At 43.2% G+C, this 72089-nt stretch overlaps 1 long non-coding RNA gene across 3 annotated transcripts; it reads left to right on the plus strand.

Annotated features, from left to right (window-relative positions):
- The first annotated feature begins 5004 nt into the window (after positions 1–5004).
- On the plus strand, positions 5005–35396 carry LOC126505177 (uncharacterized). Of its 3 annotated transcripts, none has more exons than XR_007592835.1 (4): positions 5005–5116; positions 8947–9212; positions 13190–13314; positions 34747–35396. It is a non-coding gene; the product is annotated as an uncharacterized lncRNA (long non-coding RNA). The 3 variants fall into 3 exon arrangements; XR_007592834.1 differs by lacking the exon at positions 34747–35396 and adding an exon at positions 25417–26879; XR_007592836.1 differs by lacking the exon at positions 34747–35396 and adding an exon at positions 13963–14110.
- Positions 35397–72089: the final 36693 nt, after the last annotated feature.

Genomic DNA, 72089 nt, shown 5'->3' on the forward strand with positions numbered 1-72089 from the left:
CAGTTGGTCCTAACAGACTCCCTTTGCCCTAGGAAGCCCACTGCATTCTTGTCATTTTCTTTGCCTCTTTCCTACTTTCTTTTTACAAACAAGACCATAGAAATCATCACTCATCGCTGATTCAATTTTGGTGGTGAGCTTTGACCAGGAGCTTCAGCTACGAAACCTCTTGAGACGTCTTATTTCCCAGGTGTCTCTAATAAACTCTGCTCTGTTGTAGGTGGCGAACTGAAGCAAATGAATTCTCTGATGATGTATAAAGCCAGGCACCTGGAGCTAGTTTTGTTTTATTGAGTTATCCATGTGGCTTGGCATAATGAGTTGTGTTGAAATACTTACTACTTTTCTTTCTACTTGTCTTTATTAGTTTGAAATTTAGATCTTTTTTATTGGTGGTGGTGCTAGGAATAGGTTTTAGATATGATGTGCAATTATCTTTCTGTCATGTTCATTTCGGTTTAATTGCCTCTTCTATATCATAATGGGCTAAGTCAGCAGAAGACAATGTCCCTTTGCCTGAGAAAGCTAAGGTCTCTTCCATACTCTTATAATGTATTCATAATTCCTGTTAACATTGAAACCACCCCTTCAGAAACACATCCATCTCTATTCCCCTTAAAACTACTTAACAGCGTAGCATTTTCTGCATACCCAGATAGAATTTGATTCAGTTCTTCCTTTGTTTTTATCTTGTTATTGTTTGCTGTGCAATTTTGATTGCTGCTGTATTGCCATCTTTTAAATACATTCACTCTTTGCTCTCTGGAGATTCCCAAACTCGTAGGGGTTTGCATTTTCTAGAAGAACTGTAGATGTAGTTTTGCAAAGACAAGAAATACAATTGTGCCTATTATCCACATCTAGCTGAGGGGCTAATGAGAGGCTGTGCATGAATAAAGACCCCAACCAACCTAGCGCTTGTTACGGATACATTCTTCATCCACAGAAGGATTTAGATTCATCTGTATAGCAATAAATTATTGATTTGAAATTTATTTTTAGATTGACTTATTTTATCTTGTATGTATGACAGTTTGCTTGCATAGATTTGTGTGCTCTGGGAGGTCAGAAGAGGGTGTCAGATCCCCTAGAGCTGACTGTGTCTTAAAAATCAAGGAGCAGAGTGATGGAGAAGACAATGGAAGTTCACCTCTTGCTTCTAGATTCTCAACACATACAATACTTCCAATATTTTAGTATTTTTATTTGGAAGAAAATAGAAGGAACATATGGAAAAAGATAACTGGGTTGCTTTTTGTAGGCAAAATTTCCCTTTATTTTGACACCCCAAAAGCCTGGTATACTCCCAATAGTATGTTGTGATGGTCTGAATCTCAAATCTTGTCTTTTGAACAGTTGGCCTCCAGCTGGTGGCACTGTTTTGGGAGATTGTGGAACCCTTAGGAGGTGGAACCTAGCTGGTGGCATTAGATCTCTAGAGTGTGCCCTTGAAGAATATAGGCAGCCCCCTGTTCAGGTCCCGGTTTCTCTCCTTCCTCCGCTGTGCAGAGAAGAGCCTCTGCCACTCCTTCCCACTGCCATGCTATTCCAGGTCCCTTCCCCATGGTACTAGACTGAGATCCGAAGTCACGAGTCAAAATCAGTTGTCCATTCATTTTATTCTTCCTATAGAGTATTGTTGCCATAGGGATATAAAAGTAATGATAAGCATCTCATGGGTCTTTGGGACACTTGGGGTGGCAGGGGCGACAGTAGAGAGGAGCAGAACTACTGTGGGTCTGTCCCATTCCGTCTGGTTGGAGGCGTGGGGGCACGGTGATCTAGCGCATGTTGCTGGTGGACTTGGGTTTCTGCGGCCCGGATTTCTCTCTACATGCTAAACAACTTTACATATCCCGTAAGAAGTCCAATTTGTGAGAATCTGTTTAAAAGATGTCACCACACACACCAGGCAGAAATAGTCGCCTGGGGAATGAGTTAGTCATGTTCCGCATTACAGACAAATTGGAGGACTGGGTTTCAGATTGCTGGCCATGAGTACAATACGAATGTAATTGTTTGGAGGTAATTTGAAGGAAAATGAAGTGTGCTTGTCCTGGGAGTTCAAGGTCATGGAGCAGACTTTGTGAGATGGTATTTGGGGAGGAAGCTCTCTTGGAAATTACAGTCTGAGTTTTGAGTTGTCGCCGTGGTACTGGCCTCTTCATTCTGGGGGAACTGTCAGCTCTCCAAAGGGAAAGTGGCCGCTCCACAAAATCTCTTACTCTTCGAGAGGTACCGCTTGCAGTTTCACAAAAGCCACCTTAGCGCTTTACAATGCCGTGGCACCGAGCTCTTCAGACTTTTTATGGGAGAGCTGTCTGGCTAATTCTTAACTGTCAACAGGGAAAAAAATCTAGAATTGTCCAAGAAGAAAGCATCAGTTTGGGAAGTGTTTAAATCGGGTTGGTCTGTGGTCATGTCTGTAGGTCGTGCCTGGTTGTTGTTGATGTGAGAAGACCAAGTCCCCTGGAGGTGGCCTCATTCCCTGGACATGGGTTCCTGAATTATGAAGGACAGGAGACTAGATGTGAGCAGAAGCAAGCAGACTGCTGGGCCTGCTCTTGACTGCACATGCTATGTGACTAACTGCTTGTGCCCCTCGGTGATGGACTGTCACCTAGAAGAGCAAGTCAAATCGCCCTCCTCCCTCCCCCAAAGTTGCTTTGGGTCAGGGTGTTTTCTCACAGCAGCAGAACTGAAGCTAGGGTTTTAGTGATGGTGACTGAGCGTGCAGCCATGATGGAATCTAGTGGTAAGCTATGAAAGAGAGAACGATTCCCCTAATCCCATTTCCATTGTCACGTGGCTCAGCTTCTTTCACTCAAGAGCAGAGCCTCTGTCTTACTACACGGAGCATATGGCCCACTGTCCTTAACAGAATGCGGAGAACGTGATGCTTTCTCAGTTCCAAGGTTAGACCTCAAGAGTCTTGTGTAGGTCTGCTTCTCTGCAGCACTGCTTCTGACTTGTGAAAAGGCCCACACTAGTTCGTTTGAGTGTGGACGCCCACGCGTACTCTCAGGGACCCCTGGGTCAGCAGGCCCATACCCACCAGCAGAGATGCCTTGCTAACCCACGGTTAACATGTGGAGACCTTCGGTGTTAATCAGCTGTTTGTGGTTGTGATTAAATGCCTGTGAAAATCAGCCTACAGGATGAAGGTTCATCTTGGCTTGTGTTTGTCGTTCACTATAGCTTGGCTCCATATTTTCTGGGCTGGCAGTGAATAAGCATATTGTAGCAAACAGGTAGAATATTTACAATTTGAACTATAACACAGGAGGGACTGGGAACAAGTGCATAACTGAATTTAGCTTAGAATCTGAAGAAGTGCAGCATGGTTTCACACCCAGCCACCAGTCCTGTGCTCCTGCACGTGCCATCTCCTTGCCATTCCAAGCAAGTTCCCTTCCCCATTTGATGTGTGTGTCATGGCATGCTGCGCCATACCTGAGAAGCATGGGCCTAGTACCACGAGATAGGTGCGTAGCCTTGTGGCTTCAGGCTGATTCACAGCGTGGGCTCTGGTTCTGAGTGGTACCGGAGCTCTCTGGACTCTGATCGCCTTGCTCTGTCAGGGAGAGGCACACAGGGGAGCCAAAGAAAGTCAGGGTCCTCCTTCCAGTCCTAGAAAGCAAGACGATGGGAAGGGACAACTGTAATTTGGGGAGTGGTCGCCACAGTTTACAGAGGGTGAAACCCCGGAACAGTGACAGAGGCAGTAGGGGAGGTGACCTACGTTTTCTTTGTTTTTCTTGCTGTGTAGGGTCTGAGCTTTCAGTACACAGTAAGACTTTGCCTTGTGGCAGTGCCGCGTGTGCTAATGTGCAGATGAAGTCCCAAGGCTGGTGCTCCCGGGGCACAGCTATCAGACAGGTGTGTTTGCTGTCTTTGTTATCCCACAGTGGGCTGTCTCCTGGGGCTGGATTAGCAAAGAATCTTGGGGTGTGACTGAGGCAAGGCTAGACCTCAAGCTCTCCCCCATCTAAAGTGCAGCTGGGTTGAAACTGCCGACCCCACTGGAAGGCAGTTTTCAGACAGCGGCTAATTCAGGGCAGACTTAATTAGTGACAGAGCTGGCTGGCTAGCTCATGGCTCCTAAGTTACGTCAAGAACTCTGGCTTTTCTTCTGTCTTCCTCACCATCTTTGCCATGTCGGTTCTGTCCTTAGCCTTAAAGCTGTCCGTGTGTGTAGGGACCATGTTCAAGAAAACCTTTCCGAAATTACCAAAAGCTTTCTTTCTCCCCATTCAGAGTTAGATCACTTACCAGAGCTTACCCAATCCATCAAGGACTGCTTCTGAGCGAGATCAATTCAGGATTCATCTTGGTGCTGGAGAGGAAGTCCCTCTGCGCATGTGCCCAGCTGGGGAGGGGATTGGGAATAATTGGGACTTTGCCAGTAAGGACTGTTGAGGCACGAATGGCTGATGGAGTGAGTGTGTGTGGCAGGATAGGGAGAGCTGGGCTGAGACAACAAATAAACCTCCCTACCACAGCGGCTTCGTACGGCATATTTTATTCCACACACAGAGTCTGAGGAATCCTAGGTGGAGTCGTCACCCACCTGGTGACTGGGGCTCTTGCTCTCTGTCCCTGCTCTGTGAGTCTCCCAGGTCTCACGTGACCTCCTGGGTCTCTACAGCAATGGAAGAATATTTAGTTTATTTTAACAGATTATTTACTTTTATATTTTATTTTTTTATCTCTGTTTATGTCTGTGGTGAGTATGTCCACATGAGTGCAGGTGCCCATGGAGGCCAGCAGAGGTCGTAGGATCCCCGGAGCCGGGGTGGTGGGCGATTGTAGCCTGCCTGCTATGGATGCTGAGAACAGAACTTGAGTCCCTTGGAAGAGCAGTATTTTGTCTTAACCGCTGAGCTGTCTCTCCAGCCCAGAAGGATTTGTTGTAATTGCCTCAACCCAGGAGTGACACAAATAATACCTCTTGTCAGAAATAGTCCAGTGGCTCCAACCCAACCCTGGGGCTGATTGTACAGTATTAGTGGCCCCTTGAGAATCTCTTAAACATAGACTGTTTTTCCACAGCAGACAATCAAGATGCAGAGGCAATAAACAAACAAACAAACAAACAAGGGAAGCTGAATCTAGGGTAAGTACAGGAAGCTGGGCTTCCCATTTTATTTGACCCTCATTGTGTCTTTTCTGGAGATGAATGTTGTGAGCGTTACAGAGATTCTCATTTATAGTTTAGAAGATTGTCAAGAGCCTCTGAGCACCCCAGGGGTAGGAATATGTAAATATGGATGTCATTGTCACACTGTTTCATGGCCCCCAATCTCCAGTTATTACTCAGCTGCATGTCTGCATCCTAATGCAGCAATGATAATGCTTAAATTTGGAGAAAGATGACTCTCTACAGACTTGCCTAGTTGCCGCGTGCCTTGATTCAATAGCCTTGAAGACCCTTTGGTCTTTGAGAGATTAGTCACTTCCGTCCACACCCTCAAATCGTCTTCCCAGTGCCGTCACAATGACTTTCCAGATGGTGGGTCAGGGTTGTTGATGGATGCAGGCCTGTTTGCATCTCCTGTGGGTTGGATTTGAGACCCAAAGCTTTGGGCACGAATATCTTGTCAGTACAAAAATATAAGCTGTCCTGGAGCAAGAAGTACTATTTACCCTCTCCACAGGACCTAGTACAGTTGCGAGTTTACAATCAGAACCCTGGGAACTCAATCTGGTGGGAGACGTGCAGACTGTCTGGCCCCTGGGCTAGAATGTTCTCAGTGTCTAGAGAACTCTGTGCAGTCGGGGTCAGATGTGGGTTCTGTATTTCGTGTTATCTTCTGTGCAAAGTAAGTGTCATAGGGAATGTCCTTCCCTGGGGCAAGATCACTGAGGTCTATTATACAGGTACTCACTCGCTAACTTTAAAACAATACACTCTATAGCCAAAGGCTACAAGGTCACAATGCCAACCATTAAAATGTAGTTACTACACAGTGAATTTGTTACTTTTCTGTTGGTGGTATTAAATGCTATGACCCGAAGCAATTTAAGGGAGAGTTTATTTGGCTTGTGTATATTCTAGGGAGCTATAGCCACCAATGGTGAGGAGGGTGTTGAATGGTGATATGTAATGGCATTTCAATTGTATTTTAATAAATAAAGACTGCCTGAAGATCACAGAGTAAAACAATCCCACTGGCCAGCCTTTAGACCAGGTTATGGTAACACACACCTTTAATCCCAGTAGCCACACTAGTTGCTATAGAAACTGGGTGGTTCATGCCTTTAATCCCAGCCCTAGAGAGGATTATAAAATGGGAGGAAACAGCTCTCAACAAACAGTCTCATTCTGAGATTCCTGGAGGAAGGATCTTTATTTCAGACTGAGGACGAGGTAAGAGCCAGTAGCTGGCTGTTTTGCTTTTTGGATCTTCAAGTTGAACCCCAATTTCTAACCCTGAATGTTTATTAATTGTGCTTCAGTGGTCGGAGCAGGAAGTGGATTTATCTGCACATAGGAAACATAGAAAGAGAGAGGGGGGAGAGGAAGGAGGGAGGGAGAGAGAGAATGGACACAAGTACAGCTAGACTATAAATGTTCTAAACTCCCCTTTAGTGACATACACCCCAGCAAGGGTGCATCTCCCGAGGATTCCATAACTTCCCCAGGCAGCATCACCAGCTGGTGATCAAGGGTTCAAATACACGAGCCTATGAGAGACATTCTTTACTCATTCACAAAGCATACTATATAAGAAAAGACGCTGTGAGCAGAGGGAAGACAGAAGAAAAGTCTTACATTAGAATTCCTTCTAACAGAGTGATCGCCTTCTTACTCAGAGCCCAGTGACTTCCACTGTACTGAGTGCTCTAAAGCAGTCATGTAGTCTTATAGCATGTCATAGCATGAATATTCCAAAATAGTCATGTGATCTTATAGCATGTCACGGCAGTGGCCAGTCCAAACCCGATTGAAGGTCTGAGGATTTCCATTTAGTGGAAGCAGCTGTTTGAAATCACGACAGACTTCTGCCGGGTGACATGGCAATATGCCCACTGTCTAGGCTGAAAACAAGACGGTTTACAGAACAGCATACAGGGTTTCTCTCTGTTAGAGAGAATGTGAGCAGATAGGTCCAGGGTATTTATCACCATGGCAAATTGTGTAGAACATGCCTCTGTTCTCAGAGTGTCCAGTCCTGAGGGAGAAAGAAAAGAACTGACTTGGGTCACATGATCAGTGCTGGGGAAGGTGGGAATGCTTCCATTTGGCCATGAGAGCACCTGGCAAGATCACCAACCCCAGGAACGAGGATGTCAAGGGCTTCCTGGAAGAAGTTCATTAATTACCAGCAATTAAATCAGGCTTTAGTGTACCTTTCTGTGTGGTGAACACAGCAATCGGGTGTGACATCATCTAGTGTGTAGTGTGTAAGGTGGAATCAGGAAAGGAGATGAAAAGTAGGCAAATGTGTGGAAGGAAGACGACAGTCTGCCATGGGAACCAATGATGCCAAGCACCGAACCAGCTTACTCTGGTCGGCAGTGTTGCAAAAGGCAGGGCTAGTACTCTAGGATACTGAAAGATTTTATTTGTTTTTGTCTTTATACACACCAACATTTTGGGGCACATATATTGAACATACTCTTTTCCTTGTTTTTTCAATACAAGGTTTCTCTTGTAGCCTTGGCTGTTCTGGAATCTGCTTTGTAGACCAGGCTGGCCTTGAACCCACAGAGTTCTACCTGCCTCTGCCTCCCAAGTGCTGGGATTAAAGGCATACACTACCATGCTGGCAAACATACTTTGTTTTTAAAGGAAAAATAGTTCTACACATGTAATTTTGTTCTGAAAAGAAAAACAGGGACTGCTTTGTTGTTGAAATGTGAGGGGTCCTGAGCCAGGGAGATGGTTCAGTTGGCACAGTGTTTGCCATTTTAGCATGAGTTTGCCATCTGTGCTGGATGCCAAGAACCAGTTGCAGTGGCATGTGCCTGTAACCCAGCTTTGGGCAAGTGGAGCCAGGAGGGTCCCTGGCACTCACTGGCTACTAAGACTCAATGAATCTGTGAGCTAAGAGTCAGTGAGAGAACCTGTCTCAGAAATTAAACTGACACTAGAGATTGACCTCTGGCCTCAGACACACACACACACACACATACACACACACATACACACACATACACACACACACACATACACACACACACATACACACACANNNNACACACACATACACACACACATACACACACATACACACACATACACACACACATACACATACACACACATACACACACATACACACACACACATACACACACACATACACACACACATACACACACATACACACACATACACACACACATACACATACACACACATACACACACATACACACACACACATACACACACACATACACACACACACATACACACACACACACACGTGTGTGCCTGGGCTGGTAGTAGATGTCATGGGTCCCTTTGAGATGTAAAATGACAGCAGAGGCTCTAGCATTCACCCGTCTGCCAAGTACTGCCCCTAGGCTGAGTAAAAACAATTGCTTCCTACACAGATAAGAATATTTAAATATACTTGATATGTGCCATGCATATTAATTTCTAAATGAAATAAATTCAGAGTAATCCTTTGTATATTTTCCCAACCAAACAACACAAGAAGGATCATTGCCTACAAATGGGACTCTGAACAGTATATTGTCACTAGAAATATTCCCAGCATGTAAACGTTAAGAAGCACATTACTGCAAGTACACGTAAGACATACCACCTGGCCCTGACTGGTGACCTGGGCACAAACCCAAGCTGCTGCTGTGGAGTGGACATCTATGAAGATCAGCGACATGGCGGGTGGGTGGGCTGAGCCGAGGTTCAGCTGCCAGGCCCTGGGTTCTGCTGCTTCTTCCTCTTTTCATTTAGTTCTGTGTTTTCCTCCAGATAGCAGATGTGACTGCCTGAGATGCCCCTCAGCCAAAGGTGCAGACATCCAGAGAGATTCTCACAGCAGGCCTGTAAAATCTCCTGATTTGATTGAGCGATGACGCCAATAGTCATAACTAACACAAGAATAATGTGAAGAAGCGCGACATTTCGGAGCCTTTGAAAATGAGGTGGTGGCTGTGACAAGCTGGTCTGTCCGTTCAGGGGCTGAGTGTGCAGCTCAAGAGAAGATGGGGCTGCCGGTGTGCAGGGAAGCAAGGCAGGTGGGCAGCCAGTGGGCACAGGTCTGTGCTGGAAAAAGTCAGGACCCTTGAATCCTGTCTCTTACAGTAGCTGACTGTAGGTTCAGCTGGGGAACCAGGTAGCATCCTTCTTCCTTCCTTCTTATTGTAAGCATATATGTTATATAATATATAATTACATATGTTATATAACATGGTATATAATTATATATAACATGTATAAAACTATTATACAAACATGAACTGCTCCCCAGGGAGAGGGGGACCTCCAAAGCTCTGCCTCCACTCATGATGACATGTTGGGGGGCCCCATCTTGTGCAGTTCTTATGCAGGTAACTGCTCCTGCTCTGAGTCCATGGGTCCAACGTCCATGTCACGTCCAGACGAGACGCATTCCACAGTGCTCTTCCCATCCTGTAGCCCTTACACTTTTTTCTGCCCCGCCCCCCTCGGTGATGCTCCCTGAGCTTTGGAATGTGTAATGTCGATGTCCCATTTAGAGCAGAACACTCAACAGTCACTTCCTCTCAGCAGTTAACCAGCTGTAAGCCTTCGCATTAGCTCTTATCCATTGCAAATGGAGGCTCTCTTGATCAGGGCCCAGAATGGCATTCATCCAATTGCCTGCTCTCCTCCGTACTCTCTAGTCTTCCTAAATGTACCAGGCTCTTTCTTTTGGGCCACCAACCGGCTCCCAAATCATGACATAGAGACTTTTTATTAGTTATGAATGCTTGGCCTAGTTTAGACTTTTTTTCTGGCTAGCTATTTTAACTTAAATTAACCTGTTTCTCTTTATCTATCTTTGACCTCAGGGTTTTTTACTTTTTTTTCCTTATGTATATATTTCTTTCAGTACTGCTCATGTCTGCTGCCTGGCTGCTGTCTGGCTTCTTGTAGGGCATCTTGCTCATTCTCTTCTCTCTTCTCCCTCATTCCTTCTTCTCTGTCTTCCTTCTCTTCTCCAGTCTAGAGTCCTCCTTCTATTTATTTTCTCTTCCTGCCAGCTCTGCCTATCCCTTTCCTGCCTAGCTATTGGCCATTCAGCTTTTTATTAGACCAGTCAGGTGACTTAGGCAGGCAAGGTGAAACAGATGCAATACTTCTTTACAGAATTAAACAGATGCAGCAGAAACCAATGTAGCCCATCTTTGTTTACTTAAAATAATATTCCACAACACCTTACCCTTTATTGGGAGGTCTTCTTCCCTCCCACCCCTGCCTGGGAACTTTTTTATTTTTGAGCCAGAGTCTTACTGTGTAGCCACGGGTGGCTTTGAATCTGTTGCAATCCTCCTGTGTCTGCTTCCCAAGTGCTAAGATTTTAAGTGTGTGACACCACACCTGACTTGATCCAATCAGAATTTCAGGAACGGGGAGTTAATACCTGAACTATCTTAAGACTTCCCAGTACAGTTGGCTTAGTGGAGGAGTTAAAATCCATGGAAGGCTTATTAAAAAAAGGTGGAGTAGTTTACGCCCTAGAGTGTTTGACTCAAAGGGACTGGACAGGGCCTGTGACTATGTCTATATAATGGGCTCCTAGTTAGAGATGTGATCCAAGTTCCTTTCTCTGTATCTGGCCAAACTTGAAGATAAGTTAGTGGTGTATTTCCCTTGATAGTCTATAACTATGTTTACAAAAGAACAAATGGATGGGGCAATGGTTTTTCATTGCTTATGTAGCTGGCATAGGAAGATGGCTGTAACCATTTTCCTACATGAACTCTCTTCATTAGAGTTGAGTAAATTAATATCACCCCAGTTATTATGCATTCAGTGTGTTGGGATGGCTGTCACTTGTCCATGGTGTTTCTTGTTCTTTCAGCATTCATGGGTGCGACAGCTAATGTGGAATGGGATGTTGATACACAGTGGCTGTCACCATGCGTGTTGATTCGTGTCGTTCTGTACATCTGAGTGAGTCAGGCTAGAGCCACATGAGATTTTCCCCCTTGGGGAGGAATAGGTATGACATTTCTGGATGAGATGTCAGCTGAAGAAGTGACCTCTTAAGTTGCTACCACCAAAGAGGGTCATTCCAAAATTCTGGGACAAAGTTCCATCATGGGAAAGTTTACCTGCCATGTGTCAGGCCTTGTGTTCAGTGAAGAGCTGAATGGACATCAGCTAGGCAGAAAAAAGGTTAGATGGGACTTCTAGGGACAGAGAACTTTGGGAAGAAGAAAGGAGGAGTCGTGAGCCAGACGTCAGGAGACAAAGAACAAACATGATGTACAATAGGAGAGGTAGCAGCCACGAGCCATGCGGCAGCACAGAGATTAATAGAAATAGGTTAATTTAAGTTATAAGTGCTAGTTAGGAACCAGCCTATGCTATAGGCTGAACTTTCATAATTAATGAGGAGTCTTGGTGTCATTTGGGAGCTGGCTCGTAGGATAGAGAAAGATTCCTTATACTCATCCACCCATCCACCCATTGCTTAGCTGTTCTTTTAGCCAGCACTTGCTGAGCCTGAGTCTGCCCTGTGGCTGATCCAGCTTCAGTGCTGGGGACCCAATACTGAACAGCTCAGGGATAATTCCTTGTGCAATGGAAGAGATGGAGACCTACAAATGTGTCAGAGAATGATGTGGGATTCCCCTCTGTAAGCTGTGAATACCATTGGTTAATACACTGGTTTGGCCTGATAGGATAGATAGGCAGGGAAAACTAAACTGAATACTGGGAAAAATGAGACAGACTCAGGGAGAAGCTACGGAGTCACTGCCAGAGACAGACATGCTAAAACTTGGCTGGTAGGCTCCAACCTCTTGGTGATGCACAGATTAATGGAGATGGGTTAAATTAAGATGTAAGAATTAGCCAATAAGAAGCTAGAGCTAATGGGCCAAGCAGTGTTTTAAATAATATAGTTACTGTGCGATTATTTCAGGGCTGAGCTGCTGAGAACACACTAGCAGCTCCTTGCCACAAGAGAATGAAGTCCATCACGTGTGTAATAAACAGGAGGAAGAACAGTGAGATCCTGTGGGCTGATGGGATGGTACCCTCCTGAAGGGGTACATGATCCTGTGAGACTGAACAGGAGATCTGGAGCACAGAGCCCTAGGCCTACTCTATGCTCATTAGGTTAAATGAGTTTCAGGGTCTGCACCTGTAAAATGGGAAGGTTGAAGGTTGCCCTGGCGACAAAGCACGTGAAGCAGGTGGTGTTTGCTTTCCTTTAGCCGTAGCCTGCGCAGTGCATGTTTTTCTGTGCTTCTGTTTCACTGACTTCCTTGGCACTTCAGTCAGCTCCTCTGCTGCCATCATCTTAAGGAGGCTGTGCCTCATAATCACCCAAGCTGCCAACACTGAGGCTCTCCACCCACCCAGAGCCTTCCAGGACTTAAGCTAGCACTGACGAAGACTCAGTCACTAATTGCAAAGCATCAGACACTGTAGCTCTTTGTACCTGGTACATTTGCCCCAGTGGACCTTCGAAGCCCAGAAAGGCGTGGCTTACAAAAGCCGGGACCAGGCTTTGGGTCTGTGGCCTGCATATGCCCTAGCCACCCATGGCAGAGAGGCCCCCTTTCCTCCAGGGGTTCATGTCTGTAGGTGTTCCTGACCTTTATTCCCACTACTTCTTTGTCTGGTGCCTTCCACTTTCTCATCTGAACCTTTGGAAGCTGCACTGTTGCCTAAGCTGATCTGAAGGGGAATGTCTGTCACAAATCCACCTGGCTGAGTCCAGCTGCTTCCGTTTTCTCTCTTTGAGAGCTCTGCACTGTTCTGAGCGTCTCCCCAGTATTTCCTTCCAGGTTATAAGATTGTTTCCTTTCCCAGCACAGGGAGTGCCTCTGTGGGCTGTGTCTAGCTCAGCATACCTACCGAGTTAGGAACATGTGGTACACAGCATCCCCAGAGGCCCCTAGTGTGATCCCTATCAAAGCACCCTAGCCCCATGTAGATCTTCTGCAGGAGTCTTTTTTGAAATCTTTCATGGTTGGAGTGAATTCTGCTAAGAATGTGAATATTTTGGTTCATTTAGCACAGGTCAATAACTCTTTTGAAGTCTGTGGAACCCTGGAAAGTACAAAGGATTGGAACTGAGTGACTTAATTAGCCCATGCAGACTGATGGAATATATCCTGAGGACATGAAGTCTATCTACGGGTAAGGTAGCCTATGTGGTGTGGCGTAGGATGAGGGATGCTTTGTGTCATGATTCTGGGTACTCTGATGGCTACATCAAAGTCACTAGAAAACAGGGTGATGTGTAGGGTATCTGCATGAGTTGTTAGTATTTGGGAGAACAGAGGCAGGAGGCACAGCTTCCCACTGTTACCTGCAATGGCTTGAGGAATTACCTGCTCTTTCAGAACCTCAACTCCAGCCAAACCTGGGTTCATGACTTTATTGTAGAAAAGAAATTTAGGGTTAGCGTATGACGGAGAGGTAGGCTTTAATAAAGATTCAACAATTTAGACTGAGATTCAAAGATCTAGAGAAAGGGAGGCACCCAGGAGATAGTAAGACGCCCCTAAGAACGTGGGTGTGAGGACCATGGGTGTGGACTTGTCAAGGAATAGTCACGAGATTAAGACATACTCAAGAGTGGGTAAAACCTAAGGAAGAGCCACAGTTCACCATTTTCCACGCTTGTTATACAGAGGATTTGTTAGAGATGGAAGGTACCACCTTTAACTTGTGACTGGGGAATCTAGATGAGGTCACAAGAGATTATAGTGGTGTTCATGATAGGATTACGGTTGATAAAATCCTAGGGAATGCAGAAGGGTGCATTGTCTTTTCTGTCAACAGATCGAGTAGTCTTGTTTGAGACTCTCAGATGTCCAGGGAAAACAACGAAAGCCTACCTATCACTGTACCCGTGGTGTAACCATTCTGTAGGAAAGGCCTGTCATTTCTAGGCTGACTTCACAGCAGTACTGAGTTGTTCTGCTCCTGGTTTTGCTTTAATTGGTAAGAGGCTTCACTCGAACTCTGGGACCGGGGGGTGCTTTCCTTTCCTATGCCCCCCTTATCTTTCTGTTCTTCCTCAGTGTTTTTTCTTACATTCAAACTGGGATTGTACTAGTAGTAATTATGTTTACCTTAAAATTAGGCACTGAGATTGCCTGCAACCAGAAGCTGGGTTTTCCTAAAAGATCATGACAGTGTGTGGGGTGGGGTGGGGTCTTGCAGCGGGCTGAGATAGACAGTGTATCTTGGCCCCTATGGTTCTCCTGTATGGCTGTGCTGGGGACTCCCTCTCCAGACCAGTTCACATTGCTGCTCCCTCTGTGCTTTGAGATTAGCGCTGGGAGCACATCCCCTTCCTACCAAAGGGAACATGGGCAAAGCACACCTTTCCTTGCCCACTGTGTATATCTTCATCAGCTGTGAACCATGAGAAAACACACACACACACACACACACACACACACACACACACACACACACCTTCCTCATGTTTTCTGCAAAGCCAGTCTGCGTCCATATCAAGCAGCCTGCTCCCCAGTGGAGATGATTGGCGAGGGAGGGGAGAATCCTATTTCTACTTTTACCCTGGGGCTCCCTTCATTGATCCGCGCATCAGGGTCACCTGAGAGTCATGCTGCAAGATGAATGCTTTGCATGGAGCTCCAAGCACTGGGCTGTGAGAGCAAAGGAACTTGGGGATGTGGGGCTTAGACCACAGGAAGGTGGGTACTGCTATTTCCTCTTTTAAATGTATCCATTGACAAATAATTGAGGGTTTCAAGTAATGAATTCTTCTCTCTCTCTCTGTATTATAGGGAGACTTGAGCTAATGAACATATCCATGGCCCATTTTTCAGGAAATGTTAAGACTTCACATAACCAGAGCCTGAGAGCATCAAGAAAGGGCAGTTTTTGTTGCTATCATTAAACTGTATACATCACAGAGAAATTCCCATTTGAAATGAGATTAGCCAGGACATGACCTATTTGGCTCTTGCAATTGCTTCCTAGCGACCGCTGGTCAGTAGGCTTGCTATTGCAAAGTCTATCTGACATGGAGGGTTGAAGGAGATGCAAAGAAACTATTACATTTCTTCTTTTAAAAATGCTTATTTTTGTTATTATCAGTTGTGTATGTGTGTGTATGTCTGTGTGAAGTGTTTGCAGGTGGTGTGTCGGAGACCAGTTTCGACAAAGATACCACCCCCAGGGTAGGGGCATGAGCACCAGGAAAGCTAGTAAAGAACATGCAAATGCGAGTGGAAATAATAAAACAGAAGCAGAGGATAGTACCGGGAGGGCAGTCCAGTGAGTACTGACATCCCCCGCATTTAATTTCCATTTGCTTAAAATACCCCCAACCCCAAAAGGTAGGAGCAAGATAAAAAACAGCATTAACATGATACAAGGAAATGAACAGACCAGTGGAAGGTTGCAGGCTATTTTTTTAGTTAAATATTCTGCTGCTAGAACAAGACAAGTAACACTCATACCCTAGACCAAAATATTCTGTAGGCAAACCACCCCCTGGGTGGAATCCATTGTTATCCCTCTAAGGGAGAAGGAACTTAGTTGAATCCTTAAACTTTCGTTTGAGGTAGAAAGAGATCTACTCCTCTATTCCTGAAATACAAGGTCTGGCTATTAGCCACACCTATGGACAATAACCTTGAGAGAGCAGAACTCTCTGACCTAAATCTAGGTGGGACCTTTGTCTGAGGTAGAAACAGACAATAACCTTGAAGGTTGGTCAGCTTGAAAAGGCAACAACTTTGCGTGAGCTGAAACTCTCTGACCTTCAGACAAGGTGAAAATAGGCTCACATTTTTGGGCCTCCACAGCGATGCCCTTAAAGACCAGAAGATGGCATTGAATCCCCTCAAGCTGGAGTTACAGCCACCATTTGAGATGGGTGCTTGGAACCAAACACAGGGCCATTGCAAGGGCAGCATATGTTCACAACACAGAGCCATCTCTCCAGTCCCTGATTGCTCCTCTTTAAACAAGTGTCTTAATTCTTAGTTATTCCAGGTACATCATTTTTGCTTCCTCAGCCTATCTGAACACCTTGCTTTACACGCAGTGCAAGCCTACTCCAGACTCCTGTTCACGGAGGAATTCTGAGAGCTGAGCGGTGTGTGCAGATGGGTAGGAGCCGGGTTAGCCCCTGACAATATGTAGGATGAGTGACCCTGGCACTGATGTCAGGGGGGGAAGGAGAAGTTTCTTCCCTTAGATTTTAGTAAGAGTGATTCATGGCAAGCTTTTTGGAATTCAAATTGAACCCATTTATCAAAATAGATGTCTTGACAATCCAATTAGAAACCAAGGAGCTGCCGATCAGCTAATTCCGTCTTCTATATAATATTTATAACAAAAAGTAGCAATCCCTTGTCACCCTTCCCTCTGCTTCCGACACTTGTTCTCAGAAGCAATGAGTAGCTTCAGTTCTCTACCAGCTTCATCTGGACTTCTTCGCATATCTCTGAATTCTCTGCAAATATACATTTTCTCAGTGTTAGATGAACTATTGCTTTCCTTCCATAGACAACGATGACTGAACTCTCTCTGTGCCATCTCCCCTAGGCTCATCTCTCAGTCATTGTTTTAGAAACTTAGCTTATGCTAAGGTAACCATGTAATATATACATATTGTCCTAGTTCTTGTCTATGGCTGTATATTGTAGAGACACCATGACCAAGGCAACTATATATTCCTGGCACTGTACCAGTAGCTGAGAGCTTTGCATCTTGATCTGCAGGCACCAGGGAGAGGGAGAGGGAGAAAAAGAGGGAGAGAGAGAGAGAGAGAGAGAGAGAGAGAGAGAGAGAGAGAGAGAGAGAGAGAGAGAGGAGAGAGAGAGGAGAGCACCTGGCATGAGACTTCCTCCAACAAGGTCACACCTCCTAATCTAAATAGTTAGCCAACTGGAGACTAGTCTCTAATAGTATGTGGTCTTTGGGAGCCATTCTCATTCAATCAACTGGTTAAGATATATATTCAACTAAACACACAGACAATCTGCGCATGCCTGTGCATGTCTATGTGCTGCTCTCTCTGCCTTTTTGGTACATTCCCTTTTGATATGTCTTGGACTGGATTCCTTTCACTAGTTCCCATGGCTTTCCATTTATTTCAGGGTTTGTGTGAGGATTGTCTTGGTGTAGATTTCTGAGAAACACTGCGTGGCAAAGGTACCTTTGGAAAGGCTTGGCTGTGTTATTCTTGCTGTTCAACACTTTACCCTCAATCAATGGCCAGACTAGTGTGAGCATCTGCCTGCTAAGGGACTTTTCCATGGGTGCTGGGGATGGAGCCCAGGGCTTTGATTATGCCAGCGAGTACTCTGCCGTGGGCACCATGGCACAGTAGCCCTTTCCTTGAGACTTTGGAGATGTCTCCCACTTCCCAATTGTCCTTTCTGTCATCATCATCTCCGTCAGAAGTGTTGCGTGGTTGCTATTTAGAATCCACCTCTCCTGTCCCGTGTATTTGGGGGTCCACACCCATTCCCACTGTCAGAAACACGGCCATGGCTTTCTGTGGACACTCATCTTTCTCTGGACTATGCGTAGTCAGTCTTTTAAATCTGTAGCACAGGTTTTCTGGGATATACTCGTTAAGTCAATTATGCTGTGGTGACGTTCTCCCCAGGTCCTTGTTTTTATTGCCCCTGAGGCTCTCATTGGTTGGTTTTCTGTTCCATGTGCTCTTCTAATTTTCCCCTCTTATCCCCCTTCACCCCTTTAGAGAATTACTTTCATAAAATTTCCCCAACTTTCTCTACTCTTTGTCGCATTTCTGCTATCATTTTTAAAATCTTCCAATTTTTATCATATTTATGCGTTCTTTTAAAAAGTGACACCATGTCCTTGTGTCACTGTTCTGGAGATGGAGATGGCAGCATTTATTAGATGTTTTTCTCTGTTCCCTACACACAGTTTTTTTTTTTTTTCTCCCTATGTCCCTCTTTGGTTGTTATTTTACTTCTGTCTTTCACATTAGATACTTTTCTCAAGGCCTGAAGGATCCTAATTTTTTTTTTTTTTACCGGTTTTCTTTGAATGGTGGGTAAGAAAGTTACCCATGGGCTTGGCAGTGCAGGCTTCACGCCTTAGGCAGGTGGGAAGCTCTGACCTCAGAGAATTTCCTGCTCTTTCAATACCAGGTCACTTTTCTTAGACTTTTGATTTTCCCCAGAGGAAACATCCTCATTTTCTACCTGGATGATGTACACTTGACTAAGGGAGTTTAGGAACCTCTTAGGAAGGGAAATTGGAGAGGTGGGAAAAGATTGGGGTGGGGAGGGACAAAGCTCTCAACATTTTTCCGCCTAGGTTGTCTCGCAGCTGCCTGTGTTCAACACGGCATTCTCAGAGTTTACCTTGAGCTTCCAGCCCTGTTGGGTGAGAATGGATCTTTCTTCCCAGCTAGTTTGAGAGTGTGGTGGGATTCCTAGGTCTAATTAACCCCCAGACCTTCCACTTATCCTGTCCCATGCTTTTTTTGGGGGGCCTCTTATACTTACAGCCGAGTCCTCATTTTTGTTTGTTTTCTTGTTTTAATTGTCTATCCTCAGACGTAACATGGTTTCTTCCTTTTGGTTTCCAAATCTTGTTATCGTTGGTTTCTTCATCTTGTTAGATTTCAAAATGCTCTTTTAAATCCACTTACTGAAATTGTAGAGAGGTTTAGCTTTTCCTTCTTTTTAGACAGCACAGTAAGTGCTTGCTGTGCCATGTTTAATGGAACCTCCCCACTCTTCTTCCTTCATTACTGAAGAAGGAGCCAGACGGAGAATGACGTTCAGCTTGGGTCATGTGTATATTTGGAGGAAGATCTCATGCTTGTCCCTCAGCCTAGTTTACCTCCTATGTTACTGAGATGTTTTATTGAATTCACATTTTACCTCCATGAATCCTGTCTCCAAATTTTTCCCGCTACCTGTGCCAACATTACAGCCAATAAAACTCTGTATCTATTTATTTAAAGTCTCCCTTTCCTCTAAATTTTATTCAAGAAATTTTGATTCAATTACTTATATTTTTATTAATTGCACTTGTTCTTGACAGTTTGATACATGAATACACGTATTTTGCTTACGCTCACCCCACCAGCCTCATTTCCCTTTCCCCCTTTCTTGCCTTGTTTCCTTTTGAGACCCACTGAGTTTGATCAGGGCTTTCTCTGTGAGCCTGGGTTTGGAACCATCTATTGGCATCACAAGTGAGTACACTGGCAGAAATGCCCACACCTCCCCAGGATCCATCAGCAGCCAGCAGTTCAGCTGGGAAGAAGTAGGGCCTGTAACCCTTGACCCTGATCAGCTGGTGACAGTCCCAGTCCTGGGCAGACCCATTGCAGGCAGCATATCTACCACCAAGTGGGAGTGCCCAGAGCCTGGATTGTTTTGAATTCTCTGGTATGTAAACAGACATTTCTTTCCCGACCACCCAGTTGCAAATAACCAACTAAAAGGCTGAATATTATTTATAAAGTCCCCACTGATAGCTCAGGCTTGTTACTAGCTAACTCTTACACTTACATGAACCCATATTTCTGTCTATACTTTGCGATGTACAGCATTCTCATCTTGCTTCTCTGCATTTACCCTCAACTCTTTGACTCTGCCCTTCTTCCCATCTAGCCTGGTTCTTGAGCTCAGTCTCTTCCTGCCCAGCTACCGGCCAATCAGTTTTTTATTAGTAAATGAGAGTAATACATATTCATGGAATACAAAAGATTGTTCCACAGCACCAGAGCTTTCCCAAATACTTATTTTTTAATTATTAGTTTTTGATTTCGGGGATTGAACACAAGACCCCATGCAAACTCAGTACACATACTACCACTGAGCCTCAAAACATTTCTTGATTAACCAACTTGGCAGACATTTACTGAGCATCTGATTGAGTTTATCAAGGACATCCATGCTCCTTGCCGTCTCTCATCTCACGCTCATCACCTGTGACATAGCGTTAATGAGGTGTCAGGACTCAATGCTGAATAGAAAGGGCTTAACGCTGTGTGTGTTGTAAGCTGTGGGCTGTCTATTATGTTCATTACTACTGTGGAGGAGAAAAAACAGCATTACAAAGACTCTAGCGTGTGCTGTGTGTACATACGCTTGTACGAAAGGCTGACTCAGTCTGGAGTCAATTACTGTGTTGATGAATCTCCTGGTTGTTGGTCAATTATTTAAGAGGAATCAGCACAAAATTTTCCCATACAGAGCAATTTGTCCTTTGATTCATTGCTTGCATAACTTGTGATTTATCGGGGAGTATGTTTGTTTTTATCTGAATTTGGAAGCTGAGTCACAGACTCTGTCGGCCATGAGGAATTGTGGGATGTCAAGAGAGGTGGAGAATCATGTAATGGAATTTTATGAGTTTAAGCTGTGCAGCTCTTAGAAGAAAACTAGAGACCGCAGGAAAGGAAAACTGAAAGGTGTGGGTTGCCATGTTCTGTGTTGGTTGAAATTCTAGGTGACCTACCGTAAACTGCATGGGGACAATGGGAGAGAAGGTGTATTGGCCATTTAGTACCAGGAAAGGAGCTGTTTGACTTGAATCCACTGTAATGAAAATAACTTGACTAAGCTTACCAAGAGTGAGCCAACCACAGACATTAATAAACAAAACATCACTAAGAACAGATTGGAGTCATGGGGTCAAGACTTCCTGGGCACCAGCAGACTAGAATCACAACCATGGTAAGAAAAGGAAGAAAGGGGGGTGGAGGAGAAGACAGGAATGCACTTTGGGATTCTGTTATGTCTGCAAGACATGGAGACAGGGATAATTCTAACTTGTGGAGATGTTTCTGGTTTGTTAGGGAAAAAATTATGAATATGTAAACATGGAAATATCTTTTAGATACCAAATGTAAACAAACCACCCTGGGACATAGGTGTCTTCTCTCTGAATTTCCATAAAAGGAGAAAAGTTCAAGCCAATGGAAGATCAGAAGGGGCTCGCTAGCAGAGCATGAAGGGGGCCATCACCCCACCACTGGCTCCACCTTTCTTCATACGGCTGCTGGTTTATATATTTTAACTGTGGTGACTATGGCTTTCCCTCTGGAGCCTGTTCATTTTGTATAAACACTGTGATGATTTCAATCAGGTTAATCTAGGTGGAGATTTCTTGACAAACCTAAGTAGTGGCATTTAAAGGAAAAAGCAAGAGAATGATTAACACTCAGTTTGGAATGGCAGCTCTTCCTGGGAAGAGGCCAGAAAGAGGAGGGAGGGAGGTGGTAATAAGTGGGGCAGGCTGTGGTCAGGTGAGCGGCACAGAGATGCTTCACTCTTGGCGGAGCTTTGTTTCCTACTGGGTAGAGAAAATGCCTTGGACTCTTTCCACACATCCATGGCTTCCCCCAGAGAGGAGCTTTGTCTGTTGTTCATCCCTTACAAAACCAAAGCTGTCCATCCCTAGTCTGGACAATTTGGCCTCCGACTCCGGACCCCATGGTGTAGTTTCTGTGTTTTGGACTTATCTGGGAGAAAAGTTGTCATGTCTCACATTCCAGCCCCTTCTTCTCCTAGGAGCAGAGGCCATGGGCTTTGGAGTCACAGAGTCTGGGGCTCAGTTCCTAGTTGGGATATTTCCCAAGTTGTCATTTTGAGCACTTAATTCTTGACTGCTAACTGAACTCATTTGCACAGTAGGCATAGCAAGAGTCAGGAAGGATGTTGTCATTGGTGGGGACAAGGACTGGTAAACATAGCCACAGCTAAGAATCAGCAGCTACTCAGATTGCCGGCTTTCCTTGAGAACCATTAACTACCATTAAATAACCAACGCTGATGGAGCTCAGCTTGATTAGCACACAGCATTGCTCTAGTGAGAGGCAACTCACCTGTAAGTCAACACCTGTAATTTTGGTCGATCTTTTAAGTAAAAATGCCAGCCTTGTTTAGGCTTGTCCTTACCCATGACAATTTAACACCCCTGACTTGTCTTTCTCGATGATCAGGCCTTTCATTGCATCCCAGTTTTGGCTATGAGATTCAGAGTGAGTTTCATACAGAATTGTGTTTTAATGTGGACTGTTCCAAACACATCTTTCAAATAAATTTGTGAAGAAACCAAGCCAGCAGACTTTTGTTTGTTAGAAATTGAATATTATTCATCTGGGTGAGATACCATTCATCTATGTCATTTCTGGGACTAGAAGGGTCCTTTAATGTAAAAGAATCCTATTTTATACTTTTTTATGTCCCTAGTGCCCAGCAAGGGAATCTTTTGAATTGAATTATGTAGTCATTTATGCAGCGAGGCATTTTCAGGATGCTCAATGCACAGGCATCGTTGGATGCTGGAATCAGGTACTAACTCAGACAGGATATGCTTTTACAGTGAGGGTGTGCAGGAGGAGGAGGCTTGGTGTCTTGTGTTTGGGGCCCGATCATGGTGAGTCCCATGCATGGAGGCTCCTGGTACCCTAGTCTAGATCCCCAGGAGTCAATGTTTGAGTTCATGTACCTCTTCTAGAAAAGATGAGGATGTTTCCTCGAGGGTAGCATCAGCGAGATGCTTCCTCTATAGTCGCTGTAGCTCCAGGTGTCTGGTGAGTTCCTGGAGTTGGCAGGGTCAGAGCCTGAACTCTGGCAGCCCTAACATGCAAGGTGCTGCCCACCAGTACTCAATAGGCCAATTAAAGAGACAAGCGATAGTGAGGAGAAGAAAAGAGATTTGTCCAATGAGGCCACATTGGGAAGAGGAGCAATGAGGTCCTGTGATACCCTGCCAGACACCCGACACTAGGTGGTTTAAACAGAGGCCAACAGGTATGGTGACTCAGCCATCCTCCATCAAGTCCCACCCACCACTGACCCAGCATTGCCTCTGTCCCAGTCTCTTTAGCATGGCAGTCTGACAAATTCTCAGCACCCGTGGGCTTTCTGAGAGATCAGTTTCTCCCTGACTGGGACCAGGCTTCAGCCTTTTTCTTCTCCCACTGTGAAATTCCTACGGAAATTCCATCTTGGGCTCCAGTGTTTCAATAGTGTGATAACTGAAGCAGGAGGGGCTTTAGGTCTTCATTCCTCCAGGATGGCTACAATACCAGTCATTCTTAGGCTGACATGGGAGAACCTGAGCTACGCAGAGATCTCCATGTAGCAAGTCTCCCTTAGGTGATACTAGGCTGAACCTGTGAGACCCCTTGCCTTCTGATTCCAAGCAGTCCTCTGATTACAGTGGCTTGCTTTCATTTTTAATATTTTTAGTAATAGTTTTTTTTTCTTGAGATCAGTCCAACATAGAAATTGTCATGGAAGATGAGCTGCCTGAATGAGCGGTGGAGGATTAGTTCGATACCTGCAAGTTTCTCCTTTGCTACCCTCTCCTTCCCCCAAATCACTTTAGAAGGATGTAAGAGCCGTGTGCAACTTTGATTTAAACCATAATGCCACACTGTATTGCGTGTCTCGCTCACCTACTTCCCCCATGGCTTAGCTACTATCGGATGAGCACAATTAAATGCCAGCAGTCATTATAGCTCAGCGAGTGCCAGGGAGACCTCGCTACCCCAGCTGATGAGCAAGCCCTGCTAAATATTCATGAGCGTTAATATCAGCCAAGTCTCCCTAATCTCTGGCTCATTTAGATTTTCACCTGTGAGGCTCTTATGTAAATAAGGAAGCTGAAATGGCCAGGGAATCATGCCTGGAAGCCAGCAGGGACGCAGGCACCAAGTGTTTGTTGATTCGGTTCCCTAGGGTGGCCTCAGGCAGAGAAAATATTTGAACAGCCTAAATGAAGACAGCACACCTCCCTCGCTGGGACCTGTCACAGATAGAGAGTGTCTAACCTTGTCCTTGAGGACTCTGCAAGGTTAAAACAATTAGATACATTAGGTAAAGCATCAAGAACCAAGTCCCGTGCCCTGCGCCACTGACTGGTGCTTTGAGAGGTCGGAAAAGAAAGATTAATAGGAGGAAAATGGGATAACAAGGGTTAACAGTTTAGCCAAGTCGTGCTGTCTCTGGGTCTTGATAGGTTGTTAGGGATTACAGAGTTTGAGAGGAAGGGCTCAAGGCAAGGGCAGCCGCGAAAGTAGGAAGGCAAGAAAGAATCAGTCTGAAGAGAATGAAGTATGAAGAGTACAAAGAGAAGGGACGAGAAGGAAGTGAATGACCTCAGGAGCCTGGATTGTGGAAGACATCAAAGGACCAGATCGGGTACCGGCCAGTGGAAGGCACCGCTTATGCAGGACATAATCACAGGAATACACAACAAAGAACAGGCCCACTGGAGCCTTGTTCCAGTGCCTATGAATATACATAGCAAGGCGGAGGGGTGGGGTACCTGAAACCTGACCAAGGGCTCTGCTTGACCTTGTCAGCAGTAGGGAGCTAGCTATTCCAGGAGTCAGATTTTGGAAACGCTATTTCCCCAATATACTTTGGCAAGGTGAAGAGGTGCTCTTCCTCCTTTGAGCACTTCCCAAACCGGAGGTTCTGATGCTTGCAAACCTGCAGTCTTTGTGACTATAAGGAAAACCTGGAGGCAGGAAACTTGATATACAATAATATATACAATAAATGTATGCTTAGGTCCTAGAGTGGAGGGGCCCTGTCTGGAGATGACTTCTTGCTGGCAAAGACCTGAGAAGGAGAACAAGAGACTCCTGCTTGCTCCTCCATCAGACTCTCATCATGAGGGTTTTCTCGATGTCATTAACTATAATCTTGGATGTTAAACTTTTCATGAATGTGGTGGTCAGCCTACAGCACAGTCTCGGGATGGTGACATAATGTGTTGGTTTCATAAAGTTGTTGATGACGGCTTCTCATCACTTAAGGCCGATCCTCATGTAGACGAATGGTGATTTCCTTCTATTAATGTTCTGCACTAATTTTTGCAAACATGAGCATTAAATTCAACACATCGACTGTTCTTTCAGGCATCTATTAAATCTGACCCCGGTACTGATGGCAGTAAATGCTGTGGCTAACGAGAAGATAGACGGCTTTTTTTCCACCTCAGATTTGTTTGATAACCTACAGGCTGGGTCTTCACAATCTGGGAAGATAAGACTGGGTTCTTCAGATCAAATTTTATAGAGTGCATGGAGGTTGGCAGAGATTTGATATGTCAATCAGTCATCAAGCTTAATGATATGGCAAAGCTGAGCACATATATGCATATATAATGTGTGCATTTTATTGCATGTTCAACATCTCAAAAAATTCAAAAAACAAATAGAATTAAATTTAAAAATTGCAAAAAAGTAGAACTCAAGATTCTAGCTTCAGCATTTTTTTTTTTAAATTGCAGAAACCATATGACTTGTTCTTGGAGAGACCACTGACCCTGTCAGTTGCATGAACCTCTGTTCTCTATGCTGCTGTCTGATTGTCTAAGAGACTTTTACAGCTGGACAAGGCAATCTCCTGATGGACAGAAGATTACACTGTAAAAATTTTCTCCTTGCTCATTGGCAAAAGACTTGAAAGATACCACTCACTGTTTCAACCAGCGATTCACAATTGGGGCTTCCTAAACATGCTGATGTCATTGTCTTTTCACAGTTGGATTATTTTCTTGTACTTTCAAAAAAAATACATGCTGGTGTGAACTATCACTGGGGGTGGGAAGAAGAGCCACTCCTGTGATGAAGATTCACAGGGATGAAGGACTGACATGGGCCATTGCGGGGAATTAAACTACTCTAGGCCATGGCCAAATTATCCTGGGTGAATTTTAGTCCCTTGGAACGTCCTCGTTGTTGAGTTCTATGTCTGACCTAACATCCAGTGGCTATCAAAACATTTAAAATGTCTTCTCGATAAATCACTGCCTTCCATCAACTTGGAAGCCAAGATGGCATCTGAGACCTGTAATAGATTTCACACGTTGATAGAAACCTGCTAGCTATGGTTCCCACCAGTGTGTTTGGTAAATTCCTTGACTTAGGGCTTACTTTGTTCCGTAACTACTTCATAGTAGAACGTGGTATTTGAGGCAACCTGAATCTGCTTCCCCAGGTTGTGGTCTCTTGTATCTGGCACCGGAAAAAAGAACTATGTTATTTCCTTTAAGATGAGACCTGAAAACTTCCCTAGTTTTCTTTCTGCCTTAGGATACCTCAACTTACACGCTACCTACCTGGGAAGTCAAAAAAAGAAAGCTTAAAAGATCCAATTTTTTATTTTGTTCTTTGTACCAGCTTCATTTCCTTTGAGGGTGATCTTGAGGAAACACCAGCCACATGCTGATTCAGGCAGGCCTGCCTTAGGTAGAGCACTGCCCTTGACTTCACTGGTGTTAGCTGGGATTGCCCACTGGGGTGTGCTGGATGCAGCCGGTGAACAGAGGAACACAGATGCTCTTGGCTCCTTATTAGCTGCCAGGGAAACTGCTCTTCAGTGGAGATTCAAAGCCTAGAGGGCGTCAGAAAGAAGAGACAGTCTTCAAGGGACTGGTGCCATATCAACTCACTTCAGTCTTGACCTTGGTTTGGTCTTATTCTTTTATTTATTTGTTTTTAATGGTTTCATCCCCCAATGTTGAGGCATCTTTAAAGTATATCAATGTCTGGTGAGCATAAAGGATCCCAGCGAAGTCTGTTAGGCTTGCTGGCAGCTGCGGAGGCTAAAGCACGGTTCTGCCCTGCGTCCCCACCTCTGTGCGCATGCTCTGAGCTAGTCTGGGAGGAAGCCTGGTTATCGGGTTGCTGTTGGGAGAAATATTCTTGCTAAGCAGTCTCCCCTCACATCTTGTGACACCGAAGTAGACAAATGAGCATGTCCAAAGGGAGTATTATAAGAATGATAAACATTTATGGGTGGTTTGGCCTCATTTTTGTACTTAAAAGATTTTTAAAATACTGTATGTTGTCTTCAGTTCCTTTCATCTTTTGGATAAAAGTACAATGAGATGGCCTGCTGATTTGTGAGATGAGTTTTGTGAACCATGAACCCATTGCACCAACAGAGAACTGCAAAATAAGAGAAGGAAATAGGTGCAGATCTGTTCAACCTGTTCAAAGATGGACAAATAAATGATCCTTAAATATGGACGTGTCCTCTGGGAGACCAGATTCTGTGGAGTCCCAACGTTCATACGCTAATAGCATCCATGTGTTCATTGGCTGAGCAAATAATTCTACCACATGACTGACGTGACTTTAGATATGAATATTTACGGATACATCAAAATGATTTCTTTCTGTGCCAGGCATGGTGGCACACGCTTTTAACCATAGCACTCGGGATGCGGAGGCAGGGGAATCTGTGTGAGGTTTACAGAACGAGTTCCAGGACAGTCAGGCCTGTTACAGAAACCCTGTCTTGAAAAAAAAAATATTTCAGTGAAATAGTCTGAGAGAATCATATATAAAGTAACTATCTTAACAATGTAAAAGCATAGATGGCCTTAGGAGCAAGGATGGAAACGGGAAAATGGGAAAGGGAGCAGGCACATTTGTACGGTGCTGTCCACCTTTGTTATGAGAGACTGTGGGAGAGCCAGATGTGCTGGCACACGCCGTGAATCCAAGCTCTAGGCAGGCAGAAGCAGGTGGGTCTTCGTGGGTTTCAGGCTTCCAACTTGGTCTATATTCTGAGTTCTAGGACACCTCTCTCTATTATATAAGAGGACTATAATCCCCCGCCCCCATAATCCTGCTATCGAGGAGTTCTGCATCACTACAAATAACAGGAAAATTCTCGAAGGGGCATGTTCTCTCCTCGCCCACCTTCCTGCAGAAAAGGTGCCTGTTTACTCCATGAGAGAGCACTTGATCTGCCCAGCACCATGTTTTGCCTGCAGCATGCTGATGGGGGAATCTTTGTCAGCCAATGATCTTTAAGGGGTGGGATCAGGTTAAAGTGTGACTTTTGGGTACCAGGAGAAAAACGCAGGGGTGAGGGGAGATGGAGGGGGATGGGGGGTGTGGGGCAAGGTTTGCTATCTCTGTGGTTCCCGCGTTACACAGCTGAGCTTGGACTTCTCGTTCCTGTGTATTGTGTTTGCCCCTTATAATAAAGAAAAATATAATTGGTCTATTTTTTAGATAGCTGGGTTTTTCTCGACACGGGATAATTCAACAGCATGCCTAGTCCTTCAGAAGCCCCTTCCTAGGTCTCCTGTGTTCTTATTCTACTAGACAGGACTAGAGGCAGGGTAGGCTGATTGTAGGCTCACAGGGCTTTTACATCGGTGTATATTGCAGAGCTTGGCCTGGTATAGATTTGAGGAGTACGCAGGTAAGAAATGTGCTTTTGAGGCTGAGGATATGACTCGGTAGAGGGCTGGATTAGCATGCGTGAATGCTGGGCTCCTTCTCCAGCACTGGATAAAAACAGGAGCTGTGCCACCTGCCCATAGTCTAACTAGGGAGGTGGAGGCAGGAGGATCAAGAGCTCAGACTCATCCTAGGCTGCTTACCAAATTCAATTCTACTCTGGGCTACATGAGACTCTGTCTCAAAAAGAAGAGTTTACCTTTTGGCCTCGGAGCTGAAAAAAGTTCTCTAATCCTCTTTACCAAAGGACATTGATCTTCAGTGCCAGCTACCTATGCTTATCTATGTAAACTTAGGTGTTTATCTCTGCCAATCAGAATGCAGAAGGCAAGTGAGGTATCTGTATCCCTTGTGTGTAAATATCTATTTATAGTGACTTATGAGAAGGTCGTGATGGGGTTAACTTTTCTTATTTCGCATGCACTGAGGCAGGTAGAGGTTCAGGCTAGGTAGAATAAAAGAATGCCAACCACAGGGACATGGGTTTGAATCCCGTTTCCGGCACCGATGCATGAGCTCTCATAAGGAGATGTTCCCAAGTTTTATGGGTCTCAGTTTCTTCCTTTGTAAAACCATCTTTACAAGCTCTTCTGAGAACCAGATGCCGAATACAGAGGCTGCTGGGACAGGTGTCTGATGCAGAGTCGGCAAGTGGTAGTTATGTGACTGGGTTTGGAGTTGGCACATGAACCAAGCCAGAACTGTGCAGGATCCAGGAAAGCTGAGACTGTGAGGTCCCTCAATGAACAGTGGTAGATGGGGGGATGGGTGGGAGATGGGGGATGGGTGGGAGATGGGGGGATGGGTGGGAGATGGGGTGGGAGATGAGGATGGGGTGGGAGATAGGGGTGGGGTGGGAGATGGGGATGGGAGATGGGGGTAAGGTGAGAGATGGGGGTGGGGTGGGAGATGGGATGGGGTGTGAGCTGTGGGTGGGGTGGAAGATGGGATGGGGTGTGAGCTGTGGGTGGGGTGGAAGATGGGATGGGGTGTGAGCTGGGGGTGGGGTGAGAGTGGGTCTTGAGGGAAATTCCATCACAGAGTGCAGCTCTCTGGGACAGTCTCATAAAGTGAGTATATTGGTTTTGTTCACAGAGGCTGATGAAGCTACAAATCTTCAGATTGTTAAATTCACTGAACAGTGGCACCTTTCTCCTCAGGAAGATCCTAATTCTTCTGAGGGATTAGTTTTGTGGTAAACTGTGAGGTAGAAGCAGACAGAGGAGAGGAACCACTGTCTTTAAATTATTTTATATTTTATTTGCATATGTGTTCATGTGTATGCATGTGCACATATTAGCACATATGTGTAGCGGTCCGAGGTTAATATTAGGTGTCACTATCTACCTTCTCTTTCGAGCCAATGTCTCTAATTGAGCATAGATAGAATGCACCAATATGTCTAGATCGGCAGCCAAGCAAGTCCCAGGGACGCTTCTGTCCCCACATCTCCAGGGCTGAAATACAGGCAGGAGCCAGCACACTTGGCTTTTAAAAGTAGAATTTGGGAATCAAGCTCAGGTCCTCATGCTTGTGAAAGGAGGACTTTACCAAATGAGCTGCCTCTCAGCCCGGCTACCTCTTCTCTCCATGGACTTTCCAGTGTCTATGTTAGAGCCCTGTATCTTACATTGCTCAATGAACGTTAAGCAACACACAAATGAACCCGGGGTAGAATTCTCTAAGCTCAAGCTAAGAGAAGACTTGTAAAATGTGGCATTTGAGGAAGACCTTGAGGCAGGCATGGGTTTTGTAAGCAAAGCGGAAAAGGATCTGTGTTCACAAAGCTAGAAGCATTTATTTGTGGAAATTGAAAGTCTAGGAGCGAGCGCTGCATCTCACATGGCTGTCTGAAGCAGAGCGTGCTGTGTGCGGCATTGGTATTTGTACATCACAGGGTAGCTGGAGCGTCCCTGAGTCTGCTCGGTGGCCATATAAAGTCATGTTCTGATTTGGGATTTTCCAGGTTGCTGGTGGCAACAATATTTCTGAAGAGCTTGCTATTTAGAGTTATTTCTTCCTTGCTCGGGAAGCTGGTGGGTACACGTGGGAGGAAAAATGGCACAATAAAGGACAAACTTTGATGCATAGACGGGCCCTCCTACAAATGCACCCGAGTCATAACTGAGCAGTCATGACACTCTCGATTAATTTAATGAAATTAATTTTTTCCATACCCCACTTTCTGTGCTACAAAGCACTTTGCAATGAGAGGCGAAAGGAGATAATGAGATAATGCTTTATGGAACTCCACAGCAGTGAGTTTCCTATCATTAGCAAGACAGAAGAATATGTTAGAAATGGTGCAGATGAACAAGCGCTCTCAACAGCCAGCAGAGAGACAGGCTGAAGCAAGACAAAGCTCCTAAAACTATTCCCTACTGCACACGTAGCTTGAGTGCTCGTGGGATTCTGAGTGTGGCTGGGGCCGAGTATCCGCCCTTTCTACTCTGTGCCATCCGTGAAAAACTGTCCATCATCGCCAGTTCCTCAGCCGTAAGGGTCTGGCTAGAGTGGGAAGATTATGAATGCGGTGGTTTGGTAAGAATGGCCCTCAGAGTCTCATGTATTTGAATGCCTCAGCACCAGTGAGGGGAGCTCTTTGAAAGGATTAGAAAGATTAGAAGGTGTGGTCAATGTGAGGAAGTGTGTCAAGGTGGGTGGACCATGAGGTTTTAAAAGACACTGTGCCAGGCAGTGTCTCTCTTTCCATGCTGCCCGTGGATGTACGGCTCTCAGTCATTTCTCCAGCGCCGTGGCCGCCTGCATGCCACCATGCTCCCCGCCATGATGGTAATGCAAGAAGCCTCTGAAATTGTGAGCCAGCCTCAGTTGAGTGCTTTCTGAGAATTGCCTTGGTCGTTATACTGGCTGGCTTTGTGTGTCAGCCTGATACAGCTGGAGTCATCAGAGAGGAGGGAGCCTCAGTTGAGGAAATACCTCCAGGAGATCCAACTGTAAGGCATTTTCTCAATTAGTGGTCATTGGGGTAGGTGCTAGTCAATGGTGACAGCCAGCTAAAACTGACTTAAGATTCATTTCTGCCATCACCAGCTGTCCACTCCTGCTGCTGCCTGGTTTGGCTTCTTCATCCTTAAAAGTAGGTGTGGAAACCTGTCTTAGGGGCCAGCTAACCTGGCACCCACCTGGCTTTCATTCCGTGCTGGCAGAGTTCTGGTTTTCTCCCATCTCTGCCAGTGATCTGGTCACTGGTCCTGGAGTGGTCTCAGCAGTCACTGTGTGAAGATTTCCTTGGCCAATGTGACATCAGGATATCATATTAGGAGGCTGTTGGGAAGTTTCTTTGCTCTTCAACAGAGATGAGCACTTTGCCTTACACGGATGTTACAGCATCTATGTAGGGTATGTGGACTCATAGCTACAGGGAGATGAGCACCAAAAGGAAATTAGGTCTTAGTGGCAAACACAGCCATCCGAGTGAGTCAGCCCTGTGCTGGCCCCTCACGGAGCTCCTGTCCTCACTGCTGTGGCTGCACCCAGTGGGCTTTCCCCTGCTCGTCTCTGAAGGCATCCTCACTGCTTACAAACTGTCAGGTGGGAATCCAGTTAAGTTCGTTTCTCTCTTAGTTTAGAGGAAGGTCCTTACATTTCTTTAGGTGTGCTTTTACCCGAGGTGGAGTAATAACAGGGGTTTCCATGGCAGCCTGCCCTAAGCCACCCTCTGAGGAGACATCTGGAACCCAGCACCTGCCTCCCCTCAGGTGTAGAGACAGACATGCTGAGTGTCTGGAGCCCTCAGTACTACTCAGCTAGAAAAGGCAAGGGATGTGCCATTGATGGAGCACTCATTCTGTGTCAAAGCCTGCACATGTACTTTGACCCCCCCCCCCGCCCGCCCTGCCCCAGCGTGTTAGCATCCTTTGAAGATCAGGACACTCAAAGGTTAGACAGCTGGCCAAGTCTGCTCTTAAGGGGGTAAACCTGACATGAGAAGGCAAGAACTCTGTTGCTGTTTTCTTGATGAAGAGATGGAAACCCAAGGCGTAGACAGCAAATTGATTTCCAAGATTGGCCTAGAATCCAAGTTTATTTTATTACCTTAAGATTTATATATTTTATTTCATATGTATGACTGTAAATGGATGCTTCCTGTCCTGATCGCCCAGCCCCAAATAACAAATTCGGAGGCTTAATAAGAATTATAAATGCTCAGCTGATAACTCAGGCTTGTTACTAGGTAACTCCTATACTTAAATTAACCCGTATTTCTCTTCATACTTTGCCACGTGACTTGGTACCTTATCCCAGCATGGCATTCTCATCTTGCTTCTCTGTGTCTGCTGGCGACTCTCTGACTCTGCCCTTTCCATCCCGAGACCAAAGGGAAATGCAAAGAAGTCCAAGAGAGAAATGATGGTGCACAGATGAGCAACAGCTTCTCCTCCCCAAGGTGCAGTTTCTGATTTCTAAGGTGTAAGAATCCCTATTGTGGCTGATATTAAGTTACTGATATGATGTGATGTTTACTGGTTCCAATAATTAAAAAAATAAAAAATCAAAAAAAAAAACCATTATATCCTTGGGAACCAGTATGAGGTGGCTGCCACTTGACTCCAGCAAATGCAGAGAGAGGCAAACCCGTCCAGCAATGCAATGATTGACGTCCTGGTATACTAAGGAAGGGGTGGGAGAGAGCCACGGATGATTTTCTGGGGAGGATAGATGGAGTAGTGTGGACACATTACCTGGTTTTGCATTCATTTTCTCTACCTTTAAATATAAATTGCTTTCTGGACATCTCTCTTTTTCCTGCCTCTTTTTGCAGTATGTTTTTCTTTTACCATCAACTGGAAAAAGTATTTAAGAAGGTTAGAGCAAAAAATCTTGCTTTCTGTTTAAACAAGAAAAGTTTCTCAGGCTTGTTATTGACTTTTCTGTTATTCCCGCAATGCATCAAGTTAGAAAAAAGTTGTTGGCCCTGTTTTCCTACGGAGGAAAAGAAATAGCCTCTCTGGGTTTCTCTCACCGTAAACCCGTTCCTTCTGGAACACACCGAGAGATGAAATGCCATAGCCAGCATCCCAGGGCAGCCTGAGAGGGTCCCTGTCTGCAGACTTAGAGTTCTCATTGCTTCTCTAAATCAGTATGTTTTAGGATTTTATTTGTTCAGCCTGGAAAGGGGGGTCCCATTAATGAAGAAGCATTTGGAAACGGGAGCAATGCACTCTCAGCCGCTCCATCAGCTGTGGATTAGTTAGAATATTCCAAGCCTCCTGTCTGACCAGAGGCTTGTTTTCAACAGCAGATCTCGTGTGCCCGGAGTGCAATTATTGGTTGATGTCTTCAGTGGACAGTTCCAGGGCAGATTTAAAAAATGACTTATTAAAAACAATTAAATGGATGGGAGGCTAACTCTGGAGATGGGAGAAGGCAAAGAAAAAATAAAAATGGAAATTAGAAAGAGCTTTGGAAATGAAAAAGACAAGCTGATTTGCCATCTTTGTGTAGAAATCTCCCAGTTGTGATCACCCACACTGTATTTCTAGGCTTTAAGCCCATGTCCTGGAGATGAGTGACTTTTACTGTTGTCCTCTTTTAAAGAGGAAACATTAATTGAAAATAGGCAAGCCCACAATTTCAAAGCTGTCTCACCACATAGAAAGGCTTTGCTAAAACCACACTTCCTTGTGAAGAACGTATTATGGTTAGCTTTTTGCTGTCAACTTGACACACCCTTGAGTCATCTGGGAAGAGAGAACCACAATTGAAGAATTGCCTTGATCAGCCTGGCCTGTGACCAAGTCGGTGAGCTATTATCTTGATTAGTTGATTAACTGATGTAGGAGGACCCAGCCCATGGTGGGCAGGGTCATCCTTAGCAAATGTGCCAGGGCTAAAAATGCTCGCCGAGAGAGCCAGTGAGCAGTTTTCCCCCTTGGTTTCAGCCTCTGCTCTTCCTTGAGTTCCTGCCCTGACCTCCTCAGTAACGAACTGTTACTTAGAGGTACAAGATGAAATAAGCCCTTTCCTTCCAAAGTTGCCTTTGATCCTCGTGTTTACCACAGCAACAGGAAGCAAAGTAGAACAGAGCATCTTAGGAAGAAAGCAGAGGCCAGTTGCTTCTCAGAAATGAGCAGAGAAGCGGAGAGGCAAGTGTGCAGGAGGACATACAGGGTGCTTCCCCTACCTCGGGTATCACAGAGGAGCCGGTTCTGCAGTCAGAGGTGCCCGGGTGTGCATCTTGTCCGTGGTTGACTGTGTATGTCTTGTTCTCCTCAATGAGCTTCGTTTTCCCCATATGACCCACGAGACGAGGTCACTTCTAGAAGATGAGAGGATTGAAAGAGAAAGTACTAGGTGAGCCAATACACACTCAACAAAATGTCTTTCCTTCACAGGGCATCCTAGCCTCAACACAGGTGCTGGTCCAGTGTGTGGGAGTTTCTGCTTCAGGATGATGGATTCTGTGGTCCAGACTGATGCATAATAGTGGGTGAGCAAGCCTCTGGAACCATCAGCCCACCTGGGACCTCAAGGTCTGGAGACCCATGGGTACCAGAAACCCTTCCTGAAGATGGTCAAGAGCAGGCATAATGCTTACATAAGTCCTGGCCAGGGACCTCGTACGAGTTGGCTTAACTTTCTACAAACAGATAGTGTCAAGAGGGGATGGGCAGTTTGTTTTATTTTCTTTGAAAGAATTTTTCTATAAATACAGTACTGACTCATTTCAGGAAAGAAAAGTCAGCAGACACAAAGAAACCACTGAAGAAAATATAAAGTACTCAGAATTTTCCGCCTACAAAAAGACATTAATGTGTGATTTTTCAACTTTTAATTCTCAATGAATGAAATTATTCCCAAAGGAAAAAGTTCTACTTTATTATCAGCCTACATTTGTCTCCATATCAACATTTTGCTTCTTTAAAAGTATGACACCTTTATTTTAATAAATGTCACCTCATACCAGATCCTTGAATACTGCTGACACTGACTCTTTGGAGTGACCTCATGGCTTGTTCTATGGTCTCCTATACCAGTGAATAGATTATTTTTCTAGTTTAGTACACATTTTCAAAGTCTTTTCCTCTTTTTCTGTGAAAATCACAAAGTGCAGGCAGAGTCCTGGTGTAGCCCACAGAGATGTCTGGTGCATATATTTGGAAATATCTAATAATATCAGGTGAATCACACACCACTACTGACTTAGTGCCTTTAAAAGTGCCCTTCAGGCAAAGCCCAATGCTGTTTTCTTGGGTCCCACATGGACAGGCAAGGAGACAGTGAAAGATGGTGCCATGGGTGCTACTTTTAGCAACTTGGTCTAAGATGGAAGAGGATCAAACTAACTCATTCAACAATGGATGCGCATCTGTCATGATGGTGCAGAGTCATGAGCCATACCCACCAGGCTGCCTTTCGTGAGATGTACCCTTTGTTGATGAATAAGGACATAAGGGTGTTAGATGGCGAGTGAACTGTGTAGAGTCTGGTGGGACTGATGGAGCGCTCGAGGAGACCTGGAGCCAGAAGAAGATGGCAAAGTTGTGGCGGTTCGCTGGTGTGATGGTTCATTGGAAATGTCAACTTACCACAGTCTAGAATCACCTGAGAACTGAGCCTTGATTGTGGAAAGATCAGCTTGGCCTGTGAGCGAGTCTGTGGGGAACTGTCTTGATTGTAGATTGACAGGGAAAGACACAGCCAATTGTAGGGGTCACTGTCCCCTCGGCATGAGACCCTGAACTCTGTAGGAGTGAAGACAGCTAGTTGAGCCGAGCAGGGATAAGCAGGCCGTTCATGTCTCTCTGTTGGTGACTGTGGCCGTGCTGGGAACAGCTGCCTTGAGCTTTCCTTTCCTGTGACTTTCCTGCAGTTATGCACTGTAGCCTGGAAGTGTACGCTGAGTAACCCTTTCCTCCCCACTGTTGCCATGGGTCACAGCAACAGAAATAAAAGTAGGACAACAAGCAGTAACTTTCATGGGCAGTACCAGCTTGGGGGAAGCTGTCATAAAAAGAGTGGGAACCCTGATATAGAAGGGGTGGGGAGAGAAGGGCAAGTGGTGTGGGGTCTACTAGCTGAGGAAGATCTAGGTTAAGTTCTAGACATTCAGAGGATTTTCTGTCTGTGCACACATGAGAAGGAACTATGCATTTCCTGTTTTCATCAGGCAACAAACTCACAAACGACAAAACAAATAAAAAACAGCCAACCAACAGAAAATAAACATATTTGATTCCTCTAGGTCTCTCGGCTTTGCAGAACCATGTTTAATTGTTCCAACCCATTTATGTTTAGTTACCAAGGACCAGCCAAACTCGAGTTCCAAACTAAAGGCCAAGCTCATGTTCTAGGAGGATGATTGATGTACGGTGGCAAATTCAGGCTTTGGTATCACCAGCTAATTTCCTTTATGTCCCACACATTAATTGCCAGAGGAAACAATTTCATTCTGAACAAGACAGGCTGTAACAAGATGCTGATTCTCATGAGCAATTACTTAGATAGAAGAACCTCTGGAAAGGGAGTCAGATAGCGAGGACTCCAGTGCTCCCACGGCCCAGGGAGGCAGGTGTGTGTCTGCCTGGTGTCTTGGAGGGGAGAGTATTGGTGTTCCGAGGCTAATGGTGGGATACTGGATATAGACACACGAGCTTACATCTTTGTACGGGATTGTTCTCAGGCGCCATTGCATGGCTTATCCAAATTTGATGAATCCTAATGCAGAATTATTTTCATTACAGAGTCCCTGAAATAAAAACAAACTTAATGCTGTGTGTAAACCTTTTAATAGCTCATTGACAGCTGTCAGACTCCATGACATGTCCATGTGAAAGTGAATGTGTAAATGATCTTCATTTCTTTTAGCTTGTAGCCTTCCTTTGTATTTAATATTTTGGGCAATGTTTAGCTGAAGCACCACCATCCATATGAGTTTAGGTCATTTTTATGTCTATTGTATGTATATGTTCATGTGCGCATGTGTACACGTATACATGTATGTATAGAGGTCAGAGGTTGATGTGTCTTCCTCCATCACTCTTTGCTTTTGGAGACAGGGTTTATCACCGAACCTGGAGCTCTTCAGTTTGCTGAGACTGACTAGCCTAGGGGCCTCAGGAGACCCAATTGTCTCCCCTGCATGTTCCCCATCCCCAGCACTGGGGTTACAGTGCCCAGTTGTTGTGATTCTGGAGATACAAACTTGGGTCCCCATGCTTGCAAGAGTAGCTCTTTACCAAGTTGGCTATCACCTGACTGACCCTAGTTCCAATGGATTTTCCACGCCATTGCTGTGGTGTCCCTTTGCTCATGTAATGTCACAGTACCTGTCATTCACATTCACCACACTGGGTCAGTCTTAGCTGTCTTTTCCAGCATTTGTGTAATGCCATCTGCATCCCATTATTTGTATGTTTTTATGGCACATTACAAGAGAGATTTGCCAAACTCAGGCTCAGAGCTTACACATTAACTGGACGCTCTCAGTCAAGTCTGAGACATTGTTGGTTTCTGCAGAAAGGTTTTGCTATGACAGAGTTTTAGATCAAGCTCCCCTGGAGGTGTGTCACCTCTCTCAGGTGCTGCCTGCTTTAGCTGGGAACAGCTGTGCTCAGATCTCCTTCCCGAGTACAGCATGATGGCGCAAGGGCATCATCGTAGGGGTGAGGCGGGCAGGGTTGAAGGAAGGGACACTGAGCTAAGAAGGGAAGGCAGGCATTGTGAGCCCATTTGCTCTTGCCCTCTAAGATATGAGTCAGACACAACGCTGACTTTGACCTTGCTGTTGCAGTGATTGTAATGTAGTAATGTCTCCGCAGAACAGAAATGGTTTAGAGACAAGGTGAATCCAAGATGACTTGGTTATGAATTACACATCTACTGCTCACAACTGCATGGCTTTGGACATGCACAAAAGTCCACTGGGGAAAGTTTCCCAAATACAATGACCTAACTAAGGTAGATGTTTTCATTTTCTCTCAAGTTGGAGTCTTTTATGGAGTCCCGGAATGGTATATCTGAGGCCTTGCCAGCATTGGCAGCTGGGCTTTCAGTTTGGTCTTCTACTAGACTTGACTCCATGTGCACAATCAGACATTAGGTGCTATGTTTGTACAGTTTGTATAGAGTAATAAAATAAGGGCCATGGTGCTCAGTCCAGGACTGGCATTAAGGGAGGTCGACAACATTTGTGGGTAGGCTTCCTTCTTCTCAGTGCCAACCCTTGCTCCATGTACATGGTCAGAGATGCTAACTACCTTGTCTGTGTTTCAGTCCTAGGTAGAAAAAGAGAAGGCAGCTTTCCTTTAGCTCAAGTGGGAGTCACACTGTCAGCTGCTTCAGCATCCAAAATTTAGTCATGAGTTCGTGCCTACCACGAAGGAAGCCTAGAGAAGAGGAAGAAAAAGCTCTCTCTCTCTCTCTCTCTCTCTCTCTCTCTCTCTCTCTCTCTCGTTCTCTCTCTCTGTCTCTCTCTGGTTTTCTCTCTGTCTCTCTGTCTCTGTCTCTCTCTGGTACTCTCTCTCTCTGTCTCTCTCTGGTTCTCTCTCTCTCTCTCTGCAAGATGATAGGCTAGAAGGAAACTGAATGTGTCTAGTCCCTAAATCTTAGTCCTTATGTATTTTAAATTGGGGAAATGCTTGTTTACTTCACAGACAATAGCTATGACTGTTCAACTGGGTTTTGAAAGAGAGCTGTTGACACAGCACCTGATGTTTATCAAGCTCAAAGCCTGATATGATGTTGGGTATAGTACGGTTTTACCCATGATTATAGCTTTCCATGTATAAGATGATGCAAAGTATCTCTGACATTCAGATGATGGAGGTAGTCACAGTGAAGATTGGTGGTGATGACAAGCTGATACAAGGCTGCGCATGGTGCTTTTTATCGGCCCCTATCTCTGCAGGTGACACCAGACAGAGACCCATCCTTACTCCTTAGAGCTGTGTTATACAAGGCAAGTTGCTTAGATTTCTATACTTCCATTTCCTTATTGCTAAATAGGAGAGCAACAAAGGCCAGCTACTAGGATATATACTGGTACATAAATACACAGTTGTTTTTACCAGTATGCTGTTGGGGTACAGCACTGATGAAACTTCTTCTTAATAGGTTAGTTGGAGATGGATTCCATGCTTGCTTTCTAGAATGAAAGATCCATTCACAGAAGGGATTTCTCTCTCTCTCTCTGATGGATATCCAGTGCCTATACGTGTTGAAATAGGAGCGGCGGGACTGCGTCCCCAGCACCCCGGCCACCTGCTAGCTTATTCCCAGAAATAACAACACACAAACTGTATTCATTTAAGCACTGCTTGGCCCATTTCTATCTAGCCTCTTCTAGGCTAATTCTCTCACCTGGACTAGCCCATTTCTAATAATGTGTGTAAGCACCCCAAGGTGCGCTTACCGGGAAGATTCTAACTTACGTCCATCCTGGGTTGGAGCTTCATTGCATATGCCCAGGAGAGCGAAGCAGGGCTTCTGCTCCAGAGAGCAGAGCTGTCGAGTCTGAGCTCACTTCCTCTTTCTCCCAGAATCCTATTCTGTTTACTCCTCCCACCTATGTTTTAACCTATCAGGGCCAAGGAGTTTCTTTATTGCTTAACCAGTGAAATCAACAGATTGATATATGACACTCCCACATCATATAGGAACTTAATGGATAACTAGCTTCTGCAAATCTGTTATCTTCCCCATAGGCACATTGCTTGTCAGAAGGGACCTGACTTCCCAGTTCCTTATTGTATTATCTGCTACTAACTAGACCGTGCTGCACCACAAAGATACAAGAATTCTGGAACAACAGAACTGATGTCTGAGTTCCACAGTCAGTTCTACCACTCACTACCCATGCGACTCTGGGGACAGAGGACATGAGGTCTTAGTTTCTTTATCTCTGACTTGGCGATGATGCTTACCTTATTGAGGATTTGGAGGGTTTAAGTGTGTGAATTCACTTTAAAGTGCAGGGAATGTTTCTTTATACCTTATATATACCATGTCCATCTGTGGCAGGAGGGGCTCTTCTCAGCATGGAGTGTAAGGATATGGAGGCTATACATATCATATCATATCATATCATATCATATCATATCATATCATGCCACACATGAAAGCAGAAGGCCTCGAGTTGGGCACAGGGGGTGGAGAGAGGAAGACAGCTTTTAGGGGCACAGCATTTGATTCCAATTGAGATGTTTTTCTGATGTATGAAATGCCATATAGCATTTTGAGAAGCTAATGAAGAGACTGTGGTATGATTGAATGCCCCACTGGAGGGCGAGGGAACCATGCGCATCAGGCAGATGAGACTTCCAACCCTGGAATCAAATAAAAGAACCCCGGGAAGCAAACAGAAAATGATGGCTAAACATGGTAATGAATGGGGAAGTACGGAGAAGGGATAAAGTGTGTGTGTGTGTGTGTGTGTGTGTGTGTGTGTGTGTGTGTGTGTGGAGGGGGGAGAGTGGGAGAGGAGAACAGGAAGACTTTCCACTTCTAATGAGCTCAAATGGGACCTTGAATGTTATTTTGGTGAGATATGTCTCACCTTGGGGACATAAAGCCAGAAGCTTTTGTTGACAGCACACAGAATAGAAACATTGTACATTATTGAAGGCAAAAGGAACAACAGGCTTTGACGTCTTTAAATTTGTTTAGCTGTGATTATTCCAGGTGGGTGTGATGAACAATGAGCAACAAGGACACACAAAACTGCTTCTGCCATAGAAGGCAAAGACAATGAGAACTGTCCAGAAAGCCACAATGAGGAGCCCAAAGGCTCCTGAGTCAGGTCACCTCCATGACAGGCCCCTTATCTTTGTAACTGTTGCATCACATCCAAGGCTCGTCAGGGACATATGTACAATGGTTTTATGCTTCCCAAGGCTCTTCTCAAATCTCCCCCATTTTATCATGTGGATCAGGGCAGTCTTTCAGAAATGTGGACCTGTGGCTTTAACCGCCTACCATATTGTTATAATTCCCTACCCCCAGGACCTTGAGGGAGAAAGGCTGGTAGTCTCAGTCACTGGTTTTTTGGTTTCTGGGTGGGTTTAGAGTGGGAAGGGGGTGTTTTAGCATCAGTTCAGCTTTGGGCCATCTCTAAAATGATGCTGTGTGGGTAGTTGATGATGCAATCCATCACCATGACGAGCACTGTGCCAAACAAACATTGGCAATTCTGATGAGAAATGAAGACGCAGAAGAAAATACGATTTAGGAGAAAAAGCTCTCTAAGTCTGGGAAAAAGGAGATGGGCAATGTGGTGTCTGCTGGACAGAAGGATTTGTTAGAACAAGACAAGGAGCCCCACATTTTCCTGGGACACTGAGCTGATGTTTAAAATCACTAAACTTCTGTTAAAATTACTGTTAGTGTTTATAATAAGTTCTTCAAATGAACATTTGTAAGCACCCCTGATGCTCATTTTCCTATTTCTTTACAAAGATGTTGGGGATGGGAGAATTTGTCTCTCTAATTGGCAGTCACTGGATTCTCCATCATTGCCTTTAGTCCCTTGAGTAAAATCACAGCATAAGTTTAACACCCAACTAAGCTATCCTTATGATAGGCGGTACCATCTGCTGTGAACGCTCAATGAATGCCTTGAGACAACTTGGAACATCTTGACAGCAAAGATTTTGGCTGATGACCATTGATGCTGAAGGTGAAACCCAGCTAAGGGCCCTTTAGCACAGTTTGTACCAGACTCCACCACTTTTGCAGTTTGACCAGAGGGAGAGCACTTCCCCTGGTCGCCGAGCAGGACGGCTATGAATGGTGCTAAGAAGCTAGGTTCTGGTGGCACTGGTATGGCAATGTAGCTGCTGTCATCTCAGTGAGTGCTGTGAGCCCAAGCAGTCCTGGAAGGAGAGTGATGAAGGAAGTGATCAGTCTGGGTGCTCTGAGTTGTGGGAGGGGACCAGGCAATGTCAGTTGCAACTGGGCAGGTGAAGAAGAAACTAGGCTGTTCAAGAATGGCCAGAGTAGGAAGGTCAGAAAAGAGAGGTGGGGGAGGCAGACAAACAGACACACACACACACACACACACACACACACACACACACACACACACCACACACACAGAGAGAGAGAGAGAGAGAGAGAGAGNACACACACACACACACACACACACACACACACACACACACACACACACCACACACACAGAGAGAGAGAGAGAGAGAGAGAGAGAGAGAGAGAGAGAGAGAGAGAGAGAGAGAGAGATTCAGCTTGAACTGTGGAGTGTGGTGGAACCCTGAACAATACAAGCTCCAAAAGGAAGAGGCAGACAAAGATTTGAGGGAAAGTGGATGAGCAGAACTGGCGAGGTTGGCGCGCGTTCTAATAGGTCTTAATAATAAAAGCCTGGAGCTAGATATAGGGGAAATGTTGAGAGATCAAAGAGACACAGGAGCAAAACCACAGCCACCTTACCTACTCAACTTCCTAGCCAAAAAGAGATTGAGTTCCTGTCTCCTTCCGTCTTATCACTTTCTCTCTGGTGGAGCCATATCACTTCCTGTCTGTCTGTTCAGACCTCCAGACCTCTATGGTTAGCTAGTGGCTAGCTCTGCCCTATAATCTCCAGGCAAGTTTTATTTGTACAAACAAGAAATCACCACAGGCGAAGGCACGTGGAGTCTGGCTGCTCGTCTTTATGCCTCCCACGAGGAAGCAATTTCTCTACCTCAGTGTAGACGCACAAGACTAATTTTGGAGCTATCTGTGTTCTGCCTTCACTTCTGATGTTGGGTTCCAAGGCTTGCATAAGACTTGAGGCCACTGTAGGAGTCTTGGAATGGATGGATGTGGAAAGGCAGTGACTCTGATAAGTTTAAAAAATGGGAAGAAAAGAGGACCCCGAAGACAAGTGACTTCAAGTTAAATATGGCAACCAAAATATTTAGTCAACCAATCTTCACCAAAAAAATAGGTCTTTATTCATGTGCAAAGCACAATATATTATATTTAGCCTTTAATAGAATCTTTATGGAGAAAACACAGTATCTAAACCAGGCTTGGCATAGAAGGTTGGGGCGGCGCAGTCTAAGGCTCATTCCTGAGTGTGCTGCTTGAGAATAAAGAGTATTTTTGACTCTGGGTTTGAGCGCTTTGCTATGCTCTTGCTTCCTTTAGATACGTACATTGCTGCAGGGGAAAAATAGCAATTTAAACTGCTGACAATATTTACGCATTTCCTGTGTGCCCCAGGGTGTCAGCTCGCCATTAAAGTGATTCAATGACTTGAAAGACGAGAGAATGTGACTACAGCTCTACTTCACAATTGGACTCAAAGAAAATGGAACTTTCCTTCTTGTGTGTCCTTGCAGTGCCAGCACTTTAGGGCACTCAGAATGCCTGGAAAGAGGAAGCAGTTTACATGGGGTTGAGTCCTCGATCCTGGGCTTAGAGAAAGTTGCTTTGAAATAGAAAGAGCTTGCTTTGGGCTCCTTTTCTTTCAAGTCCCGCCAGCGTCTTTGAGCCAGTCATTGACCTAACGTTTTGATTAACCAAGATATTAGGTTCCTTTTGAAGGCCAAACTTGGCCTGCTTAAGGGAAGGAGGAGCACACTTTTCAGAATTAAGTTCCTCCTTAGTTCTTCATTTCTTCAAAGGGCTGTGCTGGGGTGCTTATATTTCCCGGTGAAGGCAAAGGCAGTGTGGTCCTTGGCAGCTTGTAGATTTTAGGAAGCTCTGTTGTATCTTCTGCCAGGAGCCTGCCCTTACAGCCTCCGTACTGTCTCTTCCACTGTGCCAGCAGCTCCGTGCTTTCCGCACTAGCTAGGTCTTTGCACAGGGATCCCTTTTCTAGCTCTACAGTCCCCATCTGTGATGACTCCAGTAGCTCTCTCTTGTTCTGCCACCTCACCCATTCATTGCTCAGAAACCAGCTCTACCCCAGGGTTTCAGATGCTCAGCCCCAGGGTTTCAGATGCTCCTGTCCCAGCCACAGTGCTGAGAACCTACATTAATCAGACAATTAAAATGGACAGGTGTTGTGTTAAACACATCAGTCTTCACGTTATTCCCAACATAGCCATATGGAATAGGTCATTATGGTCTGCTGTTTGCATGTGAGAAAACAGGGCATGGCCAGGACCTCCAGACCTGTAGACTCTGAACTCTTGAGCCAGGATTCAGTTTCCAGTAAGCGCTGAATCTGTACCCAGCCTGTGCACTCGTCATCCATGCTGTTCAAATCTTCATTTCCCCACTGCCTGATTTTGAGCAGTGTGTCTGCTGCAGACAAATAACAAAGCTCCGGATCTTATTTCGTCTCATCTAACACGAACATTTTGTTTCAAGGCTGAAAAAAAAAAAAAACTCTGCACATGAGCAGCTCAATTAGGGCGCCCTTGAGAGGGGTCATTGGGAGGTTGCTTTCATCTTGACCATAACTAATCCCAGGAAAGGGGAAACAGGCCAGAAGTGGCGAGAAGTAGTCTTTGAGATATTGTGTTTGTGAAACTGGCAGAGTAACTTTAAAAAATGCATTCAGTTCTCAGAAGCAGGTCTGGGATCTAAGTGAAATAGAATTTGAAATATAATAAGGATAGGGCTGTAAAAGAATCATGAAAATCGCTGTATTTCTGTAGTCTGTTCTCTAGAAACACATTACGTGGATTGATGTACAACCTTAGGTGCTGGCAGAACCCTCTAAGCTTGTCCTCCTTCTATCTCCTCCCACCAGCCTTCCTCCCTAGGCTTCCTGAGCTCCAAATGTACCACAAAGTGCTGAGGACAATGGAATCCTCGCCCACCACATAAGGTATATACACAGACAATTAACAAATAAATCACGATGGATACAATAGACTAAGCGGTGGCTACATAAAGAATAGAAAATGGCTAGACGTTGGTGGCACATGCTGTTTTTGTGAGAGAGCCACTCTGATGAAATCACATGTAAGCTGACACCTGAGAAAATTTGGGGATTCAGTTACAGGAGTGTTGGAGAGAAGGCTCCTTAAAGGAAACCGTGAGCCTAGAGATTTCGAGTCTGGAGCACATGCGTCCTTTTTCAGGGAACTACAGAGATGGAGGCATCCAGAGTGTATGGGAAATGGGAAGAAAGTACAGCAAGGCCGTGGAGTTGTTCGTGGGAAAGACAAACAGTGGGGCCGGGTTGGTGGTTATTTATTTTTAGAATCACAGGTGCTACTGACGTAATGGTGTGACGTCACCTGGCTCACTGCCTCACAGGGTCACCTTGACACAGTGGGTGCAGTGGGTCAAGGGGACAAACTGATAGCAGAGAGACAAGAATCTGGAGGTTGCTGTGGTTGTGTAGCAAGGATGACTTGGGAGCTCGGGGGCTTCTAGAACTCCCAGTCTTCCTGTTCCTGGCCTGCATGGGGGCACTCAATGAGGGGCAGCTGCCAGCAATTCCTCCTCTTTGACATGCACACTGTTTCTTTCCACCAAAGGCTTTCTTTTGCCATTCCCTTATGATGTGGGATTCCTCTCTGTATGCTGGGAATACCATTGGTTAATAAACACACTGTCTTGGGCCTGTGCAGGGTAGAATAGAGGTAGGCGGGGAAAACTAAACAGAATGCTCGGAGAAAGAAGACAGAGTCAGGGAGACACCAGGGGGAAAGATGCAAGCCGCGGCTTACCTCTATTCTGCCCTGCACAGGCCCTCTCTCTGTCTTCTCCAGTCTGGCTGTATTCTGTTAAGTCATTGGCCAAAAGCAGTTTCTTTATTAACCAATGGCAATAAATCATATTCATAGCACACAGAGGGGGGAATCCCACATCACCTCTCCTTTTCTGTTTAAATAAAAGGAAGGTTTTAACTTTAATGCTTTCTTCTGTGTCCTGCAGAATGTCTGGCAGACTCTTTCATGAAGCAGGAATCCTGAAGGACCATCTCACCTTTAGGCAAGTTCAGAAGTCATTTTTTTCTGTGGGTCCTGCATGTCCACTTCATACAGCATAGCATCAAGCAATCCAGGCAAGAGCAGTTTCTTGCCCAAATGGCTAACAAACTCCACAAGGAGCCTGCTTGATGCCCATTATCCTCTAGAGGTAATTGGTGCTACCAGGAGCAGACGTGTCTCATTGTCATGAAAAGTTCTAAGTTCTTAAAATATTTTAAATGCCATATTCTGTAGTCTTTGAAAGATATGAAGAATACCTATCTAACTAAAATGTATCTCTATATATCTAGAAAACCTAACTAACATGACTACAAGCTTGACTATTAAAGATAATTATCTATTAACCTATATTTTAAATTATACATTACATTTTTAAATGACATACACAAACACAATACCTTAATTAAGAACAGAAATATATATATATGTATATATATATATACACACACACACACAAAACAAAATTGATCTTAAATTTGTATCAATAAACCAAGATGCTTACCAATGCAAATCTCTATAGCACCCTTAAACCCAGAATGGCCTTGTGCTCAAGTTACTTTGACCAGTAACGGTAGACAGTATAATACCAATACCATGGCATCTCCAGATCTGTCCTTTAAGAAGCCTGCAAGCTTTCAGATACCCTCTGGGGAGTCTAGCTAACATGTAAAGACTGTAGTTATATGCTGTGGAAAGAGGAGATGCCAATGGGGAGGAGGGAGAAGGTTGGGAGAAGAATAGAGGAGAGAAGGAAGTCAGACTGGCAGATTGGGTAAGTGTGGAGGAATTCTGTAAAGGGGAAAAAGCATTCTTACATTTCCATCCCAATCTAGCTGCTGGATGAATGACATCAGCCTATGCCAATCAGAGTAGAAGAACCACCCAGCTGGCCCCTGCCTATCTTTTCAACTGTGAAATATTATAAGCCATTTAGTTAAGAGGTGGTTTATTATGTGATTATTATTTGAAACTGTTGATGTCATTATGCCTAGGTCATGAACTGGGACAGATAAGTTGTAATCACTGGACCAATCTGTTTGTAACTTTATTTTGTTAACAAAGTTTTATTGGAACACAGTCAAGTTTATATTTTAAAGCATGGCTTGTTTCACACTGCACAGTAGTGTTGAGTAATTTCAACTCAAAACTATACATAATCAACAAAAGTCTGTCAGATATGCTAGGTCTGACAGCCAAAGGTGGATGCCCCAATGTTGCAGAGGAAATTTGGATGACTCTCCAGGGAGCCAGCTGTTTCTATCATTTCTCACATTTTTTGGAACTCACTTGCTATACTTCCTACTTATTAAGTTAATATTATTTCCTACTTGGGTCTCTGAAGAAGCTGAAGACTAGGTAGTTATAGTTTTCCCTGCTTACCAGATACAGAAAGTAAGTTGTGACAGAAAGTAAATTACAAGACTTTGGACTCACCAAAATGTATAGATAATGGAGTATTTTCTCTGAATTAGTCAAATACAAATGGACTAGATAGTGTTGATGTATTTATTGTCTGTATATATTATATATAGTTATTGTACTTATTGTATATAGTTTTTTATTATATTAGTTATAGCCCCCTTTTTATTTTAGACAAAAAGGGAAAATATAGTGGTATATTATTTATGCTTTAATAAATAAAGTTTGCCTGAAGATCAGAGGGCAAAGCAGCCTACTAGTCTGCCATACAGGCCAGAGAGTAGTGACATACACCTTTAATCCCAAGACCTGAGAGACAGAGGCAGACAGATCTCTGTGAGTTCAAGGCCATCCTGGGCTACACAAGATTGAATTTGTCTAAAAGAGAAACAGAGCTCACACAAACGTGATCTTAGCTCTTGGGATCACTCACCTTTAATCCCAACACTAGGGAGGTGGTGAACTGAATAATACGGCTGGATGGAGAGAAGAATATAAAGGGGAAGACAGGGACTCAGTGGAGTGTGGAGTCTGAAGTTGGTGGAGCTCACTGCAGGATCATTCCTTTGTTTTTCTGAGCCTTGATAGAGGTAAGATCTCCTAGTGGTTGGCTGTTTTGCTTTTCTGATCTCCAGATTGAACCCCGATATCTGTCTCTGGGTTTTTATTATTTTTGTTACAAAAGTCATCTTCAAACACTTCAGAGATCTACATAATATAGCATTTAAGCTGTTTTAATAATATAGTTGTTCTCTCTCTTTTTTTTTATGACAATGAGACATATCTGCTCCTGGTAGCACCAATCTACTTCAGAGAAGATAATGGACTTTGATTTCATTGATTTCCTTGTGACAAAAGTTAGCCACTGGGAAAGAAATTTGCCTCAACTTCTAATAGTATATTATATAAATTGGACAACTAGGAAGTAGAAGAATGCACTGCCAAACTTTGCCAAGAAAAGGTAGAACAGCCCTTCAGAATATCCTGCTTCACAGAAAAGTGTTCCTTCTCAGGTCTCTGATGGAGTTGAAGACTTTATAATTATTATTTTCCTTGCTACCATTTTTAGAACAGAAATTCAATAAAGAGAAGTATAGTGTACAAGATTGAGAGACATAAAAAAGATAGTTTTGGTAATGCAAGTTAGAATAGAAAGTGAATTATTTAGAACATTTGAATTCACCAAGATAGGATAGATATGAACTATTTTCTCTAAATTTGTCAACATTAATGGACATTGTTGATATTTTCATTACCTGTATATATTGTATATAGTTATTGTACTTATCGTATTTAGTTTTTCTTATATTAATTACAGCCTTTCTAACATATTTAGACAAAAAAGGGGAAATGTAGCTGGGTGGTGGTGTTTCTCATGCCTTTAATTCCAGCACTGGGGAGGCAGAGGCAGGAGGATCTCTGTGAGTTTGAAGCTAACCTGGTCTACAGAGTGAGTTCCAGGGCAGGCAACAAAGTGACACAGAGAAACCCTGTCTTGAAAAATAAAACAATAAAAGGGGAAATATGGTGGTATCTTGTTTGTAGAAATGAAGAGTGTCTGAAGATCAGAGGGCAGAGCTAGCCACTAGCTAGTAAAGCAGATCTGGAGGTCTGTACAGACAGACAGGAGGTGCTATGGCTCAGGGGAAAGAGGAAGTAATAAATCAGGAGAAAACAAGAACTCAGTCTCTGTTTGGCTGGAAGTTGAAGGGGTAATGTGGCTGTCGTTTTGCTCCTTGGTCTCTCTCATCTCTCAGCATTTTTACCAGGATCTGAGTCTGCGTTTTTATTTTTAAGACCTGTTAGAACTCATGTTGCAATATCTGATGAAACAGACTTCAAACTAAGACTAATAGGAAAAGATAGCCATACTTTATTCTAAACAAGGAAAAGTTAATCATAGGACAATACTATCCTAAACATATACACATCAAACTCTGGTGCACTTAATTTCAATTTCATAAACAATATACTACTGAATTTAAAAATGTAGATTAATATCAGCCATTAGTGGTAGCTAACTTTAGCAACCCACTTTCTCCAACTGACAGCTCATCTGGTCAAAAAATAAACAGAAAACATCAGAATTAATTACATCATATATCAAACGGATCTAACATAGCTACAGAATATTTCACACAAACATCAAAGAATATACATTTTTCTCATCGGCACACAGAAGTTTCGCTAGAAAAGAATACATTCTGGAACACAAAAAAAACCTTTAAACATTAAAAATGAAATAACTCTGTGTATCTTATCTGGCCATACTGCAATTGAACTTAAAATGGCTGGCAAATATATCTCTAGTAAATACTCAAACTTACAGAGATTAAAAAACCATTACTGAATGATGAATGGATTGAAGAAGAAATCAAGAAAGAAATCAAATAAAAAAATGGTTGGTTAACCCCATTATACACATGCCACTATTGCACCACTGAGCGTGTCTTATTGGTCCTTTAATTATTGCACCTTGCAGGGTTCTCAGCTGTGTTAGACTGGTGATTCCTTTTCTCTTGGTAGCAAGCCTAGCACCTTCTAGTACTATGGGAATTAACCAGGACGGATGATGCCTGCTACTGCGTTTAACCATAAGGATAAGTCTAGTATCTTCTTTAGAATCATCTCCATTTTTTCCCTCTGTGTCTCATCACAGCCCCAAGTGGCTTTTGCTCTGGCTGTGAACCTCACTTTTGTCCAAAGGCCAGTCACCATCTGACAGATCGTCTGCTCTGGAAAAAAACCCAACATAGAAAAACTCATATTAAATAGTACTTTGTCAAGTTTAAGATGAGACAATGCTGTCAAATGTCAAAGCAGTGGCAGCTCCTGGAGGGTGGGTGTGAAGTGGGATATGGTAGCACGGGAACTTCTGAACTTGTGCCACATTGGTAGAAGTTACCCAGGTGTTTGGGGATGTAAAATAGCATCACAATGAATATAAAGATTACCACGTGTTAATGTCCTTTTAACTTGATGAAGGTTAGTTAATCTTCTAATATAAATATAAAAATGAAACCAGTTTGGAATGAAGCGAATGTGGCTAAGCACACATACGTGCCCTGTGCTGCATGCTGTGGTACCCAGGGAAGTGTCTGAGGCAGGGAAGCTGGCTTGTATCTGGTTTAGGAAGGATGAGGTAGTATTTCTTGGTGCATATGCAAACGTGTACAAATACATTTCCCAACATTAGACATAAGCACTTTCAAGGGAGTCATTTCCAAGGCAATTACATCCCACTGTTAACAGCCAATTAGCAAGAAGGAGATAATTTCTCACTCACATGTGGGCAGGTAGAGCAATGTAAAGGAAACTAATTAACACACATCCTTTTAAATGTACTAATTAATCGAGCCAGGCAAAATCAGTTTATTTAGAATTCATCGAAGGCTATGTGTCCCCCCAATTTAATTTTTCTACCATACCATTAAATAATTGAAACCCGCAGCTTTCATTTATCCTATTCATCCCTCTTCTTTGACGCCACTCAGCTTTGAAGTACCATCGCTAATAGAGGCAGGAAGCTATTTATCTCTTTCTTTAGGAGACTCATGAATATTTCTTCGTTATTTCTAGCCAGCATTTGCAAGTTCTTGACATTTCAAGTTTGCTCTCCTAGGTTGTTTTCTTTCTTCTTTTCACTTTTTCTTTGTTTCTTTTCATTCCTCTCTTTCTCTCTCTGTGTCTGTCTCTCTCTTTCTGTGTGTGTGTGTGTGTGTGTGTGTGTGTGTGTGTGTGTACATTTGTGAGGGGGAGCACAGACACAGTAGTGCCGTGGTGCAGATGTAGACGTTGACGGACAACTTTGGGTGTTGATGCTCATCATCCACCTGCTTGAGACAGGGTCTTGTGTTCACCAGGGTACCAGGCTAACTGGTCTGGGAGCCTCTGTGGAACTGCTAGTCTCTGCTTCCATATCATTGCAGAAGTGCTGGGGCAACATACACAACTGTGTCTGCCTTTACAAGGGCTGTGGGGATGTAAACTCAGGTCCTCCTGCTTGCATGTCAAGCGCTTCCCTTACTAGGCCATCTCCCCAGCACCAAGTCATATTCTTTAGTCTTCTTTTAGCCAGTAGAGAGGCTTGGGCCACAATCTGTCACTTAGGGTTTTCTCAAGATTAGTAGTAATGAGTGCTTTTAGGAGTTTGCCTTAAAATCCACCCTGGAGGCTTACTTGAAATGCAGATTCCAGGATCCCACCTCTTCCTCTTTTTCTGTTATGGCAATAAAAAAAAAAATACTAGGTCAGGTCTAAAATCTGCAGTTTAACTGTTTCGTTCTCTCACACCCATTTTCCTGTGGTTTGGAGACAGATAGTCTACCTTGGAGAAATGCTACTTGGGTAGACACTGAAATCTTTAGCGGTTTTACCTCATTAGGAAGTAAAATCTAAGAAATAAAAAGATAACATCCCATGAAATGTGAACCACGCACTTGAGTCTCTGATCTTCCTGCCAGAGCTATGAACAGTTGAGAATGAAATGAGAGGAGACAATGGTAAGGTACAGTGTACTCCTACTAACTAATAAGGGCGAATTTATACAAAGAGGCAGAGTATGAGAGCCAGGTAATCCACTGGCAGGTCCACAGGGCAGGGCACCCTGTCCTCAGTGCTGAGGGCAAGGCAGGACTCCCCATACCACATGAAGGAACAACTAAGACCTCTGGTGAATAAATGAATAAAGATTGTGTCTAGGAGGAGGACAAGAACGGAGGAGTCATTTATGATTCCCAGATATGCTGATCTGATGGGACTCACTGCCTTCTGGAGACTTCAGAGAACCTTAGGGCTTCCAGCCTGTCAGGAACCAGCAGGAGTAGAGCAAACAAGGTCCTTCATTTTCACGCCCACCACCATCGGTTCCACCGCCAAATGTTTGACAGTTCAAAAGTTTGTGAATCCTGGGGCATCAGACTTTATAGTAGGAATGTTATAAAGTAGAATTTTATTCATCAGCAAAGTAAAATGAAAGTTTCAAGTAGATGAAAAGAACTGAAAACAGTTATTCCAGGTGAGCTAACCTGGATCCAGAAATACAAACACCACACATTCTCTCTCACATGTGGATCCAAGCTCTGAATCTCTAGCTTTGTGTTCTTAGAGTTCTTATAGAATCTAGGGAACTTGAAAGGGACCATGGTTGGTACCTTAAGGCAGGGGGTATTTCAGAGCATAAATAAAATGAAAGCAGTCACATCTTCGTTCTTCTGCATCTGGGTGATGGCAGCTCTGAAACTTCCCTCTTCCCAGAATTCTCGTTGCCCTGTCTATAGTTCCTGCCTAGCTACTGGCCAATCAGTGTTTATTTAAAATGCAAGTGACAGGGTACAGACCATTGTCCCACAGCAGTGTCGGGACAGAGATGGTGTCCTAGTGATAGGACTGTGGAGGGGGGCAGAGAGAATGCCCTAGTGATAGGATTGTGTGTGTGTATGTGGGGACATCGATGGTGTCCTAGTGGTAGGATTATATGTGGGGTGTGTAGGCAGAGATGATTTCCTAGTGATAGGATTTTGGGGATGTGGGGGGCAGAGATGGTGCTGTAGTGATGGGATTGTGTGTGTGTGGTGTGTGGGACAGATTTGGAAGCGGTCATGGGGTCAGGGAAATGCATTTGCATCCTCTTCATTATCTGCCTTATTCCTCTGAGACAAGGTGTACCACTCAGTCTGAAACTTACCACTTATGGGCTAGGCTGATAGTCAGCAAGTCCCAGCAATCCCCCGCCTCTGCCCCCAGCCATAGTGCTGGGCTTACAGGAAGACAGTTTGTCACTAGGTGCTGAGAATCTGAAATCATGTTTTCATGCTTGCACATGTGTTTGTTCAGCCATCTTCCCAGCTTGCTTTACATGCTTCTGAAAATCTGAATGCTATTTAGTTATGTATATATGTATACCATATTTTCTTTCCCTGCTTATACACATATGCGCAGTCAGTATGGCTTTATTCACAGAATAACAATAGTCATTAAATCCTGCATATTCAAAATAATTAAGAAAATAAAATTCAAAAACATCACCTGTGAATGTGGTGGTTTGATTGAGATTCCTCTCCCTGGTAAATTTCAGCTATTTGAATACTTAATTTCTAGTTGCTGGAACTGTTTGGGAAAGATTAGGCCACAACTGTTTGTGGCATTGTTGGAGGAGGCATGTCATTTGTGGCAGGGTTTGAGACTGCAAAGGATGCCAACCTTTCTTGGTATGCTTCTCTCCCTTTCTCTTACTTACAGACCGAGATGTGAGCTCTTAGCTCTTCTGCCACCAGCTTTTGATCCCTTGTTGTGTATTGCAACCGTGTGAGAGCATGAGCACATTTGAACATGCACCACACACACACGCACACATACACACACTCACACATGCACACACGTATTGTTTTTGTAAAATGGGTTTCTCTGTATAGCCCTAGCTGTCCTGGGATTGGCTCTGTAGATCAGGCTAGCTTCAAACTCTGAGATCTGCCTTCCTCTACCTCTGGAGCAATGGGATTAAAGGCATGTGCCACCACTCCCAGATCAAATACCTTCTTTTATAAGTTACCTTGCTCCAGCTGTGTTTTATCACAGCAAAATAAAAGAAACTAATATAGTCAGGTAATTTGTATTGTGTAGATGTTTCAAAATGTCACATGATCATTTAAGAATGGAATATTGTCATTATTAGTTAATAAGATATATTTAAAAATAAAGAGTACATAAAACCACGTCTGTGGTTTTAGAGCAATGTTATATTTGCATGGAAATTAAGCCAGAGGTAATAAGCACACTGGGCTATGGGCGCAAGACTTCCTTATTTCATCTCATTAAGATTCTGTCTTTGAGTTCAATGTCAAAATAGAAAAAGGTAATGAAGAAAATAAATATAGCTCATGAATAGATAAATAATATATATGAATCATTCATATATATATATAATATGACATACATATTATGCACTACATAAGCTCCCCTACCTGAACTGGGGAAATTAGGGTTCACTTTTGGGGTTCTTAATCTCATTAATTAGAAAATTTGTGAATGTACTCAAATGGAAGCAAAAAGACAACTTTATTAGAATCAGAAGAGAAACCCCAAGACAGGCAAATGGTGAATCTCAGCTTTGAGTAGTTGGTAGGGCTTTTTGAAATTTTTATTGACGTTCTGGCCAGAATGGTGTAAGAAGGTGCACCATCTCAGCTAGCCAAGTTGGAATCATCTTGAGCAGTTTGTGACCTAAAACCAATTTTGAAGTAGTGCTATCAGCATAACGATGTCATATCAACCAGGTTGAGTAATTTTTGTGGGGCTCCACTATAATGATGTCATATCAACCAGGTGGAGTCATTGTGGGACCCCATCTTCTTCTTGGAAGCATTAAAGATTACTGCAGAAAAATTTATTGTTCATTGTGGAAAACTTAAACATTACTCATATATTCAATTAAAGGTACCATAGAGACAAAAGTAGGTATGGGGAAACAAAATTTTTTGAAAGCAGTGTTTTGATAATAGTAGTCTCTAAATTTTATCTTCCTTCTATCCCACACCAGGTAACTCCTGATATGAGATACAAACTTTGAAATTTTCTTTAAACAGCATGCTTGGATTTAGAGGAGAGCCACTGTCCAACTCCAAAGCCACCTTTGATTTTTAAGTGAGTCATGAAGAAGAAGTCTTCATTGATTTTTATTTACAAAGATTGACTTCAGCTGTAAATAGACTGATATCAGATTCAGAAGTTGAAAATATATTAATTGAGTCTTTGGCTTTTGAAAATTCTAATTCAACATGCAAAAGGGTAATCAGGCCTTTAAAGGCAAGATTAGCATCAATAGATGAATACATTATAAAAACATCTGACATTGTATCTCATGCTTATGATGCTGGTTTGATAGTAATTTTTAGAAATTTTTTTAAAAAAATCAAAATGTCAGATATTTTAATTGTGGTAAACAGGTCATTTGAAACTTGATTATAGGCACAATGTCCCTAGATACAATAATTTTTTTCTAAAGATATTCCAAACAGAAAGCCCTAGCCTTCTGGAAAATGCAGAAGGTTTGGCAGAGGCATTGGACTAATGAATGCAGATCAACAAGGGACAGACCATAGGAAAAAACACACTGTTCTGGATATGACCAAACCCAAAACAACTTCTATAAATGCAACAAAAAGTTCCAGAGAGACAAGAAACAAGAATTTTGACAAACTATTATAAGTGATCAGAGACCAAAACTAAACCACGTATAAATGACATTGATATTGAGGGTTTAGTATACAAAGGTTACAATGTAACAATAATTTTATCAGAATTTTGGTATCCAGATGACTTCTTCAGGAGATATTCAGTTTCTTGGGATCTCAGATAAAACAAAGTGCAAAATGGGTTGAGTATGTAGGCCAGAAGGACAGATCAAAAAGTTAAAACCATATGTGTCTAGCAAAGCAATAAATTTATGGGGATATGATTTGTTACAGCAATGAATACCACATATTAACATTCCTCTAATCTCAGAAACAAACCATGAAATAAAGAATGCTTCTGAGAGAAATATTAAAAAGTATGATAAAGAATAGTTACCTACTGTTTAGATTTTACATAACCATGGTATAGCAGCTGGTTGTCTTTCAACAGCTCTGCCTTTAAAATGCTTAACTGACAAACCTATGTGAGTGGAACAATGTCCTTTGGCATCAGAAAAGTTACATACAGTCTTTAGAACAGCTGGTATAGGAGCAACTAAATGCTCCACATATCGAAGAATCAACCAGCCCTCTATATTGTCCTGTATTTATTTTTAAAAAGAAATCTGGAATATGGAGAGTGGTAACAGATCTCAGAGTTATTAGTAAGATGATTTAGTCATTGGGAGCTTTAGAGTCTGGTGTTACCTTGCCCTCTCTATTACCTAAAGGATGGGATATTGCAGTGATTGATTTAAAAATTGCTTTTTTTTACTATACCTTTACAAGAAGAGGATAGAGAAAATTTTGCCTTCACAATTACTACTTATAATTCCCAGCCTGTTAAAAAGAATCAGTGGAAAATTCTTTCACAAGGGATGTTAAACAGCCTTATCTTGTCTCAATATTTTGTTCACCAGCCATTGGGAATAATTTGTAAACAGTTTCCTCTTTATAATTTATGGATAATATCTTGCTAGCAATTCAGATGCAGATACATTAGAAAAATGTTTGCATAAGTAAAGAAGATTTTGCCATGTTTGTGACTACAAATTTCTCTGAAAAAGTACAAAGAGGAGACTCTATTAATTACCTGGGATATAAGATAGATTTGCAAAAAAAATTCAACCACAGAAAGCACAAATCAGGAAAGATCAATTACAAACTCATAATGATTTTCAAAAATTGCTGGGAGTTATTAATTGGTAATGATCCAAAATAGGATTAACTACTCAAGAACTAAGTAATTTATTTCAAACCTTACAAGGTGATAATAATTTAAATACCCCAAGAAAATTATCAGCTGAGTCTGAGAGAGAATTGGCTTTGGTAGAAGATGCACATGTGGATTGCTTGGATCAAGAGCTTGTATCCTGGTCTTAACTATCTTCTATGAAACCCCCTCAGAAATTCTTTTTTTTTTAAATGTAATTTTTTTATTGAAAAAAAAAGATTTCCGCCTCCTCCCCGCCTCCCATTTCCCTCCCCATCTCCCTTTTCCCCCCTCCTCCCTCTCCTCTCCCCCTCCCCCCCACTCCTCTCCACCTCCCTCTCCAGTCCCCTCAGAAATTCTTATGCAAAGAGAAAATAAAATGTGTAGTTTTATTACATAAACAGAGAAAAAAATTAAAGACCTATGTAGAAATCAATTTCTGGCTTGACTCTTAAAGGAAGCTTGCAACTTTATTGATTGATAGGAATAGGCCTAATATAAATTGTGGTACCTTTTATTAATGTTGAAATGCCTCATGATGGACAAAAAATGAGCATTGGCAAAGAGCTTGCAGTAATTTTTGAAAGATATTAGTGACAAATATATACAAAGGAAGAAACTTCAGTTTATAAAAAGAACTAATAAAGGTTGAAGACATTTTTTTAATCACCTGGTAACAAGTCAAGGAAACTATAAAGAAATGTCCTACTTTTTCTCTTTATAATCAAACTACATTACCTGTAGGAAGTAACCCAAAGGGTACTCAAAGAAATAAAATTTGATAAATGGATGTATTTCATTTTGCAGAGTTCAGAAAATTAAAATATGTACACCATACCATAGGTACTTATTGAGGATTTTGACGGGCAACTGCTTTAAATTCTGAAAATGCTGAGTCTGTAATTACACATTTATTAGAAGTTATGGCCACCATGGGGACACTTGTACAAATTAAGACTGACAATGCTTCAATCTATGTTTCTAGTAAAATAAAACTGTTTTATATATTACAATATAAAGTATATTACAGGAACACCACACAATCATACAGGATATGCAGTTATAGAAAGATCTAATCATACTTTAAAAGAAATGCTTAATAAACATAAAGGAGTAATAAAGACCCCCAGAGACAGATTGCACAATACTCTATTAACTTTAAATTTTTTAAATGCTAATGAAAAGGAATGAATACTTTGGAGAGACATTAGATAGTAGAAAAAAAACTGATTAATTAAACCAGCTTGCATACTTTAAAGATGTGTTGACCTCAGAATGGCTATGTGTGACATTGGGGAAGAAGTTTTGCTTTTGTTCCGTAGAAGAAAAGCTATGGCACCACCAAGACTGACAAAGATTAGGTTCAATCAGGAAAGATCCCTTGATTAGAAGAGGTTCATCAAACAATATGGCCATTCAATCTAAACAAAATTATAAGACTAACAAATGCCCTTTATTTGATCAGATATAACCTGCCACAAGTGGAACCACCCCCTAAAGGGTTGGAGTAGGGTTTTGTTGTTATATTTTCAGGAAAATGAAAATATCCAACTAAGAAATCTGCAGACCACTGGTACGAAGAAGAGTGATGAGTCATACAGAGAAAATGTCCCAGGAAAAAGAGTAAACTGGTCTGATGGTATATCACACTTCCAATAGAATAAAACCTTATAACTCTTCCCAGATGCTTATTTTTGCTGTTCTCTACAGACATATAAAGCAAATAGTCTTTTGTAGTCCCAAATAAATTAAAAATTAAAACTGGCTTTGGAGTTAGAGTGTGACTCTCTCCTTCTCTAAACCCAAGCATGCCTGTTAAAGGAAAATCCAAAATCTCTGTCTCATGTCAGAAGAGTCCCCTGTTATGAGACAAAAGAAAAACCAAAATTAATTCTATATTCTCTTTCAGCTAATCTTATAATATTTTGATTTTATTTTGATTTTAAAAAATGTTTTTAAGGTATAAATATTATCTCAAAATTTATAAGATTGCTCTCTCCATATATATGCTTACTGTTATGATATTCATGGTCATATAGAGTACTAACTAATTCTAGAAATAGGCTTCATCTAGCTTCCTGTATACAAGGCCTGAATCTGAAGCAGGCAATTAAGAATTCCGCTTGTGTATTCCATATGTATGTAACAAATTGTCAGACATCTGCTGCATATGACATTTAAACCGTTTAAGTTTTCTGCAGTAAACTGTGACCATTCCTAACAGTGATGTTTGAAGTTTCCAGAAGTATGATGGGGCCCCACAACAATGATTCCACCTGGATTGTGGTAATGCCAGTAAGCTGACAAACACCACCCAAAGATTAGCTATGGATTACAAACTGCTCAGGATAATCGCAAGGTAGTTAGCTAAGATGGTCCAACATTATAAACTATTCCAACCAGGACTTCAGATAAGCTTTGTACTTTTCCACTACTGAGACTGGACAATAACTAGCTCTTCCAGGACTTGATCTTTATCTCACCTTCCTTCTCAGGGTTCCACAAAGATATTGTCACCCCCAGAAAACAGGAAATAATTTTAAGAACATGACCCCCACGTTCCCAACAGGTGCTGTGAATGATTTTTGGTCATCCAATGGATGTTTGTCATCATTTGGGGGGTTGATTACAAGTTGTTGTTGGTCATGGTCAGGTAGGCAACTAAGCAAATGAAATTAGATTCATGTATCTCATTCTGAAAATAAAAAGGGGGATATAGAAATGAGAGGATAAAAGGGTAGATTATTGAATCTACTTTCAAACTATAAAAACAACTACAAGTCTCAATCTTTTACATTTGTTTGGATTTTTTATATTGATAGAAATTTGAGGTTATTTTTGCTGTATTGTATATGTGTTTCTATTTTTTGTTTAAGGTATTGTACCTATGTAGATCATTTAAAAATGTAATGTATGTTTTTGTCCTTGAATGCTATTTAGGACACTAAAGAAAGACAGGTTAGTAGTTAGTCATCTATGGCAATTAAACTTATAGTCATGTGTGTTAGGTATGTTTTCAAGATCAAACAGAGATATATTTTAAGTAGATAATGGTCTTCAAACACTTCAGTGACCTACAGAATATGGTATTTTAAATGTTTTACTAATATAAGACTTTTCATGACAGTGAGACATATCTGCTCTTGGCAGCACCGATATACTTAATAAAAGAATGATGGGCATCAAAGAACCTCCATATGGAGTTGCTTTCAATGTGGCAAAGCTAGCCATTTGGGCAAGAAATTGTTCTTGCTTCCTTCAACTGATGACTATATGCTGTTCGAATTGGACAAGCAGGACACAAAAAAGGCAATTTGTGAACTTCACCAAGACAAGATAGGACAATTATTCAAAATTATTTTGCTTCACAAAAATTTCTGTCAGATTTTCTAGGACTGTAGGCCAAAGATGGATGCCCTCACATTGCTGAGGACCCTTGGAGGCAACTGTTCAGGCAGTTAGATGTCTCTGTTATTTCTATAGTTTTATAAGTTGCTTACTCTGTACTTCCTCAGTTTTACTCAGGTATTATTACATCCTTCTCTGGTCTCTGATGGGGTTGAATATTACACAGTTATTTTCAGTATTCTGTTGTTATGATAGAAAGTAAAACAGATGCAAAACTTTTGACTCACCAAGATAGGTAATGGAGTATTTTCTCTGAATTTAACAAATACTAGTGAACTGGACATTGTGAATGTAGTTCTTACTTGATAATAATTTTTATTGTATATAGTTTTACTATGTTAGAGTTAAACATTTCTTTTTTTATTTAGACAAAAGGATGGGAATGTTGAGGGAGAATTCTTCTCACTAACACTCTACTGTGCCAATAAATTTTATATTGAATCAGAGGACTGAGCTAGCTCATGGCTGATCAAATAGCCACAGAGACTTTGGAGGACTGAGGACATATAGAGAGAGATGGGAAGTAATGGGGAGGGACTTAGAAAGATGCAGGGCTGTTTGGATTGAGGAAGGAGACAGAGAGAAGGTCACTAGTCACTTCTGTGCCACTTCTCTGGTCAATCAGGTTTTATCCCCACATCTGACTCCTGAGTTTTTTATTAACAATAGAACAATTTAGATAATCATTACAGAAAAGTTAACCTTTTTAGATAATTTAGAAAAACAGACTTTTGATCTTTGCGTGGCTGTGACCCATGAGCTGCTGTGCTGGGGCTGGGATTCTGGGAAGGGACAAGTGCAGTATCTCATTAAAGAGTTAATTATCCCTCCCATCTCTTTAGCATGGCTTAGCGGAAGCCACCTTCGTGGGGGTGTTCCCTTAGTCAGAGGGTTAATCTACACTCAGGCCAGAGATTTTATTTCTCTTGACCGGAAGTTTTTCTACTGTAGAAAAACATCCTACAAATGTATTAAGGAACTGTATGGGCAGTCATTGTAATATGGCTACTAATAGCAAGATATTGACATTTCTACTAGTAAGAGGTTGCTAATTGAGCCATGATATGTCTGTATGATGGATGACTACTCAACCGTAGAAAACACAAGAACTTTTAATATTCTATTATAGATCAATCTTCAAGATGTAATTTTAATGAAAAAGGCAAGCTGGAACAAAGCATGTCCTGTGCAGATATTGATGGGTGTTAAAAATGTGGGGAAGGGGACAAGGGTATTATTGACATCAGATATAGGATTTCTTCAGAAAAATAGGATTTAAAATATCAAAGAATCAAGTTATGTATTGGCTGCCTCTGGGTAGATAAAATTGAAGTAGTGAAGGGAGAAAAACAGTAATGGTTCATTTATGTTGAAATTTTAAGCATATGAATGTTTGAAGGCGGAGAGATAGGGCGCTTAATAAAAGGAATCCCACACTAGCTCAGAACTAAGAAAACAGATCAGTTTATTAAGGGGTAGACTTACAAAGTCAGGATGTTCTGCTTGAACGATGGACGAAGATCAGATACAAAGCAAACCAAACAGCCAAAATGGGGCCCAGGGGCAAGCAGAGAGAGGAAGGAAGGGCCAGACGTGCTTCCGCATCTGGGCCAATAGTCCATGAGGCCACGCCCTAGTGGGCCCATAGGTATTAGCTGTAACCCTCCCGCAGCAGCAAATGTTATCTATTCTAAGTATGAAGACAATAGCAAAACCAGCTACCATGGTCAGCCTTGCATCTAACCCCAGGAATTCACATTATCTCCCATTTACAATCTCAGAGGACTCATGTGTCCTCCAAACCCAACAGCAGCTCTGGCTTGGACTCCTCAATCTGTTATTTTTCCAGGCTGTGCCTTTGTTCCTTGAAGCTACCCAGAGTGCCAAGCAAGCCTGCCGTCTCAGTGGTCTCTGGTCCTCTCCATATTTGCCTATAGCTCTCTTGACATCCGGTTTATTCTTGCCTGTCATCCCGCTCTGGAGCTTAGACTGAAGCACACGCTTTCTGTGAAGCCTTCTGACCCCCCAGAGTTGCTAGGTGGCTTTTTTCCTCTCCAGGTTAGCACTCAGCATGCTTAGTTGTTTTCCTGAGATGGGCCCTTTTTGTGATCTGTGCAGGGAATGCAAACTTGTAGTCAATGGAGTTGTACAGTGGTGGTAGGCCTTCTTCATGTCTACAGCTGATATGCTGTCTTCTGAGCCTCCACTTAATGCAGCAAAGGAAAAGCAAAGCAAAACATTTGCTAATCTTCGCTTATTCAACCACCAGCTACCCAGTCAACCATTCTATTTTTCATCCTCTCACTTTTACTGGAAGGATAATGTTTAATATTTATTTCTTTATCACGTGATTCACTTTAAGAGTATTTAAACAGAGACATTTCCTTTTGAACACACAATTATTTCTGGTTTAATGAATAACTTTTTGCTTAATAGAAAATCACTATATTTGGTTATACATGTTTTAAAAACTAAGAGGCACTTCGGTTAGCTCTCTGTTTTTAACTGCTGCAATGGGAAGCTTCATCTATAACCCATCAAGTCTACTCTTCTTTTCTCCGGAAGCCCAGCTCCATCTTTTCTGTGGTGCACAGGATCATAGCGATCTACTGAAAAGATGACCCTGTCTCCTAATCTGTAGTTCTAAGCACCACCACACCTATGCCAACTCTTTCTCCCTCTTCCTCCTCTTCTCCTTCTTCCTCCTGCTTCTCTTTTCTCCCCTCTCCCTCCCTTCCCTGACTCTCTTTCTACCTCTCAGCACTGAGCATTGAACCATAGTGTTGTATATGCCAAGCAATTCTTATACTGCTGACTTGTGTCCCCAGCCCTTTCAGAGAGGTAACCATACAATGTTATTTCACCGGGGACATAAGAAGTAAAAAATTTGCTAACAGGACCTGAAGATCTAAGGGAAAACTAAGAACTCTACTCAGAAAAGTGGTGTTCATGGTATTCTGTGTTAATACATGATTTCAGTGAATTTTCAGTACAGAAGGGGCCAGCATAGCTTCCCCCCAACTTTTAGGGCTGCACCATCCTCTTTGTCTTCCTCAGGTCTTCACAGACCTCTACTCTGTGCACGCTTACCTCCCTCAGGCCTACAACACATGAGGCTTCATGGCAGGTGTTCTGACTCAGCCACACAACAGTGAGAATGCTCTATTTGTAGGTTTTATATAATTTAATATCTATCAACTGCCAGCCTCAATTCATCCTCTTGAAAACAAAGACTACACAAACAGAAATGTCAAGGAGGTTAGGTGCCTCAGCAACCTAATATAGTCATACGGGGACATTTTATAAAAGGCGCTCACATGGCTCTTCCCAGGTAGAAGACGCTGACATCGACAGGGTCCAAGAACCAGAGCAGCACTCACTCAGGTAATCCCAGCATGTCTCAGTGTCAGCCAGGCTGATGGTGAGGCTTGGACAACTCGGCGAAACGCAGCAGAGTTTAGTCTTCCGCACTTTCCAGCTCTCTTTTCTCTTCCTTTTCAATATGTGGGCCAAGTACATGGAGGAAAGGCGAGTACCTGTGTGACCTCCCACAGAACTGGGGTGAAAGCGGGCTCTCAGGCCTTGGGCTAGACTTCAGAGTTTCTGTACTTCAGAGTCCACACGGGCCATTCTGCTCCTTTCTGCTGCTTTGCCGATGAACCCCATCCTTTTCCATATCTACCTGGGGCTTGTCTCCCCACAGCTGTCTTAGATTTCCCTTGGCATCCAAACAGTTGAAGTTCCCAGACACGGTGCTTTATCCACCAATTGCTCCTAGTCTGTCTTGGTGTCGGCTTCCCATGTACTAGGCCTGATCTTGCCCATTTCTAAGGCTGGGTCGTGGGTTTGTGGGCTCCAGCTAATCATTCTGTCTGCACTGAAAATGAGGGACACCTGGGAGAGTAAACTTGGTCTCCTGTGTGTTCTGTCTCCGCTGCAATGGAGATCCCTGTTTGAATGCAGCAGCAGCCTACGGGGAGACTCCCAAGGTTCCAAGGACAGAAGCAGTGAAAGCCTATCTTCTCGTGGTGTGCAGAAAGGTTCCCGTGTCTCCAGGACTTGGTACTACAGAACAAATGTCTGAACCTTCACTTACATGTCACTCAACTCAAATGGTCCTTGTCACAGAGTGTGGGCACTGGCATAAAAATGAGAGCACAGAATATTTATTAGGAGGCCCCTTGGAAAGAGGAAGCTTAGCTGGTCAGAGAGAGGAGTTGTCTTCTGCAGTCTCAGTGACTCCACCCAGGTCCACAAGAGAGCAGAAGCCAGGATGGTCCATTACCATGTCCTGTCTTGGGGCAGGAGGAGTACCCTTTATCCTGCCAATGGCTGACCTAGGGCTAAAGATAAGGCACCTTTCAAGGCACGTGGACGGCTGATGGCTGTCTCTGCAGCCCCTTCCTCCAGCAGGTGTTGGAATAGGCTTCTCAGGCCTAACGGGCTCCCTCGAAGACCACGGCACTCACTACAGATGGAGACTTTTTTCATCTCTCACTTGGTGAATGTTCTTTTGGCTCAGGAGTAGATGTCAAAGAGCCAAACTTATATTTGCTGCATTATGGAAGAAAGCCTATGATTTAATATGCCAGGACTGGCCCTTGATATGTTAAATGGAAACTAAAAGAATTTAGAAAATTGTTTCATTTCCAAAAATGTCTGGCTTACAGCTAATTATCTCGCAAAAAGACACTATTTTGAATTTGAGGAGCTTAATCGTAGCCCTTTCTTCTCCTTTGTGCTTTTCTGTTATTACCTAATACTCGAAAGCATCTTGCTATATAATTTGGACTTAGGGAGAAAGTTATACAGACATCCAAGAGACTATCACACATGTATTTTTGGAAATAGTTTTTAATCTACCTACACAAATGCTTCTGTCTACTCTAAAGCTATTTGAAGGTTTGGGGTGGGGAGCGAATCTTATTCTTCTATTCTCTTATTTTCCTTTGATATTTACAGAAGACTTTGCACAGGAGATGTTCTAGGAAATCTGCCATTAGTATTTTATCATGTTTGTGCAAACTCATATGTACTCATGTATCAATTATATGATCAATATTCCTCCAGAATGTAATAGCTTAGCAAATACAGTGCACGCTGTGGCAGATTGCGAGTTCAGTGGAAGCTTAGCTGGTGGCTCCAGCTCAGGCTCTTTCTGGAGCTCTGGTTCTCTCAAGGCTTGCTGGACATGGACTAAACAGTCAGTTTTCCACGGGTGGGGATTTTCTTAACACTATTCTAGAATGGTTGTGTGTGTGTGCATGCATGTGTGTGTATGTGTTCACATGTGCATGTGCATGCATGTGTGTGTATATAGATGGAATGGCATCAGAGACTCTGGAATGGTGGTGTATGTATATAGTTCATAAATGTTTATGGAGTATGCATGCATGTATAGTATTAATGTGTGTGTGTGAAGGGAGAGAGTGAGAGGGAGAGAGAGACAGAGATAGAAAGGGAGAAACAAAAAGAGACAGAGTGACAAAGAGAGAGAGAGAGAGAAAGAGAGAGGGAGAGAGAGAGGGATGGAGGGAGGAAGGGAGAAAGAGAGAGAGAGAGAGCGCGAGAGAGCGAGAGAGAGCCCTTTTTTTTCCCCACCGCTGCCTCCCCTTTCCCTCCCCCTCCCCCAATCAAGTCCCCTTCCCTCGTCAGCCCAAAGAGCAGACTGAGAGCCCTTTTCTTATCTCAAATGTGATAGGCTGTCTTTTCTGCCCTATGTGATTAGTCAACAAGATCAACCTTAGAGCAGTAGGAAGCACTGCTCAGGGGTTTGAATGGCAGGAAGCTGGGGCCTCCAGGGACACCTTGGAAATGGGCTATAAAGTATACAGGAGGAGACTTTGGCTTGGGACTCAGATACGCTCACTAAAGTTAATGAGGGCTTTAATGCCTCTTCAGAGCATCACTGTAACCATGAGCTGAAGATGCAAAAAGCCTAAACCAATGACGTACCACCAATCAAAGGTGACAATAATTGTGCTGTTTTAATTTTTCTTAAGAACTCAAGTTTTTAAAAAGTACTCTTTACTTCTTGTGGGTCCACGTGTGTGGCACACATGTGTCATGGCACATATGTGGAGGACAGAGGACAACTTGTGGAAATCAGTTCTTTCCTTCCACTGCGTGGGTTCTGGGACTGCACTCTATCAGCTTGGTGGTGTGATGGTTAGGGTCTTTGTTTGCTTGTTTGGTTGGTTTCCTTTTTGTTTTTGTTTTTGTCAACTTAATGCACATTAGAGTCACATGGAAAGAGGGAAGCTCAGTTGAGAAGATGCCCCGGTAGGCAAGCTTGTAGGGTATTTTCTGGACTGATGATTGATGTGAGAGGGCTCATCCCACTGCTGGCAGAAAATCCACAGGCTGTTGGTCCTGAGTTATGTACAAAAGCAGGTTAAGCAAGCCAGTAAGCAGTACTCCTCCATGGCCTATGCTTCCGGGTTCTTGAAGATTTCCCTTCTTGATGAACCATGATCAGGATACATCTGCTGAAATAAACCCTTTCTTCCTCAAGCTGCTTTTGGTCATGGTGTTTTATTACATTAATAGAAACAGGGTGGCAAGTCTTCCATGTGCTGAGCCTTCTCACTATAGTTGGAACCTTCCTAACTCATATCCGTTTGACTGAAGACATTGGTCAACCTCAGAACTCATGGCTATATCGGGTACAGAGTTCCAGAACATGGAGGAGTCTAGTACACCTAAAACCTTCATCTAAAGAGCACCTGCCTCTCTATTGCTGTCTCTGCCAGGGTGACAGAACCCAGTTCAATAGGGGAAACAATTCCAGAGCCAGGTACCTTTCTCTTTTCCAATTTTTCTTGCTCAATAACAAGGCAAATTAGTTATCAGAATTCAATTTCTTGAGTGGTGTTTGTTTTGGTCCAAAAGTGACCCCAAGGGAAGAGACTTGGGATTCGATTCTAATTTGCTGTAATCAGAGCTGATATTAGCATTTTTGGAAGATTTGTAATTTTCCTGACAATATGTCAAGCCTACAAAGAACAATCTATTCCAGGTTTTAGATTAAATGTTTAAAAATACACAAAGGGGTCTGAAAGTAATCGATCTCCCTCAGCTCCCAGGAATGTACAGAGCTTCCGGCAGTGCCAGTGGGTCTCTAGCGATGTCTGTGGCACGGAGGCAGGAAAGCTAGGCAAAGTCATTTAATGCTGAAACATCTCATTTCAAGGGACAGGTCTGTGCTTTCTAAAAACTTTTGTTGCATGGGCGCATGTTTTCATTTAGTTCTACTCAATTAAATGGTCTTCAATGGGAAACTCTAACCTTTCTTACAAGTCACAGACTTGCCATGGGTTTCGGCGCAGATTCTGCAAACACATCTCTCTGGAAGAAATAAAATAAGAAGAATTAAGCTTTCCATGTTCTACATGACTCTCCACAGCCTGAATCTTCAGGAGCCTTATAAATACAATCCGATGTGTGTGTTCACCTTCCTAGAAAGAGCCGGGCTGGTAAAGGGTTTTATCTACCTGGTAAAGAGAGCTCAGGATTGATTGGGGCTGATGTTGAACCTGGACACCCTTTCAACCATGAAATATGCAAGCAGAACCAGGGCATTTTGAAGCCTACAAGCTGCTCTAAATGGAAATCTGCTCCGGAAACGAACTCGCTTAGGCGTCTTTGATGTACCGCTGAAGTTCAGAAGGTCCCGTCGGATAGCGAATAAATAATTTACTTTTCTTTTCAATCCTTGATGTAAGTTTCTCCCTGTTAGCTAATTCTCCTAAAAAGTGTCTTTCATTAAAAAGACTTGAAAGAATTATTATTTTATAAAGCTTATTCATAAATATTTCCTTTTCACTGAGAGTTGAAATTCATATTAAAAAGAGGTTTTCCTGAAACACTTGCTATTCTGTTTTTTCCCTACAGAGTGAAATCAAGTCAACATCCGCACTGCTTTGAGTCGATGACTCAGGGTCACTCATTAGGTGAGGTGAGCACACAGCTCTTCAGAAAGATCGCTTTGTTTGGGAAATGCATGCATTCTGATCCTAGAATCTAACACGTTTTCTTCATTTGTTTTGCATCAAATATTTTAGAAATTTTTCTTTAAGATGGTTTGGGTTTCTTAAAGAAAAATTGGAAATTCAGTAGCACGAGAAAGAGTATCACACCCTGATTCCTCCTTTGCTCAGGTATTGTCCCTTTTCCTGTCTTCTTAGAAACATTTCCTTGGTTTGGGAATCCTGGGAGGGGTCTTCCAGGGGATAGTTCCTCTCTAGTTTGAAGGCTTTGCCCTGAATAATGGGTGTCTAAGTAGTATTTTCTTCTTATTTTCATCTAGATTCTATCGTGATCAAACCTATTAGTTCTCTGCATTTTTTTCACGCACTCATTAGTGTTTCAGGAGAACAGACTGTCATGTCCTGAAGGAACATGTCTACCCCAGACGGTTCAGCCTTGTTTTCTAGGAGTCCCACTAGTCTTATTCCAGGTCACTTCTACGCTGACTGATGGCATTAATGGTGATTTTGAACTTGAGTTTGACACTTACCTTTCTATACCATGCCTTCAGTGGGTCTTTTGAACAGGGCAAATGATTGGGCTTAGAGCCTGTGCCTACTTGAATTTCTCCCCATGTATGAAAAGAAGTAGTACAATTATGTGGTCATCAAACACTGTGGTGTCAGCTAGTCTTAGAGTCTAAGAAGTCTACTATCACAGGGCAGGTGGCCGTCATTTTTTCTCATGTGCCTGAAAAGAGAGAGACAGTGAGCTTTCTGGTGTTACTTTCTTTTAAAAACTAAAACGTTATTTGTTTTATTTTGTGATTGCAAATATTTTTCGTATGTTGGAGTTCATATGGAGGTCAGGGGACAACTTGCAGGAGTCAGTGCTCTCCTATCATGGGGTCCTGGGGCTCAAACTCCTGCCATCAGACTTGGTGGCAGTCATCTTTACTCAAGGAGTCACCTCTCTTAACATCTCCGTATAAGGACACGAATCCTATCATAGGCACCACTCTTGTGACTTTATTTCCGCTTGAAGGCTACACTCCCAAATATGTTACAATGAGGGTCAGACTTCAGTAAGTTTGAGAAGTGGAGAAACCATTGCATTGTATCGTATGCATGGGGATCATTGACTTTGAGCTGCAATTGATCAACATACTGTCATGAGGAAGCTCTCCATTCTTCCCTTCAGTGAGATGTATTATCGAAAATTGTACTCTAACTACAAATTGCATAATATATTTTTTGAAGTAGAGTTTCACTATTTTACTATGTAGATTTGGCTGACCAGGAACTTACTCTGTAGACAACACAGAGATCTGTCTGCTAGGATTTAAGGCATGTGCCAGCATAGTAAATACATAATATGTTTTGAATATCATTAAACATTTTATGAAAAATCTCTGTTTACTCCTGATATGTACACATTATAGAACTTTGATGCTCTTGGCATGGAGTCTAAATCTTTAGCATCTACTCTTATGAAGAAGTTGGCTGGGCCCTTGCTTGGTCTTAGGGCTTCAAGTACGTTTATCAGTACGTAGTCTTGGTAAAAGGATTTGGGGCACCACTTGAAGGTTTCTGTTTCACAGAGTGGAGTCTGGGGTGAGACTTGAGACTGTTTTTAGCAAGGTCAGGGTGAGCCTGTTGGTGGTGCCCAGAGGCTACATTGTGAAAACAATGGTTTTAAGCCACATTTACTACTGAAAATGTTCAGGGTTTGAGGATTAGTTTTGTTTCTTGATAGATTTTATTCTGAACATTTGGCCCAGACAATGGTCTTCTTCTGCAGCATGAATTCCATCGAAGAAAGCAGCTCTCCTCCCAAAGAGAGATTAACTTGAGTGCAGACAGTTGGAGGGAAGATTTAGTTTAAGATATAATGTGTGTTTATTGAATATCTGCTTTGCTCCAAGCATTAGAGGATGCTAAAGCCAAAAATAATTGAGGCATAGCTTCCCCCTGGCTCAAAGTGAATAGGAGGAAGGAGAGACAAGGGGGGAAGAGCCAGCATGTACTTTCTTTTTAAAAAGCATGGTACAAAATGGCATCATTTCTGCATAAAGGAGATGGTCAGGAGAAGGAATGAATGCAGGAGCAAGGCGCTGGGTGGCAGCTGTGTCGGTGGTTAACTGAGCGCAAGGAAAAGCTGAAGACAGCTGTCATGATTCTTGGTGATGGAGACATGGGAAGATGACTCCTTCCTCCACCCACCCTAAGAATGGCTCTTAACACCCTGGTAAATAATAGAAAATAAAAATAATTTATTTAATTACAGTTATATGTGCTGCTAGAACCTTCACAAATGGAGGGCCAGTGGCCTAGAGGAGCTGCTTTTATGCTTAGGCTTGATGAAGAATGTGTTTGAACAAAAGGGCCTGATGTCATAGTTATAGACTGAGGAGCTGCCCCCAGCAAGGGCAGTGTGTTCAGACTCTTCTTGAACTCGGTCTGACCTTATTTACTCCCAGGTATAGAGCAGGGCACCTCTGGAATGAGGGTCTTCAGAGGATGAAGGAGGGAGAAAGGGACTCTCTTCTTCTTCTTCCCCCTCCCCCTCCCTCTTCCACTTCTCCTTATCCTCCTTCTCCTTCTTCTCCTTCTCCTCCTCCTTCTTCTTCTGGCTCGCTGTGGGGGAGGGAAGGGATAGTGTCTATGATGAACCTTGGAGAAGAAGAATTCTGCATTGCTTTTAACTAGGTTTGGGGTAAAAGACAGGAGACAAAAGAACAGGGATAGGCCCAAGAGAAACTACTTCCAATACCCCTTAAAGTTCAAAGCATGTTCCATGTTTTGGATACTGCATTCTGAATGGCCAAGTAGCCAGTGATAGAAACCAGCTCCCACCAATCAGCTACTCGAGGAAAAAAGAAGCGATTGTTGTGGTAGTGATGGACTGTTGAGCTCCAGGGTTGGCGACCATTTTATTTTGTGAAGTGACTATTTTCTGCCTTTTGAGACATATGGTCTCTGACACAGTAACTCAACTCAGCCTTCACAGTGTGAGAGCAGCCACAGACAATTTATAAACAGGCAAATATGATGGCAACTGTGTTTCAATAAAACTTTATTTCCATAAATTGGCTGTAGCCAGATTTGACCCTTGGGACTCTACACCTGTGGGCAGCCATTTTAAATAGTTCAATGAAATTTGAATGAACACACCACAAAAAGGTTCATATGTGGAGCTCTGTTTAGGTACAGCCAGAACCGGGGACCTAAATACCTGTAGTCTTTAATTTTCTCTGCCACTATTGTCTGTGGGAAAATGTTCATTTTTACTGCAAACTGGTGACTTACAGTTGCCTACATGACCCAAGGCGGGACTGGGAGACTGCCACTCACTTCTAAGAGGAAACATCCAAGAGAGGACTATCGTTTTCTACCATACTAGTTTCTTGTCTTTTCTTGGAACATAATTTCTAACAAAAGCAGTATAGGGAAAGAAGATCTTATCTTGGCTTACCATTCCAAGGGATACAGTCCATCATGGAGGGGCAGCTGGGTGACAGAAGCAGGAGGTGGCTGGCCAGGCTGTAGAAACAGAGAGCAATGCGTGCTTATGCAGAGTTATCGTCCTCCTTTCTATTGGGTCCAGCAGTTAGGGTCAGTCTTCCATTCTCCTCAGCTAACCCAGTCCCACAGGCATGGCCAGAA

The sequence above is a fragment of the Alexandromys fortis genome, unplaced genomic scaffold, assembly GCF_014885135.2.
Source record: "Alexandromys fortis isolate MF-2015 unplaced genomic scaffold, M_Fortis_MF-2015_v1.1 scaffold_16, whole genome shotgun sequence".
Taxonomy (NCBI): domain Eukaryota; kingdom Metazoa; phylum Chordata; class Mammalia; order Rodentia; family Cricetidae; genus Alexandromys; species Alexandromys fortis.